General features: G+C 39.5%; 4 protein-coding genes across 5 annotated transcripts; 2 read left to right on the forward strand and 2 right to left on the reverse strand.

Moving 5' to 3' along the window:
- Positions 1-8519: 8519 nt before the first annotated feature.
- Positions 8520-9504, reverse strand: LOC124189028 (tyrosyl-DNA phosphodiesterase 2-like). The gene is made up of 4 exons (XM_046581988.1): positions 9457-9504; positions 9124-9364; positions 8802-8908; positions 8520-8741 (listed from the first exon to the last, which is right to left on the reverse strand). The coding sequence occupies exons 1-4, from the start codon at positions 9502-9504 to the stop codon at positions 8559-8561; spliced, it is 579 nt and encodes a 192-aa protein (XP_046437944.1). The 3' UTR covers positions 8520-8558.
- A 1713-nt stretch (positions 9505-11217) lies between these two features.
- Positions 11218-12418, reverse strand: LOC124204391 (myosin regulatory light chain sqh). Its single transcript, XM_046601448.1, has 3 exons — positions 12261-12418; positions 11844-12036; positions 11218-11781 (listed from the first exon to the last, which is right to left on the reverse strand). Exons 2-3 carry the CDS (start codon positions 12031-12033, stop codon positions 11450-11452), a joined length of 522 nt encoding a protein of 173 aa, XP_046457404.1. The 5' UTR covers positions 12034-12036; positions 12261-12418; the 3' UTR covers positions 11218-11449.
- Positions 12419-14113: 1695 nt separating this feature from the next.
- On the forward strand, positions 14114-25576 carry LOC124201013. Of its 2 annotated transcripts, none has more exons than XM_046597454.1 (22): positions 14114-14233; positions 14352-14503; positions 14611-14712; positions 14945-15097; positions 15203-15439; positions 15602-16039; positions 16114-16199; positions 17104-17272; positions 17415-17723; positions 18900-19025; positions 19116-19175; positions 19322-19437; positions 19533-19993; positions 20165-20363; positions 20545-20794; positions 20918-21119; positions 21377-21454; positions 21878-22116; positions 22807-23005; positions 23299-23456; positions 23914-24210; positions 25117-25576. In XM_046597454.1, exons 1-22 carry the CDS (start codon positions 14188-14190, stop codon positions 25477-25479), a joined length of 4440 nt encoding a protein of 1479 aa, XP_046453410.1. In that variant the 5' UTR covers positions 14114-14187; the 3' UTR covers positions 25480-25576. The 2 variants fall into 2 exon arrangements, with proteins under 2 accessions (XP_046453410.1, XP_046453418.1); XM_046597462.1 differs by having other exon boundaries at positions 20921-21119.
- A 7074-nt stretch (positions 25577-32650) lies between these two features.
- Positions 32651-46566, forward strand: LOC124206809 (fibroblast growth factor receptor-like 1). Its single transcript, XM_046604177.1, has 7 exons — positions 32651-33808; positions 44559-44741; positions 44824-44948; positions 45080-45244; positions 45304-45438; positions 46091-46346; positions 46403-46566. Exons 2-7 carry the CDS (start codon positions 44564-44566, stop codon positions 46519-46521), a joined length of 978 nt encoding a protein of 325 aa, XP_046460133.1. The 5' UTR covers positions 32651-33808; positions 44559-44563; the 3' UTR covers positions 46522-46566.
- The last annotated feature ends 25523 nt before the right edge of the window (positions 46567-72089 follow it).

Raw genomic sequence — 72089 nt, forward strand, 5'->3', positions numbered from 1 at the left:
TTTGCTTAAATCTAACTTAGATTTAACTACCAAACCATTTTATACAGTGCATTTATCTGTGAAACCATCGTGTGAGTTGTGTGTGTTATCTACTGAAATTTTTGAATTTTATGATCCTTTCGGTGATGTTAGTGAATGTTTAACTTGTGGTTTTCCAACTCAATATGTTTTTTGTACACAATGCACAGATAAATCAACAATAAAACCCTAAATTCATTTATACAGCAAATTCACCTTCATTATTAACATCATATATATCGCATCAATTGCACATACAAATTTTTATCTAAAACCTTTAATTGGTCTTTTTCAATATATTGTGCTACACCAGAAATCCATTGGACTCTACTTTTGCAAAAGTTACTCACCCTATATTCACCAAAGGAAAATTCCGAAAAATCAACACAATCATCCCAAATTTGCAGAATGCTTATGCAGAATGTGATTTACAACCTTTTGGTGCTGTATATAATCAATTTCAAACGTTCCACGAATAACAAGATCACATTAAAACCGAAGAAAATTAGTGTTTCCACGATCAATCCACAATCATTGCACAATGGGATGATGAATTTGGAGAATTAATTTTTTATAAAATTGTACGAACTATTATGATTGAATTTCTAGAAATTTTGATTTCCAGGAAATTTTTTTATTATTCTGGCAGCCAATAAAGTGAACCCCAATTATTATTTAAAACTGTGAAACATAAGATGCCCTTGAATCAGAAGGCTTTCAAAATCTACTTAAATTACAACAATTAATTACATAAAGTATTTTCCAAACTTTTTGTACTTTTGCGACTTCAATAAAATTGTTTTCAAGTACGATATAATGAGGGGACGATTCTGTTTTTATTCCATCTCGTAATTACATCTTATCGCACCTTATTTTAACTAAAGAATTTTTAAAAAAATTTTTAAGTTCCATTGGCTGCTTTCAATGTCTTCGTATACTTAAGTGATTTCTCGTGTTTGGATGTTCAGAAGGAGTTATCCGAATACTTAGACACTAATCGTTAGACTAATCATCGTTAGATAAATCATCTTAGCTGCTTTTATTATCGTTTGATTGATGAATTTCCACACAATGGCAGAAATTTCAAGTTATACCAATTTCCCTGCTGATAGCTAGCAAATCTCAGGCAGAATTTAGTGAACCTCAAAAGGAAATACGAAACCTAGAGAACAGCAAAAGTGCTAGAAGAAGGAATTATAAGGAACTATGAGAACTGGAATCGATTAACAAGGTATTTTCATCACTAAAAAGTACTATTGACATCCTCTACAACTTGAATAAATTCCTACAGGCAAGATATCAATTCTCAAATACCACAGTATATTTGTTGTATTACATCACTGTTAGACCAATTCAACACCAACACATCAAAGAACTCAAGAAGTTGGTAATCAGTTTCGGTGTGAATCATTATTCCTTTAACGTAATTATAAATAATAAAAAATTGACTGAGCTTTTAGAAACACATACTTTAGTGGATGTTTAAACGGGTAGAGGTTGATTAATAATACGCACTTTCATCGCTACTTACTCCACAACTTTCTTCTCATTGCTTCCCCAATCGTTACATTTATGTGTGTCCAATTAACACCTTTTCATAACAGTGACGAATTGGACCCTTCTAGAACACAAATAAAAAGTTAAAATTCTTTCTTTATTTCAATTAAAAATCTAGTTAACTTCCGTAAAATATTTTTTCTTTTTTTTTGCAAAAAAAATATCCACACTACTGACAGTGAACAATGTCTTTGAACAGATCCTAATAGTTTCCCTAACTCAATTGACTTCTTCAAATTTAAGAATTGTATTATAACACCTATATCTAAAGGTTGAAGTTATACGTTTCCTGTGCAATTTTTGCAGCATGGAGGGGCATCAGTTGAACACGTTATAGGCCGCTCTCCGATACATAATGTGAGATGAGGAAAAATACAAAATTCGGAAATCCTTTCGCACTACGAAACCATTTTCATCAACGCTTTGTTTTCAATGTCCTTCAACTCCCATACATAAAGTATAGTCTTATTGCCGGCATGAATTCGTTTGAAGCTTTTATTCTTTACTTCAGTAGGTCCTAGTTGGGGACAGAGGTTGACAGAAGGACAATATTGGTGTCATTTACTAGAGATTAAGGCAATTTTCCACTTGAAGGATGCGGAGGTTTTGCATCGGTTCCGGGCAAAAAGCTGAGAAGTTGTGCTGGCTCAAATTTGAACCATTCTTATTGACCTCCTTCTCACACTTAAAACACTTCGAAATCAGGAATAATATTATTGATATTTTCGTATACTTAATAGAAATATTGATTAAATTACAATAAGCCGCTCAACAATCTATGGCTCAGTAAAACTGGAATGGTAATGTCTTTCGTGATTGTTTTGCGAGAAAAACAGTTTTTATTTTAACCCATCACAGTTTACTGTCGTCTTCTTCCTTTTTAAACCAATTATTTTGGAAACAGTTCTTAATATGAACAGAAAATCACTCGGTACAACCAGAAGGCTTCGAAACAGAAAAGCTGCTTGAGCAAAATATGGTTTTGTTCCAAGACAAGCATAGAGATAGCAGAGTCGCATAGAGCTAAGCCTGGTTATGTCCATAATATCAGCAGAAGTGAAGTGGCAATTTAATAAGTTAAAATTTTAATCCAATTAGGTAAATGCGTATAAGGACCTTTCAAGTGTATTTTGAAATGTTTATCTGCCTAAGTGACGACGTGTCGGGGATGCCATGTACCGCTCTCAAAAAATTATAAAAAAACTTTGAAATGGAATAATTTTCGAAATAATGTTTGTGTATTGGATAATTCTGTGGGGTAAGATGGCAAATAATCACATTTATTTATTTTATGTCTAGATCTTCATCAAAATTTTTCCACAAATCTCATCTGCCATAGCAAAATTGTACATAACTCTTAATAATAATAATACTCATATTACATATTTCATATAATACAACATGTAATAAATACAACATAACTCATGTAAAAGCAAAGAACCTAAGATTTATGATATCAACAATATTTTTTAAATTTCATTGATGAATTTCACTCTATTAAGGAATGGACTAATATCAAAATGATTTAATAATTTAGTTAACGTTTTTTTTCTGGTTAAATGTTCTAATTTCTAAACATATAATTATTTAGGTTCATGTTTCAGTATGTGCATCTGATACAAAGAATCTTGGTTTCAGATATGTTTGGTATAATGATTACTCATAAACGAATTGAAACAGTATTTTTTTAATGTACCGGCTACATGTATGGATAATCTGTATAAGTAATAATTAAACTTTTTAAACTCCAGTATTGATTCCACTTCCTTATAGAGATAGATACTTCCACACTTTTTTATTTGAAGCCGTCATTGTTTTTAGTTAATTATTGTCACGAGTAATTCTGTAATAATAGTCTTTTAAATTTAATGGTTCAAATTCACAAGCTAGCATTACTTACTTGTGTGTACTTGAAATTAATCACGACCTTAAGGAGGCTTTTCTTAAGGAGGCCGTAGTAGATATGTTTATAGATAAGGTCTCTAGTTCTCAGAAATGGAGTGGACTTTATGTTCTCAGAAGTTTATGAGATGTTGTGACCCATGGAAACATTATTGAATGTTTGTGGTCCTTTATGTCTCACTTTTTGTTCATTGTCTTGTGACCAACAGTTACACCTTCTAGTTTCCTCCATCACAAATAAAAAAGAGAAGCTTACTATTATTCTAAGCAAGATAGGCTATGTGTCAGTGTTTCCATGGAAGGCACGGGCACCCAAAGACCTAGGAAAAAATAAAAATATTGAAATAATACTTTGTATGGACTTAACCAATTAAACCACTTCACAAAAAGTACTGTTCTGCGAATCCACGACGTTTTAGATATGCTTCATCGTAATAAGCATTTAACGACGCTTGATTGTGGATCGGGTTAATGGTAACGATAAGTTAAGCTCCAAAAATGAAGACAGCCTTGATAGTAGATAACAACTTTTACGAGTAGCATTAAGATTGACCAATGGGCCAGAATCTTTCTAGCGTTAAATGTAATTTGTTTTGCATTCAGTTATATCGGGAACATTTGTTTAGTTATTTTAGACGATATCGTAGTATTTTTTTTAAAGAAGAATATTTGACCAATTCAGAGGACTAGTTCAACCTTAAGAAAGAAGAAAACTGAAATCTGTTCTATCGAAATGCCAATTTATGTGCGAGTCCATACAACTTTAGGTCACGTGTTTTCTGCAGGTGGAGTCACACCATACCCTATCATTTTTAGGGATCGCGTCGTACTGTAGGCGTTTTTTAGGTATTTCGCAATCCAAGTCCTGGAGGTGTTGCTCTTTATTCTTAAGAAGATCAATTAAGAAATCATTATCGTAAGGATTTTGTTCAGAATATATTCGAGTTCCCTCCTTAACTTAGAAACCCTCTCCCCGGAAAACAAAAATGGCATCCGTGTTATCAATTTAATCACAATGTGTTGAGGAGAAGCAGACATGCTGCAGTATGTAAGTGGATATATAACTAGAACGCAAATTTGGTAAAGAACACCTACAAAAGAAATCCTTATCTTTTAAGGTCTGGCAGAACCTCGCTTAGAAAGACATCACATGCCCTTACTACAGGGTATTTTGTTCGCTTGTGCATATTCATTATGTCTCATGGTCATGGACGATGAATATTTACAATGGAGAACTGTCATGATATTGAGTTTGAATATCCCAAGCACCAGTAAATTGTACCTCAAATTTCTGGGATGTTGAGGAAACTCAAACTTTTCTTCGTAAATGTCTACCGGAAAGATCTTCCAAATAAGAGCACAACAAATTTCAATATAATTTAAAAAATTTAAATAACATGTATTGTTGGTTATTATGATTGTCTTTGCCCTGCCACAGCAATAAAAATTAACGACTCGGGAGATTCTTCGTGTTTTGTATCTAGAAAACATTCAACAAATTTGCGTGGACGAAGTTTTTGTCTAGGACCATTCCCAAGCTGGCAATTTTTCCTTACTTGGCTTGTATCCTAGATTTTCGAGGAATCAGAGACACTAGCAGCGGAAAAGGACTTTTCAATTTTATTATTAAGCTCCATTGTTACAGCGTGTATTTGCACCTTCTAGCTAACCTGATTTAGTATCAAGGTCTAGTTGATTAGTTATTCATTCATTTGATGTTGATTGGGTCTACGTCGTAAACTGTGGTTGGTCGCCGTGTTTGATTTCTGCATGGATTTGTTTGTGTTTACATTATTTAAATTTTTAAAATGAAAAAAAGTCTCTCAGCAGTCAATTTTGAACTCGGAAGGATCCGAATCAACCCAGAATAATGTGCAAATAGGGCTAGCTTATAATTCATGGAAACGCCATGCAATTTATGTGAACGAGTCTCTCCAATTCTCATTCTTCTGTCCAGGTAAAAGTTATCAAATCAACATTGAGAAAGGTGGTTGATTATTGTTTACATTTAACTTAAAAAATTGTTATTATCTTTAGACAAGAAGAGTAAAGTGGTGTTCTGATTTGGATGGAAAGTTATCAATAGGGTTCACTCCTATCCCATCCTAAAATATTTCAAAAGTTCTTTTTACGTGTGAAGCTTCTCAACATAAGGATGGAGAGAACCCAGGAATACTTCGAGCTCAACAGCCTCTTGATCTTCTTGGCTCCCAAAATCAGCAACAACTTATACTGTGGCGGATTCTTCGCAAACTGAATTAGATTTCCGTGTGTCCGTTCTATTGGAAGCTTATTCTTCCCCAGTGAAATTTGCTTTTTTATTTTGACTGTGCTGTGGTTTCATGGCTTCAGAAGATGGATCAGTGCATGGGTACGACTTATATTGTCCAAATCATTAGTGACCAGCAAGATGATTCATCCAAAACCGGTTACGTGGCTGCATGCCATCGTAAAGAAAACACAGAAAGGAACACTTAATAACTTAATAATGCTAAAACTGGAAGAGAGGACATAGAGCATTTGAGGCTCATTGAGGGTTGTGAAGATACATACGTAAGGCAATTTGTATTTGAAACCGAAGTTTCTTTTAATGACAAGGAATGCAGACACGCCATGAAAATTTATGAGAAGGAATGCAGCCACGCCTCGACGTGTGTAAAAACTGCAAATAAAGGCTGTCGCAACACTTTATGTCGGGACCAAAGAATGAGCTGTTTTCACATACAACCCCTACTTTAATACTATTAAAAAGACCAAAATTCAGGTAACTTTGTTCTTTTATGTCATGTAAATTTTCGTCTCACAAAAAAATTTTATCACGGAGTACGCGGGAAGTTGTGTTTCTCAAAATTTGCCATCTTTCCCAATCCTTTGTTCGAGAACCGTCTGCTTGTAAAACACAGGATTGGGCCTACGTTTGGTGTCAAGCGTAATAAAAAGTTTAGTTCTGCTATCGGCCGCAGTGGTGTGCATCGGCGTAAACTGCGCACGACTTTTTGGCATGTCTAATACTTTTTCATTGGAATAACATCTATAGGGTGATTCCATATGAAAACGACCAAAACCTGCTGTGGCGACCATCTCACGAATTTGATCGCCACTGGGCTTTTCCGATTCAAAACAATAACAAAAAATTTCTAAAGTGTTTTTGAAAAAAAATGACGCGTTCGCCTGGCGCAAACGTTTGCATTTTTTTAAAAGTCCACTTGACCATATAATCATTAAAATTCTTTTGAGCATATTGAATCCGTTGATTGGCTGATTTATCTATCAGAAGATGTTGTCATAAGGATAAACTATTTTTTTAAGACCAAGCGCGACAAAATCGAAGGTTGCGCCACTTGGTGGCGCGAAATTTAAAAAGTGAAAAAATTATCAAAATTGATTTGAAAAAAGTTAAGTTAAAATTGACGCAGGTTCATGAAAATTGGTTAAGATGTCTTCGAGGCTTTTAGTAATGTGTGATGATAATTTCAGACTCTTAGCTTAAGTTTAAAGTATTAGTTTTTTTTATTTTAAAAGTACTAAAAATGCGTTTTTTCTCAAAATGGACGTTTTTCAACTAAAAAAACGGGAATGACAGGCCATAGGGATTTCTTTGATTTTTCAGGGTAGAATGCTTATTATGTCTACTTTATCATAAAAATAATTAGGTGTATGTTATTTTTGTTTTAGGAAATATTTCACATTTTATACTAGCGATTATTTTACTCAAATAACTATCAAATTTTCCCCTGCAAAAGCAAACACGTCTTTTTTGTCATTTAATTACGGATCTTCACAGTCCGTTTGAAGTAAAATTTTCATGCAAATTCGAGTAATACGTCGGTAATACGCGTAATATAATTTTCCCTTGTGGGTTGTGGCATCGACTCTGCAGAAAGGTTTGGGAAATCGAAAAATGATTTTTATAATATTTTGGCTGTCCAACTCAAATTTGCATGAAAATTTTTACTTCAAACGGACTGTGAAGATGTAAAGAAGCTTAAAATGACAAAAAAAACATCAAAACGTGTTTGTTGACTTTTGGAGGGGAAAATTTGATAGTTATTGAGTAAAAAAAATTGCTAGTATAAAATGTGAAATATTTCCCAAACAAAAAATAACATGATTCTAATTTTTTTTATAAAGTTTACATAATAAGCATTCTTCTGTAAAAAATTGAAAGAAATCCCTATGGCTTGTTCCCGTTTTTTAAGTTGAAAAAACGTAAGTTTTGAGAAAAAAACGCATTTTTTGTACTTTTAAAATAAAAAAATAATACTTTAAACTTAAGCTACGAGTCTAAAATTCGGACCACACATTAACAGGGGTCTCGTTCACAATTTTAACTAAATTTAATAAACATGTGTTTATTTTAACTTAACTTTTTTATAAATCAAATTTGATCCTTTATTTCACTTTTTGAATTTCGCGCCACCTGAATTGATTATTAAGTGGCGCAACGTTCAATTTTGTCGCGCCTGCTCTTTAAAATTAGTTCAGCCTCATGACAACATGAACATGTTCTGAATGATATATTAGCCTAGCAACTCATTCAAATGTGCTTAAAAAATTTTTTAAATTATACAGTCAAGTGGACTTTTAAAAAATTCAAACGTTCGCGCCTATGGCACGTTTTTAGTGCCATATGTAGCACCTCAACCCTCAACCTCAACCCTCAATCTTAACCTTTACCCAGCACCTAGCTATTTTCCGGCGCTATTTTTTCAAGCTATTCTGCTGACATCTAGTAGAGGGAGAATTAAGCGACCCCATCGAGTGTATAGAGCGGCGTTTCTCACTCTCTCATAGACGCCAGCGCCAGCAACGGATAAACGGGATGATCACGCTAATGTATTTTTTATTTAGCGCGTCAATAAGCAAAAATTGCTGACGTCCATGAGAAAGGGAGAAACGCCGCTCTATACACTCGATGGGGTCGCTTAATTCTCCCTCCGCTAGATGTCAGCATAGCTTGACAAAATAGCTTGACAAAATAGCGCTGGAAAATAGCTAGGTGCCGGGTTGAGGTTGAGATTGAGGGTTGAGGTTGAGGGTTGAGGTGGTTGAGGTGCTGAGTTGAGGTGCTACATATGGAACTAAAAACGTGCCATAAAAAACGTGCCATACAAATCGCCTCCCATGATTACGTTCACAGACTTGTCGGTTCTACTCAGTTCGTGAAAACTGATGTCCAGTTGATTCATTCGCTCATCAGCGTGCTCCCCTGTACTCCCCATGTGAGTATTAAGAAGTTTTAGCTTCAGTGGGCCCATATGCGCCTTTAAACGATAAAGGACATAAGTAATTTATCTTTTAATTGTGCATTAATTCAAACTCACCTCCACTTTAAGAAGATTACGACCCATGGTCGTTGCAAGGAAATCAATGATTTCGTGGGAATCATAGTGGATCGTGAACATATTCAACATCGTAACAGTGAAGTATCAATAACAAAAAAATTACAGAAAGCCTCTTTTTTTTTAAGTGTGCATTACAGGCTGCTAGATAGTTACCCATCTAGGCCTACATTCCCTGGAATAAATTTGAACTGTGGAAGATTATTTTCCAAATAATCCAATGTTTTCGGTTACTTCCTATAATTTAATTTGAAATCCGTCGTCCGTTAATTATTTGCTTAAAACGTTTAAGCTTAACAAGTACGACTATTCACCTGAAGAAACACAACGTCAGGGTTGTGAGTCTGTATAATCTTTACCACAGACTTTGTTCTCATTTTCAAATTACGGTCATCAAGCCCGTCGATGTTCCATGAAATCATACGGAATTCGGAAGGTGGCTTTGTTGTGGCTGTATCGGGCAATTTTGCGACGTCTTCAGATTTAGCTAATTGACTAGCAACATCTTTACTGTATCCACGATGAAAAGGGGAGGTTAAGTATTTCTTAAATTTTTTTTATATCACACATCACACACCTACATCACACAACCACGTTTGCCGCCCCCGTCTACTACACCGCGGAATCTATGTATTACTCTGCTGCAAACTACTAAGATGCTCCTGCTGTTTACTGCACCACCCATGCCCTGGAGTTTTACACTACAACTTACGTTGCCCCGCGCTGCCCCCAGCTACTAGACTGAGGCTTCCACCTTATCACTACATACGCTTGTCCGACCTACTACCAAGCCTACTACACCGGGGCTCTGAAGAACTACGTCTACTATGCCCCGAGTCACTACATTATTAAGGCATTCCCCAACTCACTACAAGGACTTATTATTAGAGCTGAAATTTCTATTTTATTTAATTATGTTTAAGAGGAGCGGTTTTATCTTAATGGTTACTAGTCACTGGGAATTGATTGTTGATCTGTTTTGAGAAAATAAATATTTTTAATGCGGGTAACTGTCTTGATAAGACTTTTATTAAAAATAGATGCCGTCATGCCGAGATAGATGCCAAGATTTCATGCCAAGAAATCTTATCTTTTTTATGTAAATTTCCATATTGTTGATGTCAAAAAGCCACAATTGATAAACAGTTGGAAATACCCCCCCCCCCCTCCCAATTCAATCTCAGTGATCAAAATTCAAATATGTCTAACACTTATCTATGATATGATAAGAAATGAATAGAGATAACTGCTGAAGTCGATTACATGTATTTCAAAAAAGTGTTTGGGTTTCGGTAGAGAGTAAAATACCTTTTTTTTTTTGTTGCTTTAATAAATGAATCTTTTTTTTTGCAATCCAGAAGCGACTAGGACACAGACAAGGGAGAATCCAAAAGTAAGTCACAACAGTTTGGTGTGTTATTATAGAGATTAAGAACATTAGATGGAGGAAAGTGAAATGCCAAAAATGCTATTTTTTAGTAGACGTTAAGTGCAATTTTTTTAAATACGAAAAAAGAGTGACGTCCCTCGAAATAGAAGAAAACCAGGCACATCTCTCGTCCATTCTGCGATTGAATGGTATTTTTTTTTTTTATAAATCTTTTTTTTTCACTTCATATTTGGGAGCACCTGCTGCCTGTTAGTTTCTTGTGATGTTTATAAAGCTGCCCACTTGAAAAAGATTGTTTACAAGAAGGAAGCAGAGATTTGGAAACAACTTGATTGCTCTTGAAATACCAAAACCCAATCGGAAATTCAAAGCTACCTCGTGTGATACATGTGACCCAGGTATTTCAGCAAATAATATTGTGGGGGATAAAAAACTTTTTGTCGAGGATCCGGTGGATCGGTGGATTCGGTGGAGAGCCCAGCTAACTTTTTTGAACTTTGGACGCACCCCTGGTGTAACATGCAACACGCAACGGACAGGGAATGTCCTTCGCATGAATTGATTCTTGATATTGCTTCAGCCGCAACGCTTAATACCACTTAATACGTTTGCATGATTCCACCAAAGAGAAATGTGGTGCTTCTTGAATTCTCTCTAAACACCCACGCAACACGACGGAACTCCACTGTGTAATTAAATCAACAAGCTATCTAATGAAAAGCGCAAATAAAGATACTTGGCGAATCAGATTTATCCGTTTTCTACTACAACAATTCCTTCACCGAAGGAATATTGAATCGATCCCATAACCCCAATATCGATTACTCAACAGTCCCCAGACAGTCCCTTCATCATTTCTAGTTTATTTGTTTTGAATGGGGCGGGCGTTCGAGCACAGTAGAAAAACCAGACTGATATCAATGCATCGATTACTAAGAGTTTATTAAAAATGTGTTTACCCATGGCATCATATGACTATTCTAAAAACTAATTTGTGTAGCCGAGCGCTGTAGTTGGTGAATAGTTTTATTTAATTAGCCATCAACCCTTACACTGTAGTTACATCAGTGGTGAAAGAAAAAGAGAGGGGACACCCCTTCATTAGTAAGAATATGCGATGGGGGGGGAGACAATTTGTTTAAAAGAGGCTTTATTATAAGAATTAAGAATATGGAAGGCATCTGTGTATGGAATGATACACAAGCAGAAAATGATTTCATATGCGGGTGTTTGCAACATCTTAATCATCTTTATCGATGGCTCCATGCTTCAAAATGCGAGTAAACTCCAAGTAGTCAAACATGCTCTTCTTAATAGGAGCTTCCCTATACATTTCATCCACATCTTCATCAGTGAAGCGGTCACCCATAGTGGTCAGCAGTTCTCGTAGCCTCTCTTCATTGAGGAAGCCAGTGTTTTCTTCATCAAAACAACCAAATGCATTCTTTATTACTTCCTCTGGATCAGTACCTTGAAGCTTCTCTCCAAACAAAGTTAAAAACATGGTGAAGTTGATAGGACCGGGTGCTTCGTTCATCATGGCTTCCAAATATTCATCAGTTGGGTTTTTACCTAGATTCATAGAAACAAATCAATAGAGGAATGAAATTATAATAATCCCTCTTGTAAATTACCAAGAGATGCTAGCATATCATGAAGATCTTCCTTATCCACAAATCCATCACGGTTTTGATCAATCATGTTGAACGCCTCCTTAAATTCTTGAATTTGGGCTTGATCAAACATAGCAAAAACATTTGAAGTTGCTCGCTGAGCACGCTTCTTAGTAGTTCCACGACGTCCAGCTGTCTTACGTGACGACATTTTCTGTAAAAACACAAATCAAAGATGAAATTGTTGCATATGGGAAAACGACGTCAGGTGAAAGAAAGTTTTCCAACCATTACCATATTTGGTCACAAATTTGTACATTCTACATCTAGGTCAAAACACACTACTAAATCTATTGAAACTTATACATTTAACGATAGAAAATCTAAACATGATTCAATATTAGTCAATACAACGTTAGTAGACATTGCAGTTATTACCTTTGGCGGATTTAAACACAACAAACGAATGAAGTATCAATACGAGCAAAATCTGTGTGTGACAGATCAGTGGGCACTCCCAGAGTGAAATTTCTCAACGTCAACTGAAGACTCAGAATCCAAACTGATTTCGCCTCCGCTAGGGGGTCCCATACCAACACGTACGCCACCTAGTGTTGGCGTCTACAGATTTCGTAATCGGGAGCGGATTTTGAAAACACGAGAATTCCGAGAGATCGAGATACCACTCCTTTATCGTATAATCAAACACCTTGTGCAGACGCCATATCCTGTTACTGTTTTTAAAAATTTTTAAAATAAAGTATCTATTTTTTATCAATAAAGTCTCTTTTCTCTATTACGTTTCAACTTTGAGCAAGTGACGTCAATTTTACGTCATCGCCGCGATATTTGATTGACCTTTAAAAAACACCATTGAAATTTTGTAAAACAACTTTTGTGGGTATAACGTGGATAAACAAGAGTATGAGCATAATACTGCAAACAACTATGCATCTGATCAAGAAACTCGTTGCCAAAATAGGTGAACTGCCTTTATCTCTATTCTAACGGCGTCTGACGGTCTATAAGCAGTTCGCTAACCAACAAATAACTAACAAAGATTGAACTACATGCGCTTACGGCTTACAGCAGTTGATTATTAACAACTTAACGCCAAGCACATTCAGAGTCACCAGTCCCGCCCAGTTTCTCTATATGTGGAATCTTTATTATTTTTGTGAATCCATTGCTTGTAATAAGCGTCGTAAAATATACGCTTTTTAGTGTCACGCGACAACATAAAACTACTATTTTAGATAAATAAGAGTGTAATATTATTTATTAATTACTCTTATTTTTATCGGGAATTGAATTTCATTCGGAGTCTAAACTATACGAGCGCTTTCGTTCTGAACTGCATCACTTTTTCCTTGAATTATTAAATCACTTCAATCAACATTGAAAATTTTCAGTTATATAATGTCAATAAATAACCCGCATGACGCACGTGTAACTATAAATTCCTTCCAACCCGACAGTGTATGAGATGATGAACAACCTTCTTCCAATTTTCCAGCAGATATATTTACAACTAAAACTTTAACCGCGTACACATGAGTACAGCATTACATTTATTCTCTACTAAAAACCTTAAATTGGAAATACCGCACATACGCAACATTTCTCTACTGAAAGCCTTGAATTGAAAATTTAAACCTGTGACAGCAATTACTGATTCACGAAATAAATTACAACACCAACCAGTCATAACACGAACTGTGTTTTGAATTATCCGCAAATAACATTATGTTTAACAATCACATAATATATCCCCATCCTGTCTTGCGCTTCAAAACATCAAGGTCTTTCTCAGCTTGTGATTGATTTCATTTCAGTCATAGCTCTGAAATAAAAGCACACATGTCAAATAAAATGAGTTCCTATGGGGTCTGAAATACTAAGGTGTCATTTTTGTATTTAATCTCGTTGTCTCGATATTAAAAATGTTGGCACATCGTTTCGTACCGGATGTTTCGTGGGTTCGTCAAATGACGTTCAACATATTTATTACTCGACAGCAGCTCGGAGAAACAGACACGGCATTCCTTTATTGATTTCTTTTTTTTCTTCTTCTTCTTTTCTTTTTCCCATTGAAATTTGGACTTGACGCCACGAAATGCTGAAATGTGACCCCGTTCAATCTTTCGCCGTGCAGCTGACTAGGGCATAATAATCATATGATACGTTAGCAAAGCCAAGTCGTAAAGTGGTACAGACTATAAGTTACTTCAATCATCAGCCCAAAATCAGCAAAATCAGCGTGGCGATAAAAAAAAAAAAAACAACATCCAAGTAGTTCAATGGCCTAGTCTTCAAGGCACCCAACTGAACGAAAAACGCACCAGTTGATCTCGAACTGTCAGTGATGAATAGGACCGGCTTAGTCGTCTCTGTCTTCGTCATTATCTCCTGTAATAACACAGCAGAATTCATTTCGTTTTGTTAAGCTCTTTGGTTTACTGTGTCTGCAATTTGTGTGAACGGTTTGATTGATCGGTTTGTTTCTTTGCTGTTGTAAAAAAAATAAAGATGCAGCACGATGTGGCTGTTGGGATCCAAATCACGTTTACCTGTACGACTATTCAGCCAGTATAGCCATCGGATCACCGACTGTAAGCACCCTGCGAATGAAAAGTCAACTGAGCGTTCGCGTAATCAACACTGAACTGCTGATCTTTAAAGTACGTTTTATAGAAATACAGGAAAACTTTCCTATTTTTTTACCATAAAATAGACTAACATGTTAAGCAGTTGGCAAATCACTCACTATGATCCCTTTTATTTATAGTTAAATGATTCAAACTTGACTACATCTGAAAACGAAGAATGGTCGGGATCGACTTTACGCCACCTGGAGACGGAATTCCAAGTCGTTTTGCAAAATAATACCGTGAGTAGAGAGACCAATAGATCTTATATAACGTATGTAATAAATAATAAAACTTATATAAAGTATGTAGTAATAAAAAACAAATGTACTACAGCTTATATTGGCTTTGACGCAGCTTTGACGTCATATAGTTTCCTCTGTGGCTGGCTGGTCATTTTCATTTCAACATGATTGGAATGCTAGTCATTTCGAATTCATTACATCGTCTTGCCATATATTGGCTTATAATTAGGTGCAATCGTTGGGTTATCCTGTGCGTTCAAATGTCAGCCACTGGGCGGTCGGTGTCCACAAGGGAATGGCCAGTATTTTCAGCTTGAGATATCCGGAGCCGGAACCGAAAGACGGCCGCCTCACCAGCAGCAAAACCTACAGTTCCATGGAAGTACGCTACATAAAGTTGCGACCATTAAATCAATATATATGTATACAGTATATAGAACCGTGAATCAAAGCTTTCGAGTGTTTTCCCTTGTGACTTTGATTCCAGGAAGAGGTGACTGGCCGATGTGCCAACGTTTACGAGTGGTATGCACTGGAGGACGATGGTAAAGCGGGAACCAAACCCGCTGACAAATATCTCTGTCATCCGACATCCAGCAGCAGATATCAGCTGTACAAGACGAGAGATTTCGATAACTGTACGCAGTTGTCCATGTACAATATCTTGTCTCCAGCTGGATGGAGATGTCGACCCGGAACGGCCATCTGCGAAAACGCCCAATCAGTAAGAAGACGTCCGTCGACAATATAAGAGCATATCATCCTCATGTTTCATATATTCATCATAGGACGCGTTTTTGATTTTCCTTTTATTTTTGTTTTTTTTTTTTAAATTCGTTTTATTTTAAAAAAGACTTTGCTTTTCGCTTTTCTTTATACTGTCTAGCGATCGTTAGTTGAAAGGGTTAAGCTCTGTGGAGACTTGACGAAGAGGAAGCTGGACATTTTGAATGTGGAAGTGAGAGAAGATTGGATTGGGCAGCCCTGGGGCGCCAAACATCGCCCATCCGCGTCCGGAAGAATGAGCATCACACAACGGGTGACACTGACCGCAAAGGAGGAAAATAAAGCCAGGCCGGGCGAAGAAGGGCCGGCCGCTGCTGCTGTCGAACTGTTGCATCGGCGAGAAGGTGCTGCTGCTGACGGGACCCGGTACGAACAACAATCGCTGGCTTACGTTTTTCGCGAGCCGGAATCGGATTTGGCGTTGCTGGACGACGGCAAAGTGATAAGCGATTTTCTCGAAGATATCAAGGAGTTACGCTCCATCACCTTCCGACCAATGGAGTTGGTCAAGCGCAAAGGATCGAATTTGAGGATACGGGTGCCTAAATCTATATAGATAGCTTAAACTTTTGTACGCTGTTAAAATAATGGTCGATTTCTATTGTCCTTTAGCTGTTCAATCGCTTTCGATCCTTGAGTCGGCTCCAGTTGGAATCGCTCACAAAAGAAGCTCGACGTCAGCTTACACCTCAGCAATGGTACGGTAGGGCTATATAATCAAGTCTTTCCTTATTATTATGTTAACAGTTTAACGTACTGGGAGCCAGCAAAAGATTACTTAAAGTTCAAAGCAAATATGCGCATATTTTCACATAAATAGAAACCATTAGTTTTATCATTTAGACTGCAAAGTCTAGACTGCAGTCGAGTTGTATATAATAAGAGATATGCAACTTGATAGAAAACCCCGAATATTTGTGCCTCATCTCAGTGAGGAAGATCAAAACTTTCTTTCCGAGAAGCGACTTTATTAGCCAAGATAATTACAAAGAAATCTGTCTCTGGTTTTCTTGTTTGCCCGTCGCCATCCTTTTCATTTGCAATTTGGGCCGCGTTATTATCTGAAGGCAGCGCGTGATGACACGCCAAGGCTCTCTGCATGTGGCACCTTATGCAATTAGTACGTCCTATACACTACGATTTCCTCGACATAATTTTCCTTCCCTTCACTCGAGAGTCGAGAGAGACATTCACAAAATTCTTAGACATCTTCCCATTTCCAGTTTGCGCTAAATTCTTTTCGGTCTGGGAATGACAGAAATAGAAAATTCTAACGCAAGAAACAGACCGAAAAATCAGAAACTTGTTTTTGTAAATTATTAATGGATACAAACTTTTATGTATATTTTTCAAGATATTTATTCAATTGGGTCTATCCAGTACATTCGATGAATCCGATCAATAAACTAGAATTTTTTTTAGCTCGCTTTAAGCAAGTTGGAAGACGTGACCAAACCTCAGGGCGCAGGAGCAATTTGTGGTGGTCTCGTAGTCATTGCGATGACGCAATTCTGTTACGTGGATCTGAATGGGTCACCCAACATCAATAGTCGCAATAAAAAGTTGATTATGTCATTTTGTTTTTGGGTGGGGCGGATACAGGTCGTTTTATTTCCAACAAATGGCCATGGTGGGTTCGGCCGTGACCTTAGATATCGCCGTCCAGCTGATGGAAGCGGAACAAATCACCAATGAAGATGTCATGAGTCTCATCTCGGGTTTCAGCATGTTTCTACGCGATCCATCCGACCACGTCCTTGGCCAGCTCTTGGTAACTATAAATCACCTGTGATTACTTCACCGTAAACAAAATCAAAATGAAAATTTGTCAAGCGGCTTCATCAATGAGTTACAAGCTTCGATAAATCTCATTTTATTTTTCGTTCTTTTCCCCGATATTTCACCTCGCCAAGTCGTTGCTGGACTCGAAGGTGGTGCGACGAGAGCCGGACCTTCGCCAGACGGCCATGGTTTCTCTGGCATCTTTTTTCCGTGTGGCTTGCACCGATCGATTATCAGCCGAGACCCGGTTCCCGTCGCAGTATTTGAACAGGACGTGGGACGCGGGGCGGAGAGACACTTGGCCGCGACGCTTTGTGAAAAGAATCGCCGTCGAGATCAGTCGGGGCGAGGCCGGCGATCGGAGCGCCGCTCTGTCGGCCCTAAACATTCTCGGCCATCCATCGCTCATACCCGTTGTAATTCCCCTGATCGAGGGAAAGGTAAGAACATACCAAAAAAAGAAAAAAACCAACACACACACACACACAAAAGAACATGCGCATTTGGGAGATTTTCTCCCGTATCGATTGGTTATTCTTTTTTCAAAATAACTACAACAGAATTTGATTTGATTTCCTTTTTCCCAGTTTGCGTCCCCTCCGGTTACTTGGTATATCTATAAAGTAATTTGGTTAACATCAAAGTTAGAAAAGTTCGCGGGAAGGCAGACGACACTTGTGTGTAGTATTGAACACTTCCATCGCAATATTTGGCCTATTAATATTTTCTGCCTTTTGTGTGACGAATCGTTCGAGCTCTAGTGTATAGTCCAACACAAAAGTTTGAAAAGAAAGTCTTCTTCTTCTTCTTATTCCTTCGCCCCCCTTAGCGACTTTGGCGGAAGTTATAAAGGTATATAGAACTATATACTATATAGAGGCGTTGCATCGACGAGTCTGACGCAGTCGACAGGCTCTCCAAAAGCTCCAGATATACTACTCCGCAATCCGTGTGATGGAATAGATCCCCCCGCCTTTTTGGTCTCTCATCTTCCCATTCTTCCGCGCCATCGAATCAAACCGTGTCATCCCGAAATGAACAATCAATTCGTCTTCAACTTCAGCCGGGGAAAAAAAAAATTTAATTTGACTTTTTTCCCCAGAAATTGTCGGTGCTGCTCTGATGGCGTATATGTATGTATAGTTTGTTTGATTTTCGGTTCTTTTTCTGGAATCATTCGATCGATACGGAGAAGCTATGAAAATCAAGCGACATACCTTATTCCATTGATTTCCTTTTTTTCCCCTTCAAAGGAGTTGGCAGCTCGGGCGGGGCGAACTAGGTTCGATTACGAAAATGGTGGGGAACATTTTCATGGCTGTCAAGTGTCAAAGACGGCGCCATATTTCGCTTCACGTCGGCGATATAACAAGGCAATGAAGCGCGCGAAAAACGAAATGAGAACGCCGAATGGATTTTTCTTCTCTATACGTACATATATAGGTGCCAGATCGTCACACAAGTGTCGACATCAGGGGCTGGGACTTGTATGTTCGCTCTCCTGATTTGATATCGAATGTGTCTGTGTGTGTGTGTCTTTTTTTTTCTTTTTTCCATTTTTTTTCTACGTAAGAAAATAAAATAAGTCAACACCATCCAACCCCCAAAAACGGAAGGTTGATGCCAATCCAGCCATCCGGACGAAAGCTGTTTTGGCGCTTCACAAACTTGCTCATCACGGGGACGTTGTGGCCATCAAGATTTTGCATACCGTCTACGCCAACCCATCAGAGAATTACCAAGTAAGATGAGCCCTCGTCATTTATTACACCCGCAATGGAATCGTTTCATCGCCGTTGATGAAATTCGTTTTATTCCACCCGCTCCTATAGGTTCGATTGGCGGCCTTCACTCTGCTGATGCTCAGCATTCCGCCCATTCACGTCTGGCAGGTATATAATAGGCACATGTAATCCATTTCAAAGTTAAAAAGAGCCTTTGACTCGAGTCGAAATCGACTGTTGACTCGGATAATTTCGCAAGTTGTGCGGCAGAGGCCTTTGAACTTATATAAAGTTTCTTTTTACATTTAAAATAGGCCGTGGCGGCGAGAACTTGGTTCGAACCGAGACAAAGTCACGTCGCTTCTTTCGTCTTCACCACATTCGACACGTTGGCCTCGCTGCGCACTCCGTCGCGATTCCTGCAGAAATTGTAAAAATAACCAAAATAACCCAAAATGTTTCGATTGTAAATATCGAAGCTTCTTGTTGATTCTGTGACGCGGTTATCTCTCTATATTTGCATAGATCACTGAGGGCCAAGCAGGTGCTCAGGTTGACAAAGCCAGTGACCCGGGGGCGCTCGGCTAATTACATCTGGTCGTACGAGAAGAGGCGCCGCCTGCTGGCCAGCTACCTCCGCCTGGAAACGTTCGCTAACAAGGCCTCCGTCTTCCCCAAGGAGATCTACGGTCGACTCAACTTCAACTTGGGCGCCATTGACTTTGATTTTCTGGAATTCGAGATCCACGGTCATCACATGGAATCAATACTCGCCCACGTCCTCGCCCAGCACGACGACGGCGGCGAGTGCAGCAGCAGCGCTGGCCAGCCACGCCGGACGACGCCGGACTCGATCGACGCTCTCCTCCACCGGCTCAACGTCAGCTACCCTTCGGGCGATCTGGGTGAAGGTTTCCTCCATTGGACGTTGATGGAATCCATTGAAAAGTTTTGGTCTTTCGATGGCGCCGCTAAAAGCATCCGAGGTCTTATATCTTCCATCCACTTTCTCATCTTCTTTCCCCCCTGTTTGAATGTATTCCCCATTATAGATTATTTAACAAAAGATTATAGTCACCCCACCCACTGGTCCTCAAACGTCAACATAAATACGAGATGCGCGTCTAACACATGACATGTTTGTGTGTCTCTAATAGGCTATCTAGAGTCGTCGGCGTCGAGCTGGAATGTCGAGTGGCTCCGGCTCCTGCCACTTGTCAACGTCGAGATCAGGTGGGCTAATTCCATGGGCCTCGTCGCCGAGATCCAGGTCAAAGGTCAGATCGCTGCCAGTCTCAACGGAACACTCCAGTACAGCCGCAGGCCGATGATTGTCGACAGTCACCTGAATCCAACGTGAGTGGGGGAAATGTATTTCAATATATCGCGTGCTGCCTGCATGTGTGTGCGGCGTGCGGATGGAAATTCAATTCCGGTTAGATCCTGAATGAGTTGAAGTCCTCGGGCAGAGAACATTGTTATTGATTGGCTTTTTTTCGTTTGTTTTTATTTGTATTTGTGTGTGTGGATGGAAAAGGTTGGCGCTTGAAATCGATTCGTCTATGGCAATCCAGCCAAGTAGCGGCGGCGTCGGTGGCGTCGCGTCGAGCTCCAACATTCTTCTGTTGGCCTCGCTGCCCGGCCGCCTCAAGGCCCAATTGACGGAGCTGCCCGTCCAGCGGATCGATGTCAAATGGTCCGCCGAGAGCTCCGATGAAACCCAAGAATTTATATTACTCCACAAAAGTCATTGTCTAGGCGTCTGCACCGAGTCTGGATCATCTCAGGTGAGTTATTGGGTTGGACCTGTCTATCAGCCGGCCAGCAAAAAAGTGCCAGACAGCTGGACCGGTTGTTGCGGTCCGTGTAAGTAGTGGACGACGGAAGTCTAACGGATGTTTGCCTATCAGCAGGTCGAGATGTTCGAGTGGAAGAATCTGCTGGGCGGCGACGTGGGCGTTGGTGGTGGCGGCGGTCATCCGGACTGGGAGAAGCTCTTGTCGGCCGTCAGTTTCTCTTGGCTGCCAAATGAAAATATGGCGATCGGTTGGCAACAGTTCTCGTGGCGCAAGTCAATCCACCCGAGCGTTTTCCAATTTTCCGTCCAACTGGGTATAATATAGAAGGAGAATATAGACTTACTATAAGAAAGTTCTAGTCGTATATAGTCGACATAGTACATATCCCTCGCCATATACTTCACTTCACGTCCTTCATACTTTCTTTACGCTCCGCTGGATCTCTCGTCATCTCCGCATCTTCTCCGCAGCACACTCCACATATAGTGGGGCTAATCGCATTTTCTTTTTCTTTCTTTTTTCTTTTCTTTTTCCTTTTTTATATTTTCGCCCTTTTGCATTGCCGTGAAGATAAGGCCGGAAAACCGATGGAGTGGATTATGAAATCCGGGACTAGCGATTTGCTCCCAGCAGCGCCAACTCTCGTCGGTACGTCAATATCAAAATGCATCGAATTTTTATCCCCCCGCCCCTTTTTTTGTTTTAGACTTTTCCTCGGCAATTTCTCAATTTTTCATCTTTCTGTTTGGCATTGATGTGACGTTCTTTATTCCGTCTCTAATGCTCAATTGGTAACCAACCAGCTGCTGGGTTATAAAGTTAGGAAAAAGAAAAAAGAAGTTTCTACGTTTTCAGACAGATTTATGGTAATGTCGGAGCTTATATTGTTCTGGAATATGTGCGGTTTGAATAGAGGGGAAGAGTCTGTCTTGTTTAGTGCTCTCACCACCGCACACATAGTCCTACTTATAATACGCCGAGTGGGGGGGGGGGGGGAGGTCGGAAACTGTAGATGTGTGTTGTTGCGTGTTGTTGTTGTTGTTGAAACGGAGTCGCTCATCTCTTTGGCAGGAGGTGAAAGTCAAGGAGCGAGGGGATCAGCGATGGACGGCCAGAATCCACGACGAGTGACAACTGAGAAATCGACAAGCCTCAGCAGCAGCAGGAGCAGCAGCGATCCAGTCGATTTCATTGTCATCGAAATACCAGCCGAGGGACGACGAGGAGCCAAGCCGATTGCTTGGAGTGCAGCTGCTCCTGCTCCAGCTCCTCAGCAACTCTCCTCAGTCTGGCCGGAATTATCCAAGCAAGTACTGTACACACAACTTTGAACTCTCGACACACAATCTATCAATTTTCATTCCCCTTCTCCTGTTGTTGCTGTTGCTGTGTCCAAGCCAAACGACCGGTCTCTCCTCTCTCGTTTTATTTTTATCTTTTCTCGCCGCCCGACCGCGCTGCTGCCTGCCTGGCGTTGGTGGAGATTCTTCTCTCTCCCGCTCGACTCCCGACAAAATATTGATCTTCGTTTCGCTTGTCTACCAGTTGTCTCTCCTTCTCTCTCCTTCTTCTTCCCAGGCTCTTACTCTTCTCTCTCTCTCACACGCAGCCAACCCTTTTTCTCTGTGCATGTGTGCTGGGGGTCCTCCTTCTTATTCCTTTTTGTCTTATTTTTTTTTCGCCAGCCACTTTTCACGTTTTATGCATTAACATGCTCGTGTGTCAGCTGAGCGCCCTTCTCTGCCGCTCTCATATTCCGAAAGCGCGCAAAAGCCCCGCTTGCCATCTCGGAAATCAACCGACCGATGCTTTTGAATAATAGATAGGCCGTTTTATCCGTAGAGTTTCTCTATCTCGTCTCGTCTGCAGAGATATACATGGACCCGTTTTACGTCCTATTCTCTTTTTTGTCTTTTGTTTCTTTTGTTTTTCGGCGGATTCATTTCCACCTTTTTTTTATATTCCTTGTTTGCTTATTTTTTATATTTTACGGAGAAAAGATAGGACGTCTTTTATTCAACGTTGCCAGTGGGCAGGAGCAGGAGCAACCGCCGGAAATTCGGGAGCCAAACAAACAGCGCAGCGGGAAAGGCGATCACCTGGCCGTGCGATGGAAATGGCAATGGGGCGATGACATTTACAGCACGTCGACGGGCGCCCGCGATTTCCCCATGGAAGCCCTTCGCACACGCTACACGGGTAGAGATTTAAATCACAATGTCAATAACAAGCCCCCTTCAACATAACAAAAAAAATGAAAGAAAATTTAATAAAACCCATCACTTTTTGGGTTTGGGTTTCCAAGGGAGATTGAACAGCAGCTGTCACATTTCAATTCGCCGTTTCAATTGTCTATTTTGTCTTTTTTTGTTCACGGATACCCCGAACGCACATTTCCTGGCGATATTGCATACTATGTCTGATATGCCGAATGATAGTAGCGGTGTGCTGGTGTCGATGCTCAACTCCTGACGCTGTGATTTTGATTTTAGGCGAGTGCCGGATTGGCGCGGCCGAGATAACCACGTTCGACGGCGTCGTTTACGAGCCTCGTTTCGTTGACGGGTGCCAATACATGGCCGTGGCCGCCACAGGTCCCGACGACAAAGCCGTGATCCTCCTCGATCGCGGATCTAACGCCAAAAATCAGGTAGGACTATATCAACTGATTGCTTATTCCCTCGTCACACTCACTTCAACGTGATTTAACATGATTTATTTGAAATAGAAAAGTAACAAAAGTCATTCGGTCTTTCCATTTTTGGAAATGTCAAGTGAGTAGTGATTATGGTAAAAGGTCGCTCTTCATCAAGTCTTTTGAGCACCGGCATTATACAGTACGTACGTCAAACAGCAGTTAAAACACCCAACAGATCAAACTGAATTAACTCTCGTAATTTATCTCAAATAATTCAGATTTAATTCGTATATGAATATTGAAATAGTTTTTAAATTTTCACGACTACCCGTCATAAATTAATCTCAATCCCATTTATAATCACAAGAATTTAATAATCGTCTTTTCTTTTAAAATGGTCTGGTGTTTCTGTTAAGTTTCTGTTAAGTAATTTATTAGTCTGTTAATACGATAGATCTTTAATCAACAGGTCCTCCGACTGATGGTGTCTGACGACGCCATCGAAATCGACTTGGCCAACAAAACATTAATCGTCAACCGAGTGCCAATTCCTCTGGCGCAGAAACCCTCAGCAACAGCAGCCAACAACAGCCGATCACGCAACCCCAGCCCCGGCGGTTTCACGCTGAGTTCGTGTCACGGCGACTTGCTCTACGCCCGATTGGTGGGAGACGGACACAACAAGAGAGAGGACACACTCCAACTCGAACTGCCCCTCAATGGACTCTTGTTGGACATCCATTCCGCAGATGAAATCATTATCAAAGTACGTACGCAATTCATCTATCCATTTCCATCAATTATAAGAACCAGCCAAAAAGAACTTTGATGGTTATATCGCCATCGGCCATCCCCGTGACACACTGTATTATTATTCCACTCAAGACAAAACATGGCCTCGTAGTGGCTTTCAACTAAATTGGCACAAAATTCGTCCATCTCAACGAGAAAGTAGCCCATAAGGCCATAACCGTTTACATTTTGTGTCTAATAAGGAAAAACGATGCCGTCCCATATAGCCGAGAACATCCGTTCGTTCAGATAACCCGTTTAACCCAGAAACGGGAGAAACGGCTCTAGACGAAACATGAACAAGAAAACCGATTTGGCACACACACAGCAGTACAGCACAAAACATATTACAAGACAGGGCAGTTAAACGAAAAAGCGGTAGCGGGGGGTCGCTCGCTCGCTCGGTCGATGTACATTTAGACGACGTCCAACTGTGTCAATGCTGTTCCCCGAACGCAGTTCAGCCATATAATACTCCGTACACAGTTACACACTATCAAACGTCTAACCTATATAGTATAGATCTGAGACGCCGCGAGATATAGAAGAAGGAATAGAAATAGGATCGAAGCGGCGGCTGCTACCGCAAGATATAAGACGCCATTGCCCTATATTTATATATAAACTACGCACATCATAGTATGAAAGTCACTTTGGGGATGGATTTGTAGTTTGTCATTCATCATATATTCTCAGTCGAGAATATTTTGATATGATTAGCACGCGGAGGCCAACTTATATGAGAGAGAGAATGACAATAAAACTATAGCTGGGCTTACTGATGCTATATACTGCCGGACAAAAGGCCAGCAAAATATATGTATGGCTGCACTGATGCTGCTGTCTAACTCATTAAATTGTTTGGTACATTTGGCAAAAGGGCCGAGAAAGTTTGGGCGGCCAATTGCAAGGACTCTGTGGCGATATGAATGGCGAGCGCTTATTCGAATTCCGCGGGCCCCGTCGCTGCGTTCTTTCTTCGGGCAGCCTTATGACCGCTCAATACCAAACTTCCGACCACCCGCACTGCTCAATAAGGTTTCATCCCAGCATCTCCCACGACGGCAGCAGCAGCGGGGGCATTCAACAGAATAAAATGGAGTCGTCGTTGGCGTCGTCGTCATCTAGACATGCCGGCCGACTTCCAGATGACAATTTGAATAACTGTCCCAGACAGGAAGGATCGCCGACTGTCATCCAAATGCCCATCAGCGCCACTGGTCAACCAAACGATGACTTGTAGCTAATAATACAAATTTATATATATATATAATATTCCTTTCTCGCAACATCAAAATCTATGACGCCGATGAAATATACTGCCTTATTATGGTCCTGAATTCGATTTAATTCATTCAACGGGGTTTGCAAATATTATTCGATAGATCCTGGAGAGTGACTTTCCTTGTAGCTTTTATTCAATTCCTGATATAAGGATTAAAGCGATCAAAATCATTTTTTTTACTTTCAAGAAATTTATTATTATTTATAAATAACTGTACTAAGTCGGATATTAATGTCGTTTCGGCCGCTTCCGGTTTTTAGAGATTCGAGATGACGCACTCTGCTACCTGTCAGATTATAGTCTACCTGATGGCAGCTCATTTGATCCCTTTGAAGTCTAAGAGCTCGCGCCACCCACGCGTGAAATTGAATGAGTGGGCGCGACCCTTAAATAATTCAAATGACACAAAAAACAAGAAATTAATAATAAAATTCCAGGTGTTATTTCTGGATGGCCACTAGAGACGAGTCTCGAGTTCTCCTCTTCTTCCATTGAAAACAAATCAAATTCCGCCCACGCACCGTTGAATATTTGATTTCCGGAATAAGGAGCAGTAAAGTGTTGCGAGACGTACAAATCGCAGCAGTGCGCGCAGCACAGCAATACTACCTTACATAAAAATGCACGCCGTTTGTTATCTCAAACTTTTTTTCCCCCCTTTAATTAAGAATGGTTAGGTTACATAGGATTCTACACACCAGCCGAATAATACTAGCTCTGTATAATGTTTTGAGATGGATAAAGAGTCTACGTCCAGCAAGACTTGTTTAGATGCTATACTTTACGACCCCTTAACTTTGTATCCGTATACGCTATACGCGGCTATATAATATGCTGTACACCAGACTGTGCTGTACATCTAATTCCGGAGTGGCGCCCGGCGCTGTATATAGCCAACACACTAAGTCATCAAATAAGTCCGAAAAACTCTTAACACACACACACACACACACAGTGTTGGTGCTGTATATATACTTACTCCTCGCAGCAGTGGGTGGCCGTTCATTGACTGGTCGACCCCGTTCCAATTAAGTTTCAATTGAATCTTATCCTCATCACCAACAGCAGCAGCAGCAGCAGTAGCAGCAGAAGCGCAAGAATAAAAAAAAGCAGAAGAGGCATCCATCATCAAGCAGCTCGGGCCAGCAACAGCAGCAGCCGGCCAACAGCAGCACACTTTCGTGCGAAGTATACAGCGGAGAGCAGAGTCTGCGACGCCAAAGTTGTTGGTTTGTATCAAAGTAGATATGCCGTTTGGCTGTCACCATTCTCACAAAAGGGACGGACGAGAGAATGACAAAATAAAAAGAATGAAAAAATATATTTTTCTCAGCTCTCAGAAAAGAAAAAGAATAGAGAGAAAGTGTGTGTAAGGGTTAGGATCTGAGAGACTATAAGACGCGGGCAGACATGAAAAGAAAAAAAGAAAAAGAGAAAAAGAAAAGAAAAAGAAAAAGAGAGAAACTGTTTGGGAACGCGGCTAAAGCCACACAGCATGCCGCGTGATAAATCCATGGAAGAGAGTTACGCTCGGCCGAGTGGAAATGATGCTCCATAGCCTTATACTGCTCCTGCTGAATAGACCTACTGCTCCTGCTGCTCCTGCTGCTCCTGCTCCTGCTCCTGCTCCTGCTATACTACACTATACAGCCTATACATTTAGATTTATTTATTTCTATCTATATAGGCGTATATAGGGTCCGTTTGTGTGTTCACTGAATACAGTTATGGCCATCTTTTTTGTCGTGAATACACACACACGCAGCATGCATACATGGATATGGTGTCTCTGTTTTTCCCGTCCCGGTTGCCGATTGGACAAGCGAAATAAGAGCCGATGAAATATTCACTGGCCAAAAAAAAAACCCCGGCAAGATGGACATTCTCTTTTTTTTTCTTTCAAGATATTGTGTGAAACTGACGGAGAAGAAAAATCCCCTATGTGCCTTATTTACTTTGTGTGTGTATAGAGATACATCGACGTGTTGGATCGATGGAATCGTCGAGTGCAGCAGCAAGAGAAGCCGGCCAACAGCAGCCAGCCAGGCCAGCCAGCCTTTATATATTATTATTCAACAGCGGCTTCTTTCTGGAGAGGAGGGGCTCTTGTGCAAATTGAGGTGCTGCTGCTGCTATATATGCTGTTGGCGCAAACAACATTTCCTCTAGACGACTAGATCCTTCCTTTTCCCGAAATGTTCAAGCTGGATGCTGAAATTCCAAAAGTTCCGTCTAATATGTCTCGAGTCGACAGCTTCGCCTCTCTCCCCGCTGAGAGAGATACTAGACTGCTGTATGTATAATGTTGAGCCTGATAACAGTTTATGGCGCAACACAATAGATGACTGCCTGACTGCCTGCCGGACTGCCCAGCACACAAGTTCCATAGTGTATAATATAGGCAGCCCCGACTCCCTCCCCTTTAATGCCTTGGATGGATCCCGGGGAAACATCTGTTGTAAAGGCCCCAGGTTCACTTGCTTAGACTTGGGTCACAGATCTTGATGCTCGCAGGGTTTAATCGCGTTCCACTGTGGCTCTTCTCTGCTTATAACCCAGTTAAGATGAAGTAGCGTGAATAATAACGTCGCCCCAAACTTGCATCGGGCCTTCCCTTACAAGATTTCCAACTCTCATTTGATTAGAGATCTCCAGCACAACTAGTGGCTACGTATACTGCGTTTAACTGTGTGTAGTATATCTATCAATGAGCGTTCAGAATTATATGATATGGCCAAAGATAAATAGATCGCTGTATATATAACAGCGTCTATATCTAGGTGCCGGTATGGGCGCGGTAAATTGTAATATTTATTGGTGGACGGTTGTGCTGGGGCCTCGGCCCGTCTCTAGCCTACAAAGTATATATCTATATGATATTGGCCCAGGAGCTAGGCTATAGACGCCGTTCACATCCTAATCATTCTCTATGGCGTATTACTGCTAGACGTGCTCGCAAAAAATAAAAAAATAAAAAAGAAAAGATAGTCGGCTGGCGTCCACCGGCCTTATTCCAAAAAGTTGTGTGCTGCTGCTCCTATATAGGAGCTGCAGCTTTCTTTATGAGGCCTTTTTAGCTTTGACGCCAGGCGCATACAGGATGGCCTTGTGCTGCTGTTTCTTTTTTCTTTCTTCTTCTTCTTCTTCTTCTTTTACTTCTTGCCGTTGGCCGAGTCTGAGGGCGAGCGGGGCCCGCTCACGCTGATTCCGCCGTTTATAAAATATCGGGTCGGCATCCAGTCAGGCGCTCACACAGCTGATGGATTGCAAACGATCCCTCATCGAGCGCCTCTCTCTCCCAGTCCGGGATACGGTCGTCGCTCTGTCATCGTTTCCCCCCAAAATAAAAAGAAAAAAAAAAATAGGGCCGGCCATTTGCCCGTCAAGCGCAGTAGGAGAAAGAGAAAAGAATAGCGCGGGCAGCGACGGGCGGCCAGTCGGTCGGGACTGTATATCTCTCTCTCTCTCTCTAGTCTCTCTATATGTACAGCAAACAAGACCCAGCAGAGTGCCACCAAGCGCTCTCATTCGCTCGACTGATTTTTCTTCTTCTTCTTCTTCTTCTTCTCTCTTGTCCAGCAGTCTTTCTTTCCTCCTTTTTTCGCCCATCATCTCTCGCGCTGGGCTTCTATACACAACATAGTTTCCCTGGCTCAAGTCGGATTCGCTTTGCTGGGCTGCTGCTGCTGCCGGCCATGTATAGATATATATATACAGTCCGGCAAGAGCTATCCTGTTTTCGCTATCCATCTATAGTGTGTTTTGATACTGTCCGTCTACTATATACTATAGAGCCAGCAAGTCTTTTATATTATATTTTGCTCGAGCTCTCTCTATATGCTGGTCTGGTTGTGCGGTGTTTTTGCTAGGCCGGCCGGGCTATTGATGCCGCTCTAACCCCCCCGCTGGGCTTCCACTTGGCCTGTTCTCATATTACCGCGTCGTCGTCTCGCCGCCCGGCACAGCATGATGGCTGCAATTCTCATTTCCTCCGGAAAGCCAAAAGACTATCTCCTCTATTTTTATTTTTCTGGGCTTATTTTTTCTATTTTGCTTTTTTTGCTTTTTATTTATTTGATACGAACAGCTGAATCGGATGGGGCCGCTCTCTCTCTCTCTCTGGCGCAAACCTGTTCCTTTCATTTCATTAGTCCGATGGACTAATAGAAAACGGCGCTTCCTTTTAAGCATATCTACCAGCATCTAGACTCTTATTTAGATGAATCTAGAGCCTATTTATTGTGCGCCATCATTTCGACCAGACAAGCTCCAATTTATTTACGTATTTCTTAAGTAGATGATTTAAGTAAGCCTGCGTATCACCGCATAGCATGTGCTGGTGCTGCTGTGTGCGGTTGAAAAACTGGTCGACACACAACGAACATTTTAGCGTAGGGGGAAAAGAAAATAAGAAAAGAAAAATGAATACAGCGCACACATTTCATTGTGGTTTATGAACTGTATATATGCAGCAGCGTCTATATATAATATGCACTATATTTATATATATATCTATCTACAATACAATACACATATTTAATACTATAGCGTCTTTTTGTTTGCGTGACACAAACAGATGGAGAGAAAACAACAACAAAACAGAGTAGGCCGGCCTGGAGGGTATATGACCCTCAATTTTCCTAGGGAATAACGCAGAAACGAAAATAAGTGCTTGTGTATAGAAAAGTTGATTCAAAAACATAAAAATAAAACTGTCTAAATATTTGCCGGAAGGCAAAAAACGGCAATAGAAAAAGACTGGAATTGCCTTTTTTGGTTCGCGTATCACTTATAACCCGTGATAATAGTACACTGCACGAATTATTTAGATCTATGCAAATGACGCCAGTAATATATCCATATCCTTATTCTTCTGACTGATGAACGTTACATACAGCACTGGATATTGTATCCCGTTTCCAGCGACGGCCAACATTTATTGGGTGAAGTATATGAACACTAAATATAAATTGTGAGAAAATACATAAAATGTTTGAGAGACATTAAATAAATTTCTTTTTTTTTCTATTTTATTTTGTGTGTGTGTGGATGATTGCCGTTACGACAAACGAGGATGACACGCTGAAACGGAAGCTCAAGGAAACGGAAATTGGGGGGGAGTGTATGTAACTTATGAAGTTATGATGGGCCGGGCCTGCCTATATAATATATGAGATGATTCTCTGCGTAATGGTCATCCGTCATCCCGTCATCGTGATGATGACGGGATACGTGATTTCCCTTTCTCCTATCATAAAAAAAGAAAAAAAAAAGAAAGTTGTCGTCCCTCCCCGACGACTTTTTGGCCCTAGAAAATATACATGTCTCACAGATTCAGAGATCGATCTTCTAGATATAAATGCTGGGCGTATTATATGTAATTGACTTTACAGCCCAGTTCTGGCTCTTTACCGACGGGGCTAATCCATTACTACTTTGTATATGTATAAATACAAGGAAAAAAGAATTCATTCTGAATGCGCCAGATCGTCTCCCGTCGGCATCTCAAATGGCAAAAGAATAAATCATCAGAATTCATCCTCTTTTGCCAGTGTATTTATAAATAATCCTTGCGCATTCAATTTCACTTTCTTCTACTCTCTCTCTCTCTCTCTCTCTCTCTTCCCGCCAAAGCAAATGTAATTGGCAATGGGAGGGGGGGGGGGAGTTATTGGAATCATTTCGAAGTCAAAGTAGACAAAGATCGGCGTCGGTTTGAGCCCTTAAAAAAATTTGTCGGAAGCCACAGCAACAGCAGCAGCAGCAGCTATATACTAGATACCAGCAGCCAATTATTTAAAACCAAAATCGATATATGAAGCCTCCGAGCTGATATGCGCACATCTTTTCCCCCATTTTTTTGTGTTGTGCTCGAAAGTCTGCTGCTAATTATATGCAAAAAAAAAAAAGATAGAAGAAGAATAAAACGGAGTGCACACGAAAGAAACCGTATTTGCCTGCCAGAGAGAGAGAAAGAGAGAGTCCCGCCCGAGAATTTCTATTTAAAAGAAAAAAAAAGGAGGAACAATATGCAAAATGTTCAAGTATATATATATACCAGCCTTGATATTATTCGCTTTATTGAAACGGCTGGCAAATCGACTGTTGAAATAACTTGCGCCGTATATGTAAAAAAAGCTACGTAGTATATTTCCATAGGTTATACATTTTGATATTTGTAGTACATGCAGAATGTTTATCCAATTGTTTATAAACGTCGCAACGTCGCACTATATACTATATTCCATCCGACCGGAATGCCGCTATAGACTTATTTTAAGAAAAATGTGCAAGTTCCTACTGGATCTATACGAAAAAAAAAAATACGTTTCAGCTAAACAACAAAAGATATGGACAAGACACGACCATTTTTCTCGATACAAGAGATTTGAATTAACAAAAGAGAATGGAATCCTCTATATACGGCGAAATGCAGGTACATCTATAATACACAGCCAAGTGCCATGGTGGAAAAAATATATTCCGTGCAGCTCCGAGAATACAATACATAATCCATCACGCTGGAGGAAGACATATACACCACCGTCCAATCACGAGAGCGCCTTTCTTAGTTTTCTCTCTATCCTTTACCACCGTCGCCATAGTTGCGATTTGCCAAATCAATTCTAGATGATAGATGTGCTACTGTTTGTGCTTAGTGTGTCTGCAGTGTCTGCTCATTCACGCTCAAGTTGGAGGGGCAATCCAAGTCTGGAATACACTGGCGGAATTTGAACGACATTTGCTTATAGATGGAGAAAAGATGCCCGAAAGACTTTGGGGATATGAAACGCAATGTGCGTTCGGCGTGGCAGCGGTGCGGTGCTGGTGGAATCTGCGTTGGTAGATGAGTTGTGCTGTCGACGCTGCTGAGGGATTCTAGTCTCGTTCTTCTGCTGGGTTCTACTATTGACGCGCTGTATCGACTTATACAGTATATAGCCTATATACCAAGGACACAGAGCTAGAGAGCTAGAGAGAGCTAGAGAGAGAAGAAAGATAGACGGTATTATATAAGAGCAAGAGCTGTAGAGCGAGAAAAGGAGGGTTAGATAGATGTGCTGTGCGGAGTGCGCAAGCGCCTCATCCGGCTGCTGCTGCTGTTAAAGCCAAAGGGATATTTTGTGTCGAGATATATATTGGAGGGGGTGGAATCAGCTCCACATGTCGTCTCGGTGCGCGGTCCGCTCTCGAACGAAGCCAAGAGGAACAACTCGACACGCCAGCCCAGTCACAGTCATATCAGTACAGCTCTCGATCAGGACGGCCACAGCACAGCAGAGCAGCTCTCTATATGCTCCTGTTGTAATAGAGGCTATCTAGCTAGCGACGTTTCTCCTATTTGATTGGTTGTCTACCTATACACCACAGCAGTCCATCGCTCGTCGATATACTAGCCACGTACAGCCGGACACCCACGCACGACAGTTTCGCCCATTTTTCTTCTGCTCGAATCCTGCCGTCATCAATCATTTATTTTTCTTCATTGACTCGTTTTGATCCTCGTTGATGGTCTTTTGTATCTTTTTGATTGTCCGTCTATAAGATATCTCGTCGTCGTCGTCGTCGTTTTCATCACTCTACTCTGTTTAGGTTATCTGTATAGAGTCTAGACGTGTCTGTCTATTTATCTTTCATCGTTTCTCACACGCCTTGTAGAGATATTGGCGCGCTTGATTCTCTTTGATCATCGCTGAGTGATGTACACAACTTGTGCAGTTGATAAATTCCCGTCTTGTTAGTGCCGCTCGCTCGCGTCAGATGATTGCCTACAGTAACCGCGTCGCACCAGCAGCAGCACATCCCCCAAGGATGAATTGATTTGCTTTGCCGTTTTCCCACTTTGCCCGTTTTCACTCTCTACGTTTTGACATTGGTGCTGCTGCTACATCTCTCCTCTATCTACATAGCTGCCGCTGCTGCTGCTGCTGGAAATCCTCCTTGATTTTGGACGACCAAAAGGATCGTCGTCGTCGTCGCAGTTCCGCTTTGTCACACGCACAGATTCTCACACGTGTGCCCCGGATGAAGACTGGGCGACAGACATCACCCCACTCATTTCGGGGGACATGAACTCTCGAGACAAGTGTGAAGTGAGAATTATGTTGCCAACTGTTGTATAGACATTGCCGTCGTCGGGGCATCTACCACCACCGAAGGCAACCAGCAGTGACCATTTGATTTCACAAGTTTATTGGACGCTTTTCTCTTATACAAAAGACAAATCGGGGAAATATATTAGGACGCATAGTTGTTGGATCTCATCGGCGCAAATCACAAATTGTTGGTAAGTTGGAAGACATTTTCAATCTTTCTTCGTTTCTACTAATTGACATTGACATTGTTTGATGCTATTTGAATTTAAACTGTGATGGCTATCGATGCGAATGTAACCGTTAATATATTTATTCTTCCAGCTGGACAATTCGATCAAATCTTATAGCTATTATGATCATTTAGTCAACCGTAATAAAGTAACGGTCAAATCAAAAACCAACGGCCAACGTCAAATCAATTTCAAATTGATTCAAATTGAGACAAATTGACAATTTGTCTCCATCATTTCAAATTGATTTTGAAAAAAAAAATCTTTCACTGGTAACCTCGCAAATGTTAGTTTTAGACGACATAACATATACATCATGTAATATAGGCCTATGTATTACGTCGAATGCATTCAAAGGTTAATTCCATAGGACAATATTACATCTGAAAGAAAAAAAAAGTTGCGTAGTTCTTGAAGTTATCTGGCCAAGATTCAAATTGTCGGCAAATATAAACGTCGACATAGGCAGCCGCCGTGAGACGACGACCCGGTTGTCGCAACTTTTAATCAATTGGTTAAACTTCACTTTGTGTGATGTTCTTCTTTGCGTGTTATATCGAATTAAAAGCAGCCCGACGACTCAAGAAGTGACGTGCTTCTGCGAGTTGATTTTTGGAGATGACATTTCTCGTTTTGTATTTGCCGCCACATCATCTCGAAACCACTTTGAACAGCAACCGCTCCTCTACCTATATTTATTTGAAGGATAGAAATATACTGTACAGAATTTTAAAAGCCACTGAACCTGTTTCCATGAAATACGACCGCGCTCGCCTGTAAGTTATTTCCCGAGGAGAAGATTTGTGACGTTGAAATTCTCATTACCTCTGTCGTCCGGGGGATGCTGTCTTGGAGTCTTGGGCGTTAGATCTAATTAGCCGATATTCGTTGAAAACAATCCGACGTATTTGTTTTTGTGACAGACTTTTAATGAACTCGCATAGTACACTTTACATATTGCATATAGCAGCTCTGTACTAGATATGCTGGCTATACCTATACTGTGTGAAAAGCTGCTGTCGACTTCAAAAGCAGATGGATAGAGAGAGAAGGTGATGCATATAGGCGCGGGAGTGTTGGCGCATTTCTGAGCCCCATGGTTGACAATCTTTGCTGATGGTCGTCTCTCTATACAACATATATACAACGCTAGACTCTACAGAATGAAGGTGGAACGTGGCTTGAACGGAATTTTCACGTTTTTTTTTTCTTTCTTTTTTTCTCTCTTCTTTTTCTCTCGAACGATATATCAGTCCCCAATGGCGTACGTGCCCTTTTCGGGCGAAAGAGTGACGCCCGTTGCCCCCTCCCCCCCCCCCCCCCATTTGCTGTCACACAGGGAGGGAATTTAAAAAGCTGCTGCAGCACAGCACACACGTCACTGATGTATTATACACAACCTGGCGACGCCAGCAACACACACACACACACACACAACCACCCATTTTCGTCTGATCTTTTCCGGGGACGACTCTTGACGCCCTTTTGTTTTTTGATTTTCTTTTCTTTCGCTCGTTATTTGCCCAGCTGTGAAAATCTCAGTTAGATGTACGACCGAAAAACAGTCAAGTATACCCGCACTGATATACTCGGACACTGAATTGATGATGGCCCTACACACTTGCAGTGATGTACACAATAGTTATCTATACATACGCGTTGGATATATTTAAGTCTCTCTCCTATTTCTCTTCATTCCTCCCAGGTTTTCTGTCTTACATATTTATGGCTGCTGTGTGCAGACAGACCGTGTTCGGTACAATGCGAATCATGAGGGTAAAACGTTGACTCTAAACTCTAGACGGGCTTTAGACTCAAATCTCGAATCGAAACAAACAAGAAATTAAAGGCTCTCAGCGAGAGAGAATGGCGCGGCCCTTTTGTTTGCGCGACTCTTTTTGAATGCCACACGCCCAGTCCAACAGCAACAACAACAAATCTAGAGGAGAGAAAAGCCACGAAAAAGACAAATAGGAGAAAAAGAAGAGAAAAGACTATAGTCTATACAAGTAGCTTGTCCTGATATTAGTATATTTAAAGGCCACACACATCAGCAGCAGCAGCCAATCTATGCCATTGAAAAATAAACAGGAGGCGAGTAGATAGTATAGTAGCTATACAGCTATATATGTAAATGGGGGGGGGGAAACAAAAAGTTGGCTGCGCTGCTGCTGCTGCTGCTGCCAAGACGAGCCAAACTACCATCGGGGAATGTTAGGCCTTTTTAAATAAGCCAAGAGCATACGCGGCACGTTATTTCGCATCCAGGAGCGAGAGCGCCCGTACTATTTGTTTGCCGTATGTGCGTAGTGTGCTGTGTAAAGGGAAAAAGTACCCGAAAACTTGTTATTATCATAGGGCAAACAAAATGTGCGCAATCCCGGCCTGCCCAATTTGGTGTTGCCCCATAGCCAAATAGAACAGCAGCAGCAGCCGAGAATGCTTTCGTGCTGTACACTGCTGCCCACGCGCACTCGTCTTCTCTCTAAATTTGAGGTTTGAACATGTACCCTTTCAACTGTGCTATATGAATGTATATATAAGCCGCTGAACTGATGAACGGAGATGCCGCGCCATTCCCTTTAAATTGGGAAGATGGCGAGGAGTGATTAAGAACTTTCGCCAAAGCGCTCGGCTAGTCGGCTGCTAGCTAGGCTCCACAGACACCAATCAAAAATCATTTTTCCACTGCCAGCAACAGAGAACAGAGCTATATTATTATCGGCCTAATTTCTTATTTTTTCCCTCTTTTGATTTCATCAAAACCCTGAAAGCTATATATAGATATCGACGAATTCTATATAACAGCCTTGATATCAGTTTTGTAATGCGCTTTCGCTTGCTTTTTTTTGTTGATGTTGTTTTTTTTTTTTAAATAATATACCAAACACTTTGGTAAATATAAAATCCAATTTTTTGAAGTGTTTTCTAGAAAGATAAAAAGGGAGAGAGGGATTCACAGTTAGTCAATAAAGTTAGAGCGGCCGAAGTATATAGTCAAGTTGAGTATAATTGATCCAATATAAATGTTGCAGCATTGGCTCGTATAGGCCTATGCACACCGTTTGGCAGAAGGCAATCTATTAAAGATAGATGGAATCTGACAGCTATTTTAGATGGGAAAAAAGGCCGTGCTGAGTATAAGAGGGGAGTATAGATGCTACATAGACATGTCTCGAACTTTTCAGCGGGCGCCGTATATAATAAAACGCCGCAACTTTTTCTGCTCACAGTCAATGACGATGATCGACCTTTTCTGCACAAGTTTGATAAGCCGGATGATTCAACTTCCATATACGTATTTGATCGCCTTCGGCATTAGACGCGATGCCCTATGTGTTTTAAGCAGCCCAGCAACAATAACAAGAGAAAATGCGCGAGGAGATAACCAGCAGCAGCAGTAGCCATGGCGGCGCTAGTTGCTGATGGTCTCTTTCTACTCTCGCTGCTGATGTCCAGCATCAACTGGCTTTAATTACCTTCCTCTTGTAATCCTCCTATATAGCAGCGGCGCTCAAAAGTGCTGACTGTATATACACGCGCGTTGTTGCCCGTCTGACGTCGTGTCACGTCCTCCTCTATAGCCACAACTGCTGCACAAGAACGAGAACAGTCAATGCTGCGTCTAAAGCAATCACAGGCTGTCCAATGCGCTCTGGCACCCAACAGCGCGCCCAGCGCCCGTCCACTTTCTTGTATATATAGCTGTACCACCGCGGCGAGTTCACAAAATTTGTTTGAGGTATATATACTTATAACTAGAAAACTTTACATAATTCGCACACTGCCTCGATTATTTATTTATTTTTGAACTGCTGCTTTGAAAAATAAATATATCTAACCCAATTTCTCGACATCATTAAAAAGAGGCGATGTTTCCAAGAATCGCCAGCAAGAATATAAAGTTATGCAGATTATTAAGGAAAAACGAGTCAAAGGAATTTATGTATTCGGAGGCACGCCGAGAGTGAATTATAAGACACGATGTTGATGGGATATTTTCCACTGAATAAGAAGTGCGGATACGATGATCATGTGAGGTTATGTCGTTATGTGTCCGTTCAATCGTGGATTCATCAAGGACAGTTAATATTTGCCAATGTGCTGATCGTAGAATATATATTTGAGGAGAAGCTGGATGGAACTCACAGCGCTATACATGTATGCACATCAATCCGCATCAATTAATTCTCGAGAGACACATATATAAGAACCGGCGTTATATTTATAGCCAGCCAAAATGAGAATGTGCTACGCGCATTTTTAATGAGACTAATATATAGCTACAGTGTGTTCAGTATAGTATATAATACACTTATGGTAATTTTCTTCTATTATACTGACCTATCCAACGTAACCTGCTTGAGTGCTTGTGCAAATACATATAGTTTAGTATACCTTTTCCTAATATCTATATATACTCCGTTCTGTTTGTCGCATCTAAATAGTATTCTCTATAGATTATATATCACTAGCGAGCACCAGGGAACTTCTTCTTCATGCGGAAATAACAACAAAATGGAGATGTGCATGTATATCACGACAGAAAAAAAGTTCAAAAGTCACTTGAATCCATGGGAAATATAAGTCACCAGCAGCGCACAATTATAATCATCAGCAGTTGCCAAGTTATACCTGAAGCGAAATATCCAGGACGAATGAATATTTAGTCATGTCAGGATCGATGCGTTGTAAAAGTTACCAAAAAGTCGACTATTCCTTCCTTATTCTTCACTTGGTCAAACGGCACGGGTGGCTGGCCTTTAAGACTGACCTCGTACCTATCTACCAAAAAAAAAACCCCTGTGGGCGTCAAGCTGTTGATTGGGGAATTGTCCACAATCCCGGTGTATCTATACTACATATTTGATCTAGTATGCAGCACGTTATAAAAATATATTATATATACGTGCTACACAATTAAAGAAGGCATTTCCCCCCTTTTCCCCATTTCTCTTTTCTTTTATGTATAAGACACTCTGGACTCTTTGACGTCATAAAGAAAAAAACGGACAATAAGTTCAAAAAAACGTTAGTGAGATCAATATAGGCTATATATAAATAGATATAGATTTCGATGGGACAAGCACTCGCTATATAGTCGCATTTATTCGTCGTGTATGTTTTTTTTTTTGTTTTTTTTTCAATCTCAGGCGACAATCAATATATCTATTCACGGAAGGCGCCGCTACTGTAGACTATATACATCGAAGATCGAACATGACCTTTTCGTGTGTGCTATGCATTTTCTGGGAATGTGATGGCAGAGAGATATATATGGCGGCGAGAGAGAGAGAGGGCTCTATGGTTATTTGTCGTCGGATACGGATCCGGATGGGACGACATCGAGGAGGGCGGAGAAGGGTCTAATGGACTTGTCAAATAGTATGCGTGTTATTGTGAGTTATCTACATATCCAGCATATCTGTATATTATTAGATGTTGAGCTTGTTCAGTATATTTGCGGAGACGGACGCGACCAGATCCTGCTGACAATGGAATTCTTTTTTTTTGTCAATATACTCTCCGCGTTCCGTCATGTGTGATACACACTCAGCAACGTTATGTAACATTTAAAATAATATACGCAGTCAAATCAAAGAATAGTTTATAGGCCTATATGTGTGTATTATTTTGAGTCTATTACATCATAGAACTGATGTGTACATTAGGCCTATGCTGTAATATGGCGGCTGCATCAGTATTATATTATTGATGTAAGCTAAAGAAGATGATATGATTTAGTATAGGCCTATTATATACTGTAGCTATCATCCCGTAAGATATGCAGCATGAGCTACACGGCAGCAACGGGCTGTTATATTATTATAAATTGGAATTTTATCTTTGTATTCTTTTCGATCAAGAATACATCATATATGGGATTACACTTGGTATCGCCACATGCAGCAGTTTGCAGCAACATTCGATGAAACTCTTTTCCTTCTCATAAAAGCTAAGAGGATGTTAGGCTATATATAACTCATATGTATAGGCCTATACAGGATCCGTATGTGCAGCTTATACAACCGTTGGCTTATACTGATTACATTTAAGAGTTATATTACAAATTACAATAGGTTTATATAACTTTTAAGATATGGGTACGATGGTTGTTATATGTGCTGTATATTCATTTTGCAATGAGAAATGAAAATATTTACAGGGTCTCTATATGTCTTATATGCGAGTCGGGTGCTGTTCTGCGCAGGTTCTTCAACAGCGCGAAGTTGTTGATCTCTAACTTGGGAGTTGAGACTAAATGGATGCGCTACGTGGGCCGGACGAAGAATCGAGTACGTCGTGCGTCATTTCTGTGTCCGCTTCGCACGCGGAGAACTATTGTTGTACAATAGATTTTATATAGCCTATACAATATGTGTGTATAACAATATACGCTCAGCTGACTTTGTGGAATACGACTTAACTTGTATGTAATAGACTTGTATACAGGAAAAGAAAAACACATTTTTTGCAGAAGAAAGAGATGAAGCGTGAAACGACCAAAAAAGAACTTGGTAGGAGTGTGAACGGAAACACGGGATATATATTAGTAATGCTGTAACGCAGCTATAGTAATTGAGTATAGTGCTGCACTGCTGCTAATGACGTGATAGTGGATGTTTTCCCTTTTTTTTCGTATATACGACGTCTTGTTAGTCGAGAAACAATAACCGCCATATCGCTATATAGCCAGCAACGAGAGCTATAATATATAAACAATAATATACAGCCAGCCGATTCCATTTTCCTTATAATAATTTTCTTCTGCTTTTGTTATTCACGCGATTATTTATAGATTTCTCAATGCACTTGATGCAAGCCAATTGAAGGAGCTCCTTATTATCAGAGTATTGATCTCTTTCTTTTTTATCTGGGAATAATGTAAAAAGGTCTATTATTATTTCTATACGCAAGAAATAACGAATTGTTCTTGTCATTTAGACAATGATCTCGTCGTAACAAGACAAACGACGAATCAAGATAACAGTCAACCCAATTGTTCGACGTTGTTTACATTGAAATAGGCCTGTACACGATGGTGACGATGTCGTATCTAGGCCTAGTATATAGGAGATATAGTGGAGACGCTCAGTTGTACAATAGAATCAGAGACAGAACGCCTATAGGCCTATTACGCAGAACGCACTGAGAAGGGAGTGCGAGTTACTCGTCACAAAAGTATGATTGCTCGTCGTTATTTCCACCGTACAATCACAATTAGAAGTTAGCAGCTCATTATTGAAAATACAACAGATATATTTGAGACGTTCTCCTTGTTCATGGGTGAATGCGTGAAACTACTTTATCATAGTAGCACGCATGTAAACTGCTGCATTTAACAAGTGTAAATTTACACAGTGCTCGGTTTCGTGATGAGTGCGCACATCTTTTTTCGGGACCGGTGGGTTCACCAGTGTGAACTGTGACGACTGTGAAGTCGTCTCATTATTTAAAAAAAAAGTTCGTCTTCAGAAATCATTCTCGTGAATCATTATGAACGCATCACGTGCCATATAACTGCTGTAGTAAGCAACCTGCAAAGACAATTGAGTCACTAATTAAATATACATGTAGGCCTGTATATCTCGAGTTAGCTGTTATGTTGTATCTTTTTATTCTTTCGCGCATGATAAAATGAATAAGGCGAGAGAAACAATATGAAAACCGAATGAACGGGTCAATGTGTATAGCCCCATCTGATGATATTTCTTCGTATCAAATGATAGGATTAATTGCTCTAATATCATATTGCGGTATCACGAAGTTAAAAAAAGAAAAGAAAACTGGGCTCTCGTCATGTGCTATATATATAGTCTCGTCGTATAAAAGTTATATTGATGCTAGGCTATGTTATGATATGAAACACGACAACTACAACGTTCTTCGACTACAAACAATTCAATAAAAGAAATACCAAAACGAAGAAAAATAAAAGAAAAAAAAATCCTGACTTCAGTACCAGCATCGGAATAAAACGGCTGTGTTTGCTTCTGCAGAGCTGCTTGGGCTTGGCTCTCGCTGCGCTTATTGTTAAGAACGAAAGTATAAAAAAAAGGAAATGGGCTGTATACAAAGAATTTCAATAATATGCGCCCTTTACACAACAGTCCGCGTGTCTCTCTTTTGTAACCTGTGCAGGAGCGGCACTATACACAGCGGTCTAACGACTGGTTTGTGTGCTCACTAGGGAAATTAAGATCCGAACGATTTCTTCAAAAGCAGCAAATCAACGGAACTCGGAATGGTCGGTAACGTGAACGTTCAACGACAGTATATAGATATAGAGGCTGCCAACTTGATAACCTGTCAGCGGAAAGTGAATGATGGCCTTTCGCTGCAATATGGTTATTGTCTGGGCTGGAGCTTCAGTGCTTCAGTCCAACAACGACGACATAGATTTTTTGCAATTTTCGTTGAAAGTTTCTGTTTGTGTTCACAGCTATGTAGCGCTACTTATTAGAGGTTTGACTATATAAGTCAGTTGAAACATAATCTCTTACAGTACCTACACAAAGTTTGGAAACACGGCGAGTGTTTCCGCGCTTCTAACACGGCGGCTTACGGCCAAAGTGTCTCCCTTTTTTACGCGATAACTCACGTTTGAGTTATCGCAAAGCAAATTTTAAAAAATCTTCTTGGTGAGGAAAGAATTTCCTTTCACCATGATTTTTTGTAGATTTTAGTGAATCGAAGTTGATCCCCAAGAGACTAGATATAAAGTTTGGAAACATCGGCGCGCTCGCCATATGTTTCCAAGCTAAGTGCAAGTGTATGCTAGTTAAAAAATCATAAAAAATTGAAATTAATCAATTATGACTTGAAACTTGCACAAACGGTAGACGACATAGTCGTCTACATTTGGACAAAGTTTCAAATTTTTTTAATTAAACGCTGATTTTTGCCGATTTTTTAAAGAAAAAATCCGATTAATTTTCGTGGCGCAGGGACGAAATCCGAGCCCGGGGGAAGAATAGAGGGAAGAAAATAGGAGAGAACAAAGGGGTCCGGCGGTTTTCCCTCTTCTATTCTTCCCTCGGGGCAGGATACGCTCCACGCGACGAAAGAAGAAAAATCAACATTTAATGAAAAAATCGGCAAAAATCAGCGTTTAATTCAAAAAATTTGAAACTTTTCCCAAATGTAGACAACAATGTCGTCTACTGTTTGTGCAAGTTTCAAGTCATAATTGATTAATTTTAATTTTTTATGATTTTTTAACTAGCATACACTTTAGCTTGGAAACATATGGCGAGCGCGCCGATGTTTCCAAACTTTATATCTAGTCTTTTGGGGATAAACTTCGATTCACGAAAATCTACAAAAAATCATGGTGAAAGGAAATTCTTTCCTCACCAAGAATATTTTTTAAAATTTGCTTTGCAATAACTCAAACGTGAGTTATCGCGTAAATAAGGGAGACACTTTGGTCGTAAGCCGCCGTGTTAGAAGCGCGGAAACACTCGCCGTGTTTCCAAACTTTGTGTAGGTACTGTACCTTTGGGAAATCTTCTTCATTTTAAAAATGAAAATTCTGTCATTTCCGTATCGCACGGCGTTTTTAAGGAGGTTCAAGGGGTGGAAATCCAAAAGTGGTTTCGTTTCCGGGCCTATAAAAAAGACAGCATAGCCTAATCCCAATATTATCCTTACCTAGTTATTAGTACGTTTGCGCAAATTTGCTATTGACTTATTAACACATTTTTCACAGTGAGCGAAAAAATTTGTCATAAAAATATTGTTGTTTAGAAATTAATTCAAATTTTTTCTAATCCTGAAAGTAGAAAGAGACACGAATTCAAAAATAAAAAAGTGCCACCTGTTTAATTTTTGCACTAGGCAAATTACCCTTTTTTTGTAAGATATTCCCGTAAGATAACCCAGCGTTTTTCGTCCTCTTGCGACCGAGGGATTGCATTTTAAAAATTACCAGTTGTAGTTTTTAATAATGCGCATCTTTAAAAAAAAAATTACGGAAATAGTCCATTTAGTATGGAAACAACAACTAAAATAATTTTTTGGCCCTTAAATCGTGTCGTCCATTTCGTTTTCTTTTTTCTTTTGTGGAATACCCTAGTTAACTTAAAATTTATAGAAAATAAGTTTCTGAAAGGAAATTCTTTCTTCTTTCAGAAACCAATTTTTATTTATTTTTATTAACAAAATTATTGCTTGAAAACGCAATAATAACAAAGAAACCTTTTCTCGGGGCAACTTGTGTTGCTGGGTTAGAGATGGGAGGGTGGTTGATGTGAGGGAGTTGATGACGCCATCGCCAAGTGTTCTTTTAGCCCATAAGAATAACATGGGCCATCCTACCCCGCGTACATGAGCATGTTGCCCCCCGACTAGACCCACCCTCCTTCATTTTCAAAGCGCTTTTGGTTTCAAACAAAGCAAATTGTCAGAAACTAAAAATACGCTTTTGATAGCTGATTTTGTCCTCTTTTTTTAAGCCTAGCGGGGATAAAAAATATTGAGAAATAAAGAAGTGGGGGCTCAAAAACAAAAAAAAGCGACAACTAGTACAACTCTCCCCTATTTCTCATCGTTTAAGGAACAACGGAGAGCAATAAAAAAAAACACATTTTGTAGATAGTTGGCTCAACAAAACTACACTGGCTTGATAAAAATAATATCGCTATATTGCTGTCGTTTGAATCTCATGTCCTTGGTGTCCGATGATTGATTGTAATTGTTTTCTCAATAGAAGAGATGGTGATGATTCGGGGGATCGTAACCATTATTTGGTGGTTATGCTGGGCAAGTTTGGAAACTTCAACTTCGTGGAAATCTTTCGGAAGCATCCTAGTAAGTAGTGATAACAACACTGACAGCAAAAGCAGTATACAGCCCTACGGATTAGTCAACAAATCACACGTCGTCACTTCCGGTGAGTTTTTTTTTAAATTTAAGGCTATCTTAATTTTTTTTACCCCAGTATGTAAATGGAATGTATATTTTTCTTATGACAGGGCGAAGATGGGATTTAAATGAAACGGAAACATCATTGCCGCCAAAGATAAACACAGTCATCACCGCGCAGTCAGGAGACACAGCATTTCTTCCTTGCCACGTATCACTGAGGGAAGACCACGGCGTAAGTTTTTGAATTTTTCGTAGTTAGTTAGTATATAATGATAAACTTTAATAAAAATATAAAAACAACAGTTTTCTTTTTACAAATAAACAATGAATTATTACTTGGATTTTTTTAAAATCAAATTTCAGGTGTCTTGGGTGCGTCGTCGAGATTGGCATATTTTAACGGCAGATTCAAAAGTATACTCAAGGGACGAAAGAATTCGCGTTACTTCTGTTGATAACACTGAAAATACTTGGACGTTACTAATAAAATACATCCAGAAAGAAGACGAAGGCATCTACGATTGTCAGGTTGTATTAAGAATTTTTTTTGAAGGATAATTAAGTGTTAATTGGTTTCTATTTTATAGATAACAACCAGGAGATCAGCATGGGCACAGTCCATTGAATTACGAATTGTTGAACCACAAGCCGTACTGGTTGGCACAGAAGATATATATGTTGGCGTCGGAAGTCCTTTCACTATTACTTGCGTCATCACAAACGTAAGGATAACTCATATGACTGAAATGCAATAACCTTTTGTTGGATGTAATATGATAACATATTTCTAACCTGTTATTTGTTCTCATATTTTCTTTTTGGAACGTCCCCTATAGGACTCTTTCGGATCTGTTTTCTTTTGCCGTTTTATCTGGCAACGCAGCATGGCTGTAGACTTTTGTAGCGCGAGAACGGGGAGAAGAGGGAGAATGGAACGAATGGGAGGGAGGAGGGCGTACGAACAAAAGGGGACCCACGTTTCCTCTTCTCCTCCATTCGTCCCATTCTCCCTCTTCTCCCCGTTCTCGCGCTACAAAAGTCTACAGCCATGCTGCGTTCCCAGATAAAACGGCAAAAGAAAACAGATACGAAAGAGCCCCATAGTAGCAATATATTGAACAAATAAAACATTTTGTTTGTAAAATTTTGCGATATATTTATTCCTACTACTTTTTTTACAAGAATCTTTTTTTTTTGTGGACGGAATAAAAATTTTTATTAATGTATGTAGCATCATCAAAATGATGGTGAATGAGAAAAAATTTGCAGAAAAGGAGCAATTTTACATGCAAAAGAATGGCAAAACTCGTTCAGCAGAACACTTAAGAATTTTGTACTATTATTCATCTCAGTGTTTATTTATATTTGAAACAGACCCTGAAACCACCGGAATACGTGTCTTGGAACGTTGACTCGAAATCTTTAAATTTTGGGAGTCAAGATCAACACCACCAACCCTCAGCCTTTAAAAAAAGGTGGAATGGAGCAGGTTATTCTGTGACATTTGATCCCGGTCCACCTTCGGTTAGCCGTCTAATGGTTAACAGTGCAACTCCATCTGATTCCGGGCGTTACACTTGTCAGCCATCCAGTGGACTTTCAGCTTCCACTCATGTTCATGTGGCACTTGGTAAATTTATTCCTATCTTCTATTTTACAAATTATTAATTGTTATGGAATTTCCAGGTAATGAGATGGCTGCTATACAGGCTGCCGACACAGCAGGCAGAGGTGGATGTTTGCGGTGGTTTTTATTAACAGTTGCCATTGTTTTACCATTACTCAACCTCAATTGGTACGATTAATATTGAGTCATGTTTCTGGAAAGATTCCACAAAACTAATTCTGTTGATGTTCGCTCACGTTAATACGAAAATACTATGTATAAAATACCCTGAAAATGTTAAGCATCCAGCACTGGGTGTTGGGACCAAACAATTAAACCACTAAACGAAGACGTTGAATGTTAAAGCATATTAAAGTTACATAGATCAATAAGTGTTTCTTTTTTATTATATGGGCTTAGCAGCGCAGCATATGTAATGTTTATAACTTCTAGAGTAGAAATCGTTGGCCATCTATGTTCAAAAGAGACTGCGAAAGGAGTTGATGGTTTCTTTTCAATGCGGAGCAGTTTCTGATTTTTACATTAAACGACAGATTCTATGATTTTAATGCGACAACCTACACTTTCTCTGCCGTCCTTCCTCATTTACATTGCGCGTGCAATATTATTATCGGAATTACTGGTTATTGAAAGGGGACACAGTAGTCGTAATCTGTGCACACTTAAATCATTAAATCAATTTCCCTATACAAACTAAAGGACAGAAGAACGGATGATATCCAACAATAACATGGCCTGTATAAACTCTTCAGAATAAGCTAGCAATTTTCTTAATTTTTTAATTTCCGGAAGAAGTCGTTGTATTTCTTTTGATTTATATTTGCGTTGTGAGCCTTATTCAATATTTTCAACAAAATATACACTTTTTAAAATTACAGTGGCCCTTTTTATATACAAAGGACAAGTCCAACATGAGATTACTTTAATAATAAGGTTGAAATTTTTCTGTTCATCTGGGCTGTAGATTAGGGTTGTTAAGATTGAATTGATTATTAAATCTCTGACAATTCAATTTACATCCTGTATATTGTTGGCTTGTTGCCTACAGCGTTTCATCAGTAATTTCGTGTACAGCAAGATACTATAGAAGAGATTGTTTGACCTTATATATTGAGTAATACCACTTGGAATATTGGTACTAAACCTAATTCCTTTCAATTAAAATTTATAAAATAAATTTGCGAATTTAAAATTCCGGAACTAAGTGGCTAATTATTTGAATTAGCCTACTATATGTTTACAATTATCTGGTACATTAATACATTATTTATAATTATTTAAAATCATAAGAGAAGGCCAAAATAGACAATATAAACGTCTGAAGTTGCCAGTTCGATTAAAGAAAAAAACAAAATTTTGTAAACTTCTTCAAATTTTAAAAACTTCAAATTTTATGTATAAAATTTGAAGTAATTTATATTTAGAATATTGTTAAAAACTGTGTAACACCCAGAGAATTACTTTGACCTTAAACCTTATCTGATACAAGAAAAAATAATTAATAACCTTTTTGAAAAACAAAATAAAATATATATTTGGTTAACACGGATCGCTGACTCTGACTTTAATATTTCAATCCTTCGTTGGTTTACATACAACTGTTTGTAAGCTTGAATATTATAAGTATGAATATTCTATGTAAATATTTGGTAAAGTTACATTCCACAGCTAACTTAGCTTATATTGCTCACTTATGACAAATTTATCCAAATATTACATTTCATGTAATTTAATATCCGAATTAAGATATTCCAGGTGCAATTACATATTTTGCAATCGTTCCCAAGTCTAATTTGCCGAATTAAATTTTACAGACAGCAAATATAATGTGTTTCATATTTTCGATAAATCAGCATTTTTATAAATACTTTATTTTAATAATTCCGTCTTGGTTTACATCAAAGGTGTCTATAAAACATTATTTCCCTATTTCTGAGTTGCAACCATTTTACGCTTATCACTTAAAACAGCATTATAGCAGATCTCGATGCGGTTTGGAAGTAATTTGTGTTGCGTGGAACAATTAATTTAAAACAAAAATATTTTTTTTTTTCAAATTACGAGAACACGTGAACGAATATAACGCGCTTTGAAAAATGGGGCGGAGTGACACACTCTAGATCACTAGGTTCGCCGACTTTCCCACTGATAGGGAGCGACCATTGCGTCCCCAGTGTTCGGTCGCACCAAAAGCGGCTCTTGAGAAAAGTTTTGACGGTGTAGAAACTTCTCTAGAGATGTTATTCCAACCAAGAAGTATTAGACAAGCCAAAAGGTCGTGCGTAGTTTACGCTGAAGCGCACACTGCGGCCGATGGCAGAACGAAAATTTTAGTTACGCTTCATAGATGACGTTCCCTTAATCCTTTCTTCGAAAAAGCGACCAAAACCGTCTGTTTCTTAAACAAAGGACTAGAGACTGAGCCCTGGTCAAATCCGGGAGCTCAGCAAAAAAAAAAAATGATTACAATTTAGCAACAAGGTTTGAGGCTAAAATATGGTTAGGGGAATAAGACAAAAGAAAAGCCACGTCTGTCGACTGGCGGCCGGGGCGTTCAAACGCGACGCGATTCCGAAGTCGGTGGGAACCGTAAAAAAATCAACTTTGTTTAGCAAGCTCAAATTATCTAGGAAGGAAGCTAACATTATATTGATCAATTTCAACATAAACAGAACAATTTTCATATTTAAAATAAACAATTCCCGTATGACAGACGTCAAATTAGAGGACTATAAATTAGGGAATATTTTTTTTATAAAGATGTATATTCGCCAAGGCGAATGTTGCCTGTATATTTACAGGAATAAAATAGAAGCAGGTACAACAAATAAAAAAACAAAGAGATGAAAACGAATAAACAAACAAAGAGAGAAGATGGACAAAGCAGAGCTTAAGATAATCTGAATGCAAATTCACTAGCCAAAATAAATGTGCTGGTTGCCAGAGCGCATTGAAGCGTAATAAGGAGATAGAGAGCTCGGAGAGTTTGAACTTTACTAGCAGACTCACTCAATTACACGAGTAGTTCAGAGTGGAGAATAAGTATATCGACAAGAAGGAAGAACTAATTCCGAAGCCATCAGACAAACATACTGGGGTTGAATGGACTCGTCCGACCGTGCTGACCAGGCTGACCCACTGGGTGGTCCGATTATTCGCGAGGTTGACTGGTTTAGGGCCAGACAAACGAAACCTCGGATGTCCGTAACGGCCACGGTCTGATTAAGGCGTCCGCTACAGCCAGTGGGCGTCCCCGGGCAGAGACCTCAGAGGCACACAAAACGACCAGACACAAACCAATTAGATGGATTCGAGCGGTGCATTAGTAAAGCCAGATCGCCGGAAAAAGGCTAGTTAAGTATAAGTAGAAGAGAAAGGTCAAGACTGATGTTGGAAACTTAGGGTGATCGACAGAAAGTGTGATAGAGCAAGCCACAAAGGTTTGTGTTCTGAGAACGTATGAAGCTGGACTGGCCACAGCAGATTTAGATTGGATGCGCATGCAATAAGATTCTCTCTGTGAGCTACATAATTTCAACAGACAAAAATGACATGGTTGGCATTTTCTTCGTCACCGGGCAAGCAAGAGCAGAGTGGTGACAATTTTCTTTTAATTTTGAACAGGAATTTGTTTGGGATGCACTGACATGAGAGAAAACTATATAAGACAAAATGGGCTAAAGGAAAATCTAGGATGGCAGCGGGTTCCACTGAGGGAAAGAACAATCGTGTCTGAGCTCCAGTAGTGGCAATAGACCAGATTTGATTCCATAAATTATAGATTTCTGAACGCAATAATCTGTCTCTATGAAGACGCAGAGAGATGTTGACAGGCTTACAGGAAGTAAGAATTCTATCTGGAATATCACCCACAATGAGTCGAGAGGACGGAGGCAGGAGGGCAGCATGCATGGAGATCAACCTATTGGTTACTATTTCCACTACTTTAAGGTGTTAGGGAACTATATTGGCAAGGACGAGAGCCGCATCCGAAGAGGTAGACTTGAACAGCCGACCTATGACTAGTGCAAAAGGGCGTTGCGCAGCTTTAAGGGAAGCAACAACCCGCTTTTTTCCAATCGCTGAAGCCCAAATCGATCAGTTGTACAGGATAATGGGAATAACAGAAGATTTGTACAGAAGTGAGATCCTGCTACGAGATAAGCCCCAGGACAACCGGCAACATTTCAGGATGAGGAATAACATTTTTTTAACCGCATTGCATTTGTTAGATACGTGTAGGTCCCAACTTAGATTGTCGTCGATTGTGATTCCGAGATACAAGCACGAACTTGACCTCGGAACTGTCATGTTATCCATTATTAAAGACAGGGGGGGGGGGGTAAATTACGAATAGGAGATAAGGTCAAAAAGAATGATTTTGCACCGTTGAAAAATAATTTGACGGAGAGACCCAAAGCTACTACTGCGTCGCATATTACCTGAAGATGTGAGTGTGCCAAGCTGTAATCTGTATGCATGGTACAGACCACAATATCATCCACGTATGCAATGAAGCAGAAAGGGAAGGGGAAATTGAGACACAATAGATCCTCCAGCAATATATTCCAAAGGAAATGGGAAAGAACGCTGCCTTGTGGGCACTCAACCTCGATATTTGTAACTTTGGAAGGGAGAGGACTGGACAGGAAACATGATCGAGAGCTTAGAAAATGGCAAGGAGCTTTACCAGGAAGGCTGGACAGTTTTTACTAATCAGACAGTTTAGAATGGCCGGATGCCAAGCTGTGTCAAAAGCAGACTTGATGTCAAGGAACGCACAGCAGGTGATGACTTTCTTTTTTCTATTAATTTCGATAAGGCTCGTGAGAGAGAGAGTAGCTGTTTCGGTTGAAAAACCAGACCTAAAGCCATGCTGATTAGGGCTGAACCAGTTCTGAGCCGTAGCTAAGCGTTTCAATTTGACGAGAATTATTTTTTCTAACAGCTTGGAAAAGGCGTTGAGAAAACTGATAGGTCTGAAACAACTAGGGAATGAACTATCAAAATGATGATGGAGGCAGATTTCTAATTGTTCGGAAAGTGGCTTAAGGTGAAACAGGCGGAGAAGAGGGCTTCTAAATGGAATTTAAGTTCAAAAGAATGGTTCAACCAAACCGAGAAAATACCGTCAAGGCCAGGGGACTTGGTAAGGCGCAAGGAATCCATAGCCAGTTTCAGATCAGCAAGAGTGACATAAATATCGGGGGAGGCGAGAGGCGCGTCACAATAACCCTTGACAGAGTCTGACACAATCTTATGAGATAGATTATCAGGCGGGTTATTAGGGAAGAAATTAGAGCTGAAAGCAGAGAGGATATCGGAATGGTCAGAGATATTTAATGCATCGATTGTTGGTTCATTGGGAAAAGTGATAGGGGGCAAAGAGTTAGTGATTGTTTTTAATTGACCAAAAATATCACCATTAAGGTTGCGATTACAGAAAGACTTCCAGCTTTCTTTTTTCTCCGTTCTAAGTGCTCTTTGATAGACTGCTTTGTTGTGAATGTTAGCTGTAATATTGCATTGTTAAGGATCAAGCCGCTTCAATTTATACGAAGCTTTAAGCTTTGAACGTAGTGCCAAGAGGTTAGCTGACCACCAAGGAATCTTGGCTGGAATGCAAGAGGGGTGGAAGGCGAGTTTGCTCTTTAGTGCAGACGATTTTATGACCGAGTTCAGAAAGACAATTAAATCATCAATCTCCTTTGTAGTGCTAAGAGACTGGATTACGTCGGGACTAAGAATGTCAGCCAAAGAGTTCTCGAAGTCGAGGCTAGTGAGGAAGAGAGGAATATCGCAAAATTGAGGGATGGAAACCGGTCAGCTTTGGCCGCTGACGCTTGAGATATGCGATCGTACTCAACATAGAACATAGTAAACGGGTGGTCAGATAATGACGGGTAGAAAGGGTAGTGCCAGTCACTGAGAGAGACAGAGTCACCCTCAACAGTTACGTCGACGAACGAAGTGTTCAGTGGCTTGTGAGGCAGCAAAGCAATATCAACATTCGAAATGGACAAGGCGTGGTCTAGAAAGCAATGCTCGAGCTCAGCACTGATTTTGATTGTACGGCAGCTGTTCCAGGACTTGTTCTTCGAGTTGCAGTCGATACCCAAGGTGGCAGCCTTTATTACCCATGTGGGAATATTATCGAGAATACAGGATGATGATGTTGTGATGAACGACTGGCATGATTATACTCGGAGGAAATGTAGGCAAGATATTGAGCTACGGCATTGGCCAGATCAGGACAAGCGTTAGAGCCAACTTGGTGGTTTTGCAGACAATTTGCACATTTGAAATCTTTAGGTGTAGAGGGAAACGAGGAAAAAGCATGGTTCTGCCAGCATTCCACACAGACTGAAGTAGGGGAATTACAAAAATGATGGATATGTCCATACTTTTGGCACTTTCAGCAGTGCCGCACCTCTTTTCTTGGGTCAGACTCGAAAACCGTGTGAGTAACGCCATCCAGGAGGATTCTACCACTTTTAATCAGATGCTCACAGAAGGGCTTGAAAGAGAAAACAATTCGGACAAGAAATGAGTTGCTGTTTGGGCGTTGGAGGAGAACTCGCACTGACTCTAAATGACCCCTTAGGCCAGGATTTTCAGCAATATGCTCACGTTTAAGAGCGTTATCTTGCGCAACTCGAGCAACCTTTTTTTTCAGTATCTTTTAGATGGGAGATTTCCTGTAACTCTCGAAACCTGACCAGAGCAGGATACTGTTTTTGAGGGACCGATACAGAACGAAACACATTTTGGGCTGAGTTATTATTGAAAAGATCTTGGGCTTTGTCGCGAGAGGCAACGTTTTTGTCACGAAAGGACAAAACTACACGTTCATCGCTTTTTCTTTATGTTTTGGACAGCAGGACCGTCACCATCAAGATCAAATAACTTGTCGATTTGGTCGTTTTAAATTTCACTCATAGGCAGACGGTCGCTACCCGCTAAATGTGCGATCAAAACTGGTCTTTTAGGTACCTCCGCATACAAGCGGGTATTTTAAGGAGCCGAGGGATTGCTAGATGAAGGGTTAGAAGCTGATTGGGGTGGGACCAAAGATGGAGTCCTAACTGATTTGGCAGACAGACATACAGAGACAGACAGAAAGAGGGGGGGGCAAGAAGAAGGTGGCTGCTAACACAAAGGGATGCAGTATAGGATGAAATTCATGATGCTTTATGTCTGAAACGGAAAGAAACTGAATTACTGTCAACATGCAAAGACGAAAATGGTCAAGGTTGAATAAATTTTTTTTTCATATAACTTACCCAACCTTAGAGGAAGTGGACATCGATAAAACCCTACTGACAGAAAAGTAAATATAGAGACACAGTGTACCAAATAAATGACTGAAATTTGTCCCCTGTTGAAAGTGTTTACAAAACACAAGTGAAAAAAACTTTATCATTAGACATTCAAAGAGTGATGTCGAAATTGTAAAATGAAAAAATTTCTATTTGATGATTTTTGTTGCAACGAGCAACATAAACTGTCGCTGACATGTAACTTTCTCACTGTTCTGATATTCAATATAGAAACAAGTTGTTTTACAATCAAACGATAAAAATTCAATTGTTGTTTTACTCTAACCAAACCTTGAAATAAATGGATGCTGAGATTGACAATTGGACCAGTCAAGATTGTATGCAACCTTCGGCAAACTAAATGCAAACGAATAAGTGTTCAAAACATTACAAAGAACAAATTTCACTTTTGATCTATAATGTGAATCAGTAAAGTCGAGGTGGAAAGTTTCGGATGTTCAGAAATCCTTAGGACCTTTCATTTTTTACATTGTTTGGCATTTTCTATTTAAAATTAACTTCGTGAACTTTGTACACTAATGAATTCTACATATGATTCAAAATTGTTTAAACGAAAAAAATGGTCACCTAATTATAATGCTTCAAAACGGGTAGTCCCGTAAGATCCAATATTAAAGAAGGCCCTCCATCTACACTCACTGCCAGTTGCGGATGCATACAATTCCAGTTTTCGTCCCATTTCACACTCTTACAATATTTAATCTTATACCATGGATAAAACGATACTCTTTTCTATAAACCAGGAAACAGCAGTAAAGGGAAATGTCTGAAATCAAGTAATTGGGGGAAATTACTGATTTGAAACACTTGAAAAAATATGAGCCAAGAACTAAGAAAACAAAACCGCACCACCCTCCAAAGTTGTTCATCCATAAGTCGGTTTTTGATGAAATCAAGGACAGGGTAAGTAATTCAGCATTTTTTGCTTGTTTAGAAATCAATCTTGCGCATCTCTATTTGCAGGTTGTTAATTTCAGATTTGAAAAGACTTGATCTCGCACTAATTTTCTATAGTTATTCTTCCAGCTCAAAATTTTGTCTGAAGATGCTTATCAAGGAAATCAAGTAAAACCCTAATTGACCTTCCCTTTAGCATCCGTCCCCTACACGAAAGCCAAAGTAGTCCCATTTACTACTGTACTTTTTGACAGTCAAGAAACTTACAGGAAATAATTTTAGGCCTAAATTATTCAACTGGCCCACAAAGCCAAAGCCGAAACTGTCACAATTCTACCTCTTTTCGATAAAATTTCTACTTTTTTTGGACGAGCTTGTTCGTGACGCTAATTTCGATGACGTTTGGTAGTGTCATTGAGACCAAGGATTGAATCCCCCCTCGTACTTTTGCATTTGCATGCAAATGCATGCATCGCATGCAAATGCATGCATCGCATGCATTTCCACAACTTGTGCAATTTACTCTTAGTTCTCGTTTCTTTTCCAAAATTGACCGAGCTGCCTGGTGAACATCTCTTTAGTCTTTGAAAACTTCTTTTTACTACGTTAGTGTAGATTATCGGGAATTTTGTGACTAAAATTGTGGCAATCAGAGAATACAAAACTTTTTTGGTGTTCTAACCAACTTGTATCGGAATGCTTATTGTTAAAAAATAAAAATTTATTCGGTGCATCCACAGCCTTCTCACATTTGGTGCATCGGTATTGTCAAGCTCGGAAGAAAACATCACCTTTTGTCTGGTCTTCTCTTCCTTTACGCCCTTACCATCAACTTTTAACTACTCCCTCCTCACCTAAGCTTGGCCTCTTTTTATACTTGGGCCTTCCCAATGGTAAACAAACGACAAGTAAACCTTCACGACGGGAATCATGGTGGTGACACCCTCCCCCCCCCCTGCTGAGGATGGTCCAGGATCTTCACAGGCATCACCATCTCATGGAGGAAAATCAAGACGGGGTTCCTTCGGCAAGGAAACGATGGAGACGAGCGGCTACAAAACGGAACGAGCGAATCCGCAATGGAGACAAGCGGCTCCAGCAAGTGATCAATTCCCTTTATCAACCACCTCCTTATGAGGCCACTGCCACTGCAACCCAAGAAGCAACCTGATAAACCTGATGAAAAAACTCATTGAAACTGAGTTTCTGTATTACAAATTATTGGATGCTAATTTGTTGAATTACAAAACTTTCGTGTGTTCCTACCAACTATACTATCGGTCGGCATGCATATTGTTTAAAATAAAAAATTCATTCGGTGCATCGACAGCTTTAACCTTCGCACATTTGGTGCATCGGTATCATCAGGCTCAGAAGGAAACATCACAAGTCTGGTCTTTCCGCCCATACCATAAACTTTTAACTACCCTCTCCTCACCTAAACTTGACCTATCTTTCCCTACCCAATGGCAAACCTACGCAAGTTAAACTTCGCGACGGGCTTCATGGTGGTGACACCACTGCTCCTTCCCCCTTCTGAGGGTAGTCCAGGATTTTCGCCGGAATCACCATCTAATGGAGGAAAATCCAGGCGGGGTTTCTAGGGCAAGGAAACGATGGAGACGAGCGGCTCCACACCGGAACGAGCGGCTCCGCAATGGAGACAAGCGGCTCCAGCAAGTGATCAATTCCCTTTATCAACCACCTCCTTATGAGGCCACTGCTACTGCCAACCTAAGAAGCAACCTGATGAACCTGATGAACAAACTCATTGAAACTAAGTTTCTGTATTCACAAATTATTGGATACTAATTTATTCAATACAAAACTTTCGTGTGTTCCTACCAACTCTCGTATAGGTTGGCATGCACATTATTTAAAATTAAAAATTCATGCGGTGCATCAACAGATTTAAGTCTTCGCACATTTGGTGCATCGGTATCATCAGGCTCAGAAGAAAACATCACAAGTCTGGTCTTTCCGCCCATACCATAATTTTTTAACTACCCTCTCTTCACCTAAACTTGGCCTCTCTTGCCCTACCCAATGGCAAACCTACAAGTTAAACTTCACGACGGGCTTCATGGTGGGGACACCACTGCTCTTACCCTCTTCTGAGGGTGGTCCAGGATCTTCACCGGCATCACCATCTCACGGAGGAAAATCCAGACGGGGTTCCTCTGGCAAGGGAACAATGGAGACGAGCGCTCTCCACAACAGGGACAAGCAGCTCCGCAACGGGGACAAGCGGCTCCAGAAAATTATCAATTTCCTTTTATACGTCAACTTCTAATGAGGCCACTGCTCCTGCAACCTGAACATCAACCTGATGAAGCTCAGCATGAACCCGATGAACAAACTCATTGAAAATGAGTTTTTGTATTCACAAATTACTGGATACTTCAATTATTCAATATCACTGTCATCACCTCACTGTTCTGAAATACTTCAAAACAGAAACAATTTGTTATTTTAATTAACTAAACCACAAATTATTTAGCAACAGGTTTGTCCAATAGTTACGAGCGGCTTGTGATCCGACATGTTCTGATACTTTGAAAAGAAGATTATGATTGAAACAGAGATATTAAGGCTTAACAGGCCAATAGCCTGTTAGGATAAGGCTAGAAGAAGATAAGGCTAGAATGGAACTTGGCAAATATTTTACTGAACAACAAGTTGTATTCTACCTATTTACGTTGTTTTACTGTGAGCAAGATATAAAAAGTGCAAGATTAGATGTTAGTTTAAAAAAAAAGACTTGGAAAAATCCAAAAATGTTCAGAAAATGCAAAGGAAATCTTAGGAGAAAGAAACACATTGTAATCGAAAATGAACTTGCAAATTAATTTTCCGTTTTTCTTAATACAAATTTATGAAGTATTTAGACGAGTGTTTATTTTAAATCCAATTGTATTTTTAAACACGTCATACAAAATATACTGTTAAGAAATGAGAGAATATTTAGAATTATTATCTAGATGAAAATCACAACAAGCTGACATTTATTATAAAATTATGGCATTACCCAAAGAAAGCTGCGAAACTAGCTCTTCTCACTGCTGCCGAGGTAAGGTAATGTAAATAAGGAAAACGATATAGCAAGTCAAATCGAATTACGATGACAGCGCCTTAGTTTTCTTCCGGACACTTTGACATCCTTTCTCGATCGTTACCGTTGGTGTCGTTGTCTTCACGGAAACGTTAGCATCCGATGAAACGGCAGTTGCAACACGGCTGACCACGAACATTTCACGTAATGGTTACTCTTCGTCGAGAACCTAAGACGAAAAATTATTTAAAAGAAGATTGTAAACAGCGAAACAGGAAATATAACCTTAATTTCCGCTCCAGCTGGTCGATAGCAATGAATTTTTTACTTACTTATAGTTCCTCATCAGAGATCGCTTGGAGTTGAGCTTATGTAGAATACGGACTACGAAGACTTTCCATGGAACCGGTTTGAATGACTAAAAAACTCAAACTAATTCGTTACCTTTTACTGTCATATCAATCTACGTAAACCATACCATTCAATTAATTTGGGACAGCGAAAAAGAAAAATATAAAAAGAAAAATTACATTACGAGCTGAGGGATCCATAATACGAAATTGTTGCTGCATGGTTTTGTATTTAGACGTCGTTACCACAGACAGGTAGACAGCTCATTAATTTACTACAATATCTAAAAGAAAATATAGAATTGATTAATAAATAAACATGTACTTTTAGGAATAAGGTTGAACTGAAGGTTATTGGAAGAAGTAAAAACAAGGAAATCATCACTGATATCAGGATACATGTAACTGAGTTCAGATCCTTGTACTCTATTTTTGGGATCACTTTTAGCTCACCTTTGAATGGTTTCGCCTACATAAATATGATGTTCTAAGCAAAGATTATTGGTTACAAGTAAGAAAAATTTCCACAGCATTAAAATTAAAGTGGATATATAATATTTCTTCTACTTTTCTCAAAATTTTATAATTGGAAGCCGGTTCTTTTTCCAATTGAAATTAAAAAATGTTATCGAGCTATAGGGAAAATGTACATAAGACATTTAGATAAGGAAATGTATAAAATGTATTGCAAGGAAATTCACTTTAAGGCCTTTGTCCAATTTCTAGCCATCTTAGAATAGGCCGTGAATGAGATTTCCCCTGTGGCATCCAAGAGACGAAAACGGATAACTTCCGTTTTCTTCACGCGTTTTCTCTGATCATATGAAATAAAGGCGTGCCAATAGTCTGAACCTGAGAAGGCAAAAAGATGATTATGAGTAAAGAAAATTGACAATCAATATGCGGAAATTCGACATATATGAAATACTACATATAGTAAATAGCAATGTTTTTGATTACCAATTCAACTAATCAACAAAAAGCAACTTAAACAAGCATGAACAAGAAAAAAAGAGGCTTATTTTTCAATCAATTTGGTATATTTTTATCATCGGGACATTGATTTGGTTTTCACCAAAACCATGGGACTCTTCTGTTTCATTGGCGATGCCAAATTAGGGAAAACAATACAGAAAAAGTATACGATGGACAGAAGTACGTATTCGATTGAAGAAAACTGAACACCTAGATGTTTCCTATACGCTTTGAAGTGAGCGACGCAGTTTTGACAAAATTAGCAAACGGCAAACGTATGTTTCTTAAAATGCTTTCAAGTGAGCAACATTGGTTCGAAAAAATAAACGAGATCTTACATTAGAACTTTTTCTTTTCGACAATATTCATCCTAGCCCAAAGTCAAGATTTGGGGATTGACACAAAAGGGAATATTTTTTTAATAGATTTAAACAACCCTTCAACCACACACTCATCGCTGATTCCAGAACTATCATGGAATCATGTCATTGCTATTATTCAACCTTTATCTCTAGTGGACGACGATCATTTCATCACTCTTGTAAAAGAGTTGGATCAAAGAATTAATCTTTTCAGCAGAAACCACACTCACAACTGTTCTGTTACCAAACGTGTACTACGAGGAGGTGAAGACTAAACTTCAAAATTAATTTGATCAGGTCGACCATGTCATATTAACCACCTTTGATTTGACCTCCATCAATGGCAATTCATATATAAACGTATCGGTTCATGTAAATCTCTATTTGAAGATGATAGCTTACTGTATTTTGAATAACATTTTTATGAATGTGGATTTTACGAATGAAAAACTAGACTTTTTGAATGAAGTTGTAAGTAATAATGTGGTCCATTAAAAGACAGTAATCCAGTGGGTTTTCACTAGTTATTCAAATTAATAAACCGTTCCCTGAGAGATAAGTTTCAAACAAGATTTTTGCTGCCCTTCCACCAAGTTTCAGATTAGTTCGGTTTTCATGGAGAAATGTAGCAGCGGACGAGCTGGCAGACGACCTCAATGGAGACTTGACACATCTGGCGTAGAAAACTGCATGGCGATGCATATGTATTTCTTTTTTAAGGTCATGGCAGTATCGATGGATCGTTTTTTTTACACATAAGAATAAAAAAACGGAAAAAGTTTCGAAAATCATGGGTTGACATCGGGTGACGCTGGCGCTTACTAATGATAAGGGACGTAAAAATTCCTATTGCATCTTCTTTTATTGTATAATTGCAAAAGAAAACTGAAAAAATGTATTAAAATTTTGTCGGAACCAATTGTTTAAGCACATCAATGCACGAATGTTTTCAGTTGACAAACTAAAACGAGTATAATGAACTATATTAAGGGCCCATTGGAAAACGCTCGTTTTGATTGTGTTCTAGTAGAGGGAGCGGCCAAATACACCGTAGCCATTGAGGACAGACTTGGGAATATAGCGCCTTTCCAACGCCAATACTCTAACGGGTCCTCTTTCCGGTCGTCTACGTACTCCAATAAATATCGCGTGAAAAACTATTTTCAGCTACGAAAGCCGATTTGGTACACACACATTCCGAGGTCGAAAATGTTGGGGACGACTGACGACGATGACATAAGGTCACCTTGGTTCCCTCTACTTAAAAGACGACCCCCTGTAGACGTAAGGTGGAGTCGAGTTGGGCCCTGACTGGTGTTTGGGTCTCTCGTTTTGACTGGTGTTGGGTACTGTCGTCGGTCTGTAGTGACGGCAGTGCATGTGCTTTGGTGGAGGCTGGGCTCGTGCAATCACAGAGCCAGCTACGTTAATCTACACCACTGGTTGGCCACAGCAACGTGAAGCCCGCATTGACCCGCCCGTGACATTTGGTATTTTTTTCATTTAAAAACAAAGAAAAAATGAAAATTAACCTCTTTTGGTTTCTTAGAAATTCCCAATTTAACTCGACGTCAGATCAACTTTTGGCCAATGTTATGACCACGTTTGAAAATATGAAAACCACGGTCAAAAATATGAAAAAAGAGATGATCACCAAAACCGATTTGGCACAGACAACGCAGCGTTTGAACAAAATGCAGACATCTCGCGTCGAGAGTGTAAAGAAAGAATTCGCAAATGTAATGACTACTGTTGAAAATATTTAAAAAATTGCAAATGGTAAGTTCAAGATCTCTTTTAAAAATCTATCGTGATTTGGGAAAAAATTTAATTTATTTTAATTTATTTGACAGAGTGCGCTCCATCCAGTATCGGTCGAATTCCCAAATCTTTTGAAGATCTCGAGAAAATTGGTCAACGCAAGAGCGGACTTTTCAAGGTCATAGGAAAACAGTCGACAACGTGTACTGCGATTTCACGAAAACAGTCAACGATGCAGGTAAAGACTAAGTTTGAGCAATAAAAACTGAATAATTCTATTAACACGAAATTGTAATGGACAGGTTTTCAAAAAGTGATCAGCTTCTTCGACGTCAAACCTGTTTATTTTTACGCACAAAGAAGCTCTGCCTACTGGAATCCCAACACTGTTATTCCATTCGAATTTATGAGACTGAACGTGGGCAATGCCATGAGGCTTTCCGGAATCTTTGTGGCTCCTAAACCCGGCAAATACTTTTTCTCTTTTTTGGGTATAAGTGAGGGCCATAAAGAATCAAGAGTAGAGCTGCAAGTGAAAACTGAAATTGCGGATTAGTCGAAGGTAGGAGATGCGTAGGTTGCACTCTACTATCTAACATATTCGCAAAAACAAGTTGGGGAAAGGTGTCGGTCGCTGTTGATACTTTTTTATTTAAAAAATGTCTGGGCTTTTCTACATCAGCGATTCGGTAAGAAGCAAGTGGGAATGAATGAATGAATGAATGAATTGGAAGACAGTAGGACGGTACGACGGGATTGTACGTTATATCAAGTGCGGATTGCAGTAACGGATAGTGTGGAATAAACTACAATGGGCGAAACGATAAACGAATTGATTGGTCCACATAAATCAGAATCCCTTTACGCATGATTACTAGTTCTCAATACGAAAATGTAAAGTAAAATTATTTCGCATCTTATTCTCATTTTCTCAGCGTAGCGTACTTTTTCAAAACTTTTCTTTAATGCTTTAAGCAAAAAATTTGAAGCTATCATAGTTCGAACTTGAAAACTACTCTCATTTTTATTGGTGTTCATTTGCTACTGATTGAGCAGCAAATATATTTCTTGACTGTCATCACTTAGCAGGTTATATTTAAAAATGAAGTTGTTTTGTCAATGCTTTCAATCTAATTTCTAACAGACTTCTAACAGAGATTTGAACCTCGGGCCTTTGGCATATCAGCCCAGGTTGCTGACCAACGGACTACCGTTGACATGAGTTGAAATTAGGAAAGTATGATGCGTATGGTAGCTAGCCGTCCATTAGCTTAGACATTGACTTATGCAATGCAACGAGTGACCGCTTGCTATAGCAATGACAGGTGCTAATGTTGAATTTGAAGTTTCTTATTCGACTTGGCAGATTTGATCCTGGGTCCTTCGACATGTCAACCCAGTATGCTGTCCATTAGACCACCGGTAACATGGTGGTTAAGGGGGAAACATAAATCACTATAGTATGGCCCACGTAAACCCTCCTTCACTCACCCTTCTCCCATGGGTACGCGCCACCCCCTTAGAAAGGGGGGCTCGACCCCCCTTTCTGGCCGACTTGGGCTGCGCGTCAGCCCCGTAAAACTCAAAACTTTGAACGCGTTTTACGGGCACTCTTGCTCATTTGCACACCCTAAACCCTGTATTAAAAATGATCAGCGTAAAAAGATCTACATATCTGTATCAATCGTTTTTTGATAACAGAAAACTTATAAATCCCTCATAAATTTTGCCCCGAGCCCCGCTTATAAATTTTTCTTAATGTTGCGACTAGGGTAGACTGGGGCATTTGTGGACAGGGGCATTTATGAACAGTTGACTTTTCCACTAGTTGTAATAACTATATTATAATCAATTTTCACCCCAATGTCAAGAATAACAAAATGCTTGCCCTCAAGAATTTTTATGAAAAGTAACGAAAATTGTGGGAGCTACATAAAACAATTTAATTTTTCATTTTTTTATTGACGGAATTTTTTCTCCCGGCGTTATCTTATAATTGAGGTACCCCTGAAATGTTCAAAATAATAAGAAAACAAAAATAATGGTTAAAAGGCCCATTGAATTCTGCGTTGGATATGTTGTTTAATTTTTTTTGTTGCATTACTTTGTTTAGTTGTAATACAATAAAATGTAGAATCATATTTTGGGCGTCATTCAGGTACAGTTAAAACGGGGTATTTTTGGACAGTATACAATAAATGAGCGTAGATAGCACACGATTTTCAACGTCACAGCAGTCGAGTAGCAAAATAGTTAATTTTTTCTAAACTTATATCTAAACTTATTTCTAACAGGGAGTTCCTTAATGTGTTTCATATCAAAATCTATGCGCGGCTGGTCTACTACACGATATAGAGGGAATGTTTTCTTTTTCAATTGATTAAGTTTAATTATTTTAACATTGTCGTTGGTGCCTAATCGCATTTCTTTTTTAGTTACGTCTGATGTTATGTTATGTAAATTCAACAAATCTATTCCCAAAATACAACCTTCTTCTTATTTTGGTAATACGGTAAAATTATGGTGCACATTGCATTCGGGGGATAGTTGTAATAACAATCAAAAAATTCCTGTAACGGGCATACTTTCTCCTTCTGCACTTTGAAAAACTCTTTTTGTGGTACATGCAAATTCATTTAAGACTGCTGCGTCGGGGACCATGGCACTCATCTGAAATAAAACTAGCAGCCGCGCCAGTGTCTATAAGGGCCAAAGTTTTTAAATGAATAAAAGCTACGGGGACACGCAAAAAACAATATGATTTATGTTGAAAATTTATTTCTCTTGTTTTGGGAACTTCCTGGGATCCCTGGTGCGACATTCGTAAGCGTAATGTCCTATTCCTTCACAACGGTAGCATCTAACCTGTTATTTATCTCGGGGTTGTTTGTTTCGGTCGTCTTTTGGTGTAGGGGGGCGTTTGTAGGGACTTTTGGATCGGTCACGATTTCTGTGATCGTCTTGTGGTTTATTTCGTTGTCCACTTGAACTTCGGTAATTGCTGCTGGTTGATCTTTGACGGTTGTGTTGTTGGTTGTCTTTATTGTGGTATTGTTTTTGTTGTTGGTCTTTCCATTTGACTGAACTGTAATTTGAGTTGTTGAATGGGCGTTGTGATGCTCTGCTTCTGGAGTCGTCTCCCATGTAGTTTACGGATGATTCTTTTGTGTCTGATTTGTCACATAAGAAATTGATGCTGTTAAGTTTCTTTTCTAGTTCTTCTAATTTCTTTTGTTGCATGATTGTGGCTGTTAACAGATCCACGTTAGGGTTTTGCTGTGTTGCAGTGGAGGGTGTTTGTGGGTCAAATGCCAACTGTTTAAACATCATGGATTCGGCCATAATGGCTGCTTCTTGTGCCTGTTTCCAATTGACATTCGAAGAAGGTAGTCTTTGAAAAATGAGGTCGCGAATGTGTTTAATCGCACCTTTAAGTAGTATTTGAACTAATTTATCGTTTTTTAATGAATCTAATTCTGGGTCTTTGCTTTAAGGGTTGTGACCGTCGTTGTAAATGGAGTTGTATAGGGCGTTAATTTTATCAATGAAATTTCGAATGGGGACGTTTGGGACGTTTGGGGTTTGTTGTAAGTTTTCTAATTTAATGATTTGCTTATCTCTGTCGGTTGGATGATTGAAATGATCTTTTAGAGCTTGTTTCCAAGCGGCGTATGGTTCGTCTGGAGCATCCATGAGGCGTTGTGTGTGCAATTTTAATGCTGGTCCGCGGAGTCGTGATGCTAAGTTTGCTTTTTTGATTTCTGTTGACCATTTGTGTATGGTAGCAATTGAATTGGCTTCGGACAACCAAGAAGAAATGTATTGGTCGGTTGCTGTTCCACTGAAAAGTGGGATCGCTTGAATGTCGTCGCGGCGGTTTAATGCAGTGATGAGGTCGTCTAAGGCGGTGGCGGCCATGTCGTCAGTGTCAGTGGGTGCGAGTTGCTCGTTCAATAGGATGTTGGGGGTAGGTGATGGCGATTGTTGATCTGATAGGTTATGAGGTTCAGTGGGTGAGATGGAAGGTAATTCAACGTCTAATTGATCTTGATATCCTTGAATGACGTTTTCTGGTCTTAAGTGATCTTGTTGTACATCGGTTAGGGCTGTGTTTAATGTAATTATTTGTTGTGAAAGGGTTTTACTTTCATTTTGTTCAGTTTGGAGTGCTTGCTCTACCTGTTTTAATTTGTTCACTTGAGTTTCTAGTTCTTCTATTTGTTTTTCTTGAAAGTTAGAGTGTTTGTTGGTAATTTGTAATAGAAATTTGTAGTTGTATGTTGGATTGTTTTAATTAGATTATATCTTGTTCTAAACCAAAAGTTTACGCTGTGGAGGTTGCTTGGTTATCTCCTGCTAGCTGTTGTTGAAGTCGTTGTGATTGTTGTAAGTAGTGATACTTGTTGACGAGAGTACTATTTTTTAATTTTATTGTTTCACAGAAACTATTACTAGTAATGAGTTCTGATTTAGTGGTGTTAAACAGTTGTAAGAGTTCTTTGTGTGAATATTGTATATCTTTTAATTCTTTCTTTGTATCAATGAGTTGAAGTTATGTATTTCCTAATTCAGAGATAGTAGTTTGGAGTTGTTGAAGTAGGTTTTTATGAGCTTTTTCTAATGTAGAATGGTCTGAAGATTTTAATTGGATTTCTTTTTTGCTAATGACAAGTTCTGATTGTATTCTTTGATTTTGTTGAAGGATTTCTTTGTGAGATTTTTCTAGTTGATGAGTTTCCTTTTGGAGGTCAGTAAGTTGTGTTTGAAGGGTAGTTACAGTACTGGAGGTGTCTCGTAGTTCTGAGTTTTTTGGTTTAATTGCTGTTGGAGTTGTTGTAATTTCGCTTGAAGGGCTTGTTCTTGATTAGTTTTTGATTGATTTGAAACTTTAAGTAATTTGATATCTGCCTGTAGTGATTTATTTTCTGTTGTAGATTGTAAGAGGTCGGTTTCTAATTGAGCTGCGGCCCTGGTTTTGAGTTCTAAGGCTGAGATTAAATTCTTGTTTTCTGATACTGTGACCTGAAGCTGTGAATCGAGATTAGATTTCGGAATTTCTGATGTTTTGAATGCAGATTCTGCTGCTACTTGGTATGTTTGTGAACGATACTCGAGACGTTTGATTTCTAATTCGGCTGTGTGTAGTTTTTTAGTTAGTTTTCTTTGTTCCTTTTTTCCTTTGATTTAATTTCAGTATTTAACCTTTTCTGTACTTATTTGAAGTAGTTTCGGCTGCTTTTAATTTAGTTTCTGTGAGAGTCGAGAGTGATTCTGTTAAGGCTGATTGATATGTATTGAATTCTAGTATGAGTCTATTTCCTTTTTTCGGTTGGAAAAAATTCTTGTGAATAATACTGAGAGATTGTTGTTCGATCAGAGTCAGATTGAGGGCTATCTGTGATACGGGAGCGTTTAAATGGTAGTGGGCTGGGTTGCTGATTTCCTAAAGGAGTTGGTGGTCTAATTATTCGAGGACGTACTGCAATAGGGAGATTGGATGTACGCATGAATGATAAATCTGGGTAGGTTGTTGTAATGGGGAAAGTTATGGCTGAGTATTGAGGGGGAGATTCGATAGAAGGTATTGGTTGGAAAGTAATATCTTGTAAGTAAATTTGGATATGCGGATCAGGGTAAGTTGTAGCTCTAATTTCGCTTTCTCGATGAGCGGATGCTCCGTGAGGGTCAACGGGGTCCAAATTTGATTTTATATTTGACATTGACTTACTCCGAAATGAAGCCAATCCCGCTGTGGGAGCAGCTGGAACGTAGGTAGTGATGGATGTAGAGATGTACGGTTGTTATGGGAGAGATGGTGGATCGTACGGCAAGGTCGCCAATTGTAACAGTTCGTTACGGGGGTTAAAGCTGATTAACTAAAGATGACGATTGTAGAAAGGATACACTTGTATTATAGTACTATCAGTAACATGCAAATACAATAATACAGGGCAAAAAATAGTGTACAAATGCGTGCGTGATCTCCGATGGAGTCGCGCTTATATACCTTATATACGGGTGTTGGCAGGTTATAACTGTGCAGATTTCTAATATCATAGAAAGCCTAAGGTCTTAAAGTCTAGTCATGCGATGTTATTATAATGTCGTTAAGAATGCATTAGCCATCAGTACCGAGGCTGAACTTGTTCTTGATGCTAATCGCCTTATGGCGATTGCTCCCATTACAAGACCACGGCCCGATCTCATATGTAATTTTATACATATCCTATTTGTGTAATTGTTTCATTTGTTAAATATTGCGTTATCTATTGCAGGTAACTGTAAAGGTGATTAAATTAAAAAGGTGATTCGTGCCATTAATAATCGTTTAGATAGTCAACAACATGGAGCACGTCGCAAGCTGGCCAGGAATCAAAAGAAGCATGCCAAAAAACAACAGGTGGCCGCTGTCACAGCAAGCGATGTCCTTGATGCTAGCAAAAGAATCCAACCACCAGGAGATGATATCGCCGACGAGCACCCTAATAATGATTTGGTGAATGAGAAAGAAGAAAAAAAAATTAAGAGTTTATGGCTAGAAGAGAAATTGTCAATTCGAAAAAGAAGTTGTCAACAAAGGCAATGTTGGAAAAAAACCCTAGTTACAACAATTTTGAAATTGTAAAGTGCTTTTAGTCCCTAGTAATTCTGCAGTAGCTAACATTTTTTTTCTTTTTAGTCCAGGTCTATGAAGATTTTGCTAGAATGGAGCCAATGTGCGATCTTGGGATAGGTAAGTTTCGTGAAAACTTTTATTTACTTATAACCAATTTTCGCCAGTTTCTTTCGAAACGAAAAAATGGAGGACATACTTTTTAAAATGGAAATCGTGGAGATGTAGATGTGATACATGCAATCAATAGTTTGTGCTCAACAAAGCGTGGGGTTTCAGATTCTAAACACCGTTTATTCAAAAACGTCAGGTTGGTAATCCTGTTGAGCCTATAATTAAAATGGCCTTAATCCCAGTGCAATGTTGTTTTTCGAGGGCGATGATGTCCATTCCATGTTAATTTTTGGTGGAGGGGGTGTTGAATTTCAAAAACATCCAAACTAAGAGTGTGTCCATTGCTTTGTTGAATCTGTTGGCAACGTACTACGTCATTGATCGAGATTACGCAGCCACCTACTCTGTTTTCGCCATTATCGATGTTAAATGTTTGACCAAAGATAATCCCCAAAAGAAGTCGAGAGTTAAAATTCCCACTTGTCTTAAGGTCTTCTTAAAAAAGTTCAACAATTATGTCGTAGACGAAGTTGCGGAGTCTTAATTGGCGTTAGAAAATTCCGAAAGTGATCATGATACCGATTAAGTTTATCATTCTTGTTATTTGAGTATCGCTCTCAGTCCCACTTAATATAATAATGGTGGTTCCTTTTTAAATGCTGCTGCCTCGGTGAAGTGATGCCATCAACCCAACTCAGTACTGTCAGTCAAGTCTCATGCTGGGTATAACGTGTCATACTAAAATGTAATCTGGAACTGTTCTTCATGGAAATAAACATGACATTTTTAATCGTGGGCCTATTCATTGGATTTCATTATGAAGCAGGTTACTAGTTTAAGTAGGTTGAATGGCAAGTAGGCTAGCAATAGCCACAATGTGAAAGTAGGTAATGTATGAGGTAAGTAGGGACTATTTTGCAAGTATGTTGGAGGTTTTTCTGGAACATACTTACATGCTTAATCGTTACTTACAAATATAAGTTAAAAAAAAAATTTAAGTATCTTAAGCTCGTAAGTAGTTTCGTCTTGTAAGTAATTCTGGCCCACTTAAGTATGTTACGTTAAGTACTCTACCACTGCTGTGTATTACAAGTCCAATTTAAATTTAATAGAACCGAGGAACTGTTTATAAATTCCAATTTGAAAACTAGGATGACTAATGGAAGCATAGGAATTCAGACCAAAAACAAAACTTTTCAGTATATGTCTATAAAAAAGTGATTGACTGCCTTGTTTTCTAACGATGGCGTTAGGCGCCTTTATTTCTCAGAAATTCAAAGTCAGGATGATATTGTGCGTGGAACGATAGACAGTAAATATGTACAAGTTCATCCTCTATTCTCGAAAAACCCTAATGCCATTCGAATTCAGTTATTTTACGACGAAGTCGAAGTGACTAATCCACTCGGTTCTAAAACAAAAAAACATGAGCTAGCTTTATATTCTGTTTTCGAATTTCAAATTTACCTAATTGTAAGAATTCTAAACTTGCAAATATTTTCCCTCTTGCCATTGTCAACAGCATTCACGTAAAAAATAATTCGTTTGATTTTGTTTTCTCGGAATTTCGTGATGAATTGAAAGAACTTGAATCAGAAGATGGAATGCTGCTTGGCATTCCTGATTTCACCAACTTTAGAATTAGAGGGACAATCGCTGGTCTATGTGCAGACACAATGGGCGCTCATGAGATTGGGGGATTTTTTTCACCTTCTGCAAATAGGTTCTGTAGGCTTTGTTTAATCACTAGGGAAGAAATCAAACAAAAAAGTTGTTTTGATCAGTTAGAAATGAGGACCAGAGAAAACTATGACGAAGCGGTTGAAGCTTCTGCTAGCAATCCTGAAAAAGCGAGTGAAACTGGAATCCGTTCGTGTTGTGTTCTGATTCAGAACATTCTCAATTTCATTCTGAATTGCTCAAAATATTTCCATTTCGGGGAGAACTTAATTTTAGATGCCATGCACGATTTCTTGGAAGGCGTAGTTCCGTTTACGATCAAACTTTTTATAAGGCAACTCTATTCGTGTGGAACAACAAAAATTTCTGCAACAGAATTAAACCGTACTACTCTTTCACTTTTCATTTTACGACCTTTCTAACAAACCTTCAACAAAATTTATTGATGCCGGAATCCGGAAAAGGGGTGATTATCAAACAAACAACGTGCATCTCAAAATTGGTGCTCGATTAGAATTTTTCCTTTATAAGTGGGTGATTTGATTAGGGAAGACAATGAGTATTATATTCATTATTTACAACTCTTGGATATTTTAGATATTCTCTTTTCCCCCAAAATAGCACTTGAACAAATTGTTGTGTTGGAAGATCTCATTAGGCAATTTTTAGAAAGATTCCGTGAATTGTATCCAAGTGTGCAACCAATTAATAAATTTCATCACATGGTACACTACCCAGAGGTAATTATAATGCATGGCCCTCCAACTAATTACTGGTGTATGAGGTTTGAAGTTTTCCATAATATGGTTAAAAAACTAGCCATATCTAATTGTAGTTTCATTAACTTTGCAAAATCTGCAGCTTTTCATGTCCAGAGTATATTTTGTGCTAATCTGTAAATCTGGATTGTTTTGAAAGCGACAATTTAGTTGTTGGCCCAGCCAAATTGGGAACTTTAAAAAGTTTTGTAAATGACTGCAGTGGGAGCTCGTCTATCCCTGATGACGGATTGGTTAGCAATGCCAAATGGATTAAGTTCAATGGCTGGGAGTATCGAAGACATTCTGTCGTTCTGCTTACCCCAAGTTCTGACACCAAAGATGGACTGCCGAAATTTTTGGAAAAATTTCTAATATTTTGGTCCACCACGGCAGCCCATTTTTTGTCATAACAATCATGATTACAGACAATTTCAATTCTCACTTTCATTCGTTTGAAGTTTGCAGCCCAGAGACTGAAGTAAAAGTAATAAAGGGTTTTTATGAATTGGCAGAGTGCGAGCCGTTGTGGCTTTTAGAGAACTTTTTTAAAGATTCACCTTCGTTTGTGTGCCCTAGACATGTTGTTTAATTTCCCATGACTCTTACATTTTCCTTGAGTTTTTTTTTCATTAACTATAAATGAAGGAGTGGATGGAGAAACATTATCGAGTCTGTTGATTCAAGATTTAATTGGAATTGGACTCAAGTTGGGGCCAAGATTAAAACTTATCAAATTCATCGAACTACTGAATAAAGCAAAATTGTGTGTTCCTACTACTCCAACAGCAGAAGCCGATATTTTAACCGTCGACCACAGTCCATTGAATTACGAATTGTTGAACCACAAGCCGTACTGGTTCGCACAGAAGATATATATGTTGGCGTCGGAACTCCTTTCACTATTACTTAAGTCATCACAAACGTAAGGATAACTCATATGACTGAAATGCAATAACTTTTTGTTGGATGTAATATGATAACATATTTCTAGCTTGTTATTTGTTCTCATATTTTCTTTTTGGAACGTCCCCTATAGTAGCAACATATTCAACAAATAAAAAATTTTGTTTGTAAAATTTTGCGATATATTTATTATGGATGTTATTCCAATGAAAAAGTAGTAGACATGCAAAAAAGTCGTGCGCAGTTTACGCCGATGCGCACCACAGCGGCCGATAACAGAACTAAGATTGTTATTACGCTTGACACTTGAGGTAGGTCCAATCCTTTGTTCGACAAGCAGACGGTTCTCGAATTCGTCTTGATGGGCCCTCTACGGACATGCCTTTTTCAAACTCTATTCCGTCCCCCCCCCCCATTTTTGAGCGCATCTAGCGGTGATAGTCTCAACTTAATGAAAAACGACGAAAGAAAAACCGTTGTACATGAATATTACAAAGCCGTTGAACCAAATACAGTTGAAAAACAATAGCAAGTGGTGTAGTGGGTAGAGCACTACAGCACCACTTCATAGAACGTGGTTACGGTCCCACAGGGGAACATTTATTTTTTTTTATGTTTGCTTGAATTTAAGTATTTTGTAACACTTTAAGTGGAAACCAATAAAGATAGCCAACCAAACCTATAACGACTAATTATTGTAATAACGTATCAATGTTGTTATAAATTAGAAATTAAAATGGGTATTAAACGGTGGCGGGTGACACGTGGTGTTGGTACACACCCACCAGGTGGCAGGATTTGTTGGGAGGCAATCAAATCAAGACAACGACAAAAGCTTATGGAAGCCTTTAACGTTGAGGCGAGTAACCATAGTAATTGGCTCTGCCTTCCCTAGAGATGTTATTTCAACCAAAAAGTATTAGACAAGCAAAAAAGTC

Source organism: Daphnia pulex, chromosome 2 (genome assembly GCF_021134715.1).
Source record: "Daphnia pulex isolate KAP4 chromosome 2, ASM2113471v1".
Taxonomy (NCBI): Eukaryota; Metazoa; Arthropoda; class Branchiopoda; order Diplostraca; family Daphniidae; genus Daphnia; species Daphnia pulex.

Excerpts from the sequence above, each read along its gene's own strand:
- LOC124189028 (XM_046581988.1), bottom strand. The coding sequence starts at position 9,504 with ATGGGTGGTGCAGTAAACAGCAGGAGCATCTTAGTAGTTTGCAGCAGA. Across the intron at positions 8,909-9,123 it reads GTTTCTTCAGGTGAATAGTC|GATACTTCACTGTTACGATG; the intron begins GTACTTGTTAAG and ends TTTTTTGTTATT. Across the intron at positions 8,742-8,801 it reads GTAATCTTCTTAAAGTGGAG|GCGCATATGGGCCCACTGAA; the intron begins GTGAGTTTGAAT and ends TATCGTTTAAAG.
- LOC124204391 (XM_046601448.1), bottom strand. The coding sequence starts at position 12,033 with ATGTCGTCACGTAAGACAGCTGGACGTCGTGGAACTACTAAGAAGCGT. Across the intron at positions 11,782-11,843 it reads TGATATGCTAGCATCTCTTG|GTAAAAACCCAACTGATGAA; the intron begins GTAATTTACAAG and ends CTATGAATCTAG.
- LOC124201013 (XM_046597454.1), top strand. The coding sequence starts at position 14,188 with ATGAATAGGACCGGCTTAGTCGTCTCTGTCTTCGTCATTATCTCCT. Across the intron at positions 15,098-15,202 it reads AAACCTACAGTTCCATGGAA|GAAGAGGTGACTGGCCGATG; the intron begins GTACGCTACATA and ends CTTTGATTCCAG. Across the intron at positions 19,994-20,164 it reads CGCCGCTAAAAGCATCCGAG|GCTATCTAGAGTCGTCGGCG; the intron begins GTCTTATATCTT and ends TGTCTCTAATAG.
- LOC124206809 (XM_046604177.1), top strand. The coding sequence starts at position 44,564 with ATGGTGATGATTCGGGGGATCGTAACCATTATTTGGTGGTTATGCTGG. Across the intron at positions 44,949-45,079 it reads CACTGAGGGAAGACCACGGC|GTGTCTTGGGTGCGTCGTCG; the intron begins GTAAGTTTTTGA and ends ATCAAATTTCAG. Across the intron at positions 45,439-46,090 it reads TTACTTGCGTCATCACAAAC|ACCCTGAAACCACCGGAATA; the intron begins GTAAGGATAACT and ends TATTTGAAACAG.